This window comes from Arachis hypogaea, chromosome 4 (genome assembly GCF_003086295.3).
Source record: "Arachis hypogaea cultivar Tifrunner chromosome 4, arahy.Tifrunner.gnm2.J5K5, whole genome shotgun sequence".
Lineage (NCBI taxonomy): Eukaryota > Viridiplantae > Streptophyta > Magnoliopsida > Fabales > Fabaceae > Arachis > Arachis hypogaea.
The window spans coordinates 12,645,556-12,717,644 of NC_092039.1; the positions used below are offsets into that span (position 1 = coordinate 12,645,556).

Sequence of the window (72,089 nt, forward strand, 5' to 3'; positions counted from 1 at the left end):
GCACCATCCACGCGTACGCGCACTGCACGCGTACGCGTACATTGAGCATTTTCGACCATCCACGCGAGCGCGCCATGCACGCGTACGCGTGGGTTGAGAAGTTCCACCTTCCATGCATTAACCCGAGAGTTAGGCCCGCACTGTGCGCGCGTCGTGCCTTTAGCACAACCCCACTTGCGCGTACGCGCACATGACGCGTACGCGCCACTCTCGAAATAAGCCATTGACGCGGGCGTGCCATGTGCGCGTACGCGTGGATTTCCTTCCTTCACCGCATTTCTTTTCTTCTCCTCTTTCTATTTCTTTCCTCCTCCTTTCTTTTTCCCTTCTTCTACCCCTCACCCAACACTTCCAAACACCATGGATAACCATTTATTTTAGTTGGTTAACTAGTTAGTCGGTTAGTTTGTTAGTTAGTTTTAGTTTAGTTTTCATTTTATTTTCTCTCTTTTCATCATAAGTGTTGGATTATTGACTTTGTTTACCATACATTGTTGCCTCCTTATTGCCTAAATGCTATTTTAGCATGAATGTTTTTAGATAACCTTTGTTGGATTCTATGATTGAGGTTATATTTTGCTACTTGGTTTTGAGTTCTTTATGCTTACCTTTTGAAAAATACCAAGTGATGAGAATTGCCTTCGAGCTTGTAACTCTTCTTGAATTACATGATTTGGCCACCATGTGATTTGAGCCTTATTTTGTGATTAGGCAACCTCTTGATGATGGATGATGATGTGCATTTACCTTAATGCATGGTATTTTATCATCATATGCATCCATATGTGTTTGACTTGAATGCTTTCATGCTTCTTTAATGCTTGTTTTACCTTACAAGTTCACTTAAAGCATCTCAAGCACACTAGAATGAGTAAAGTGCATGCTTCTTTTGTGACATAACTTTTATGCTAATGTGTGTTCTAAACCGCGCAATTTAGAATTCACACACATATTTGTCATTAATGTCACACTAATTCACCCACTCAATTCTAGTGATTTACCTCATTCCAACAATGTATGCTTCCTTGCTTTTATATCTTCTCATCTTATGGTGTTATATTTTTGTTTTTTTCATGATGTATGCACCACGAGCAATAACGGAAGCAAGACTAAGAACACAGCAATCCGGAGAGTCGCCGTACCCCTTTGCTCATCTTTGAGTGCACCGAGGACGGTGCAAACTTTTAAGTGTGGGGAGGTTGTCCGACCGGTCGGCGATTTTGGGTGACAAGTTTCTAATTCCAACACTTTTGCATTTCATTCTAGGATTTTATGGTTTTTATCGCATTTTCTTAGTTTTTGCATATATATACACAATAAGCTTAGTCAAAATAATGAATTTTCAAGATTTCTATCTATAGGGCACCTCAATTGATTTGAGTAAAAACTTTTCATAGAACTTGCTTGAAATATATATATATTGTGGATCATGTTTTTGAGCTAAGAACACAAGCAAGTGAGACTTGAGCCTAATGGTGTGGTTACATCCTATAACCACTTATTTTCCTTCTTGTGTGCATCATTCTCTTTCTATGAATGTAATCTTTGATTTGTTTGATTCTTTATGTCCATTATTTTGTGTATTCATGCATTTATATGATTGAGGCCGTCATTTCATTAGCTCATTTATCCAAATAGCCAACCCTTTTATATTCCTTTGTTAGCCAATTTGAGCCTACGATTAACCCACTTCGTTCTTATTTTAGCATATTACAAGCCTTAAAGCGGAAAACAATAAATGTCCTTATTTGGATCTTTGATTAGCTTAGGCTAGAGTGTGTGAGTATCATTCAAGTGTGGGAATCTTGGGACATTGGGTGAATAAAAGGGTAGTTTTGTATTGTTATTGAAAATATTGGGAATTGGGTACATACTCATGTATTGATCAAATGTAAAACCTTATGCATTGAGGTTCTTGTATATAGAAAGAAAAAAAATGAGAAAAACAAAAGAAAAAAAGAAAAGAAAAAAAAGAAAAATAATATGAAAAAGAAAAAAAGAAAAAAATAGAAAAAAGAAAGAAAATGAAGAAAAAGAAAGTAATAAAAAGGGGACAAAATGCCCCAAAGCAAGGTCCAATAAAACTCAATACATATGTTGTGAAATGAAAAGGGATACATGAGTATGTGAAAAAGTGAAAAATGGGTAATTAGGTTAGGACTTAATTGTATAGGATGTCATAGGTTAGGTGGGAAGTTTAAGCTTATCAAAAATTCAAACTTCAAACTCACTTGACCAAATATGCATCCTACCTTAACCCTAGCCCCATTACAACCTAAAGAAAAGACCTCATGATACTTGTATGCATGCATGAAATATATGTCGATTGTTAGAAGAAAAACAAATCTTAGAAAGCATGATTAGGAGAGAATTGAGTGAATCAACCCTAAACACTTGAGTGAATAGAGTGCAAATACATCCGGTGAGGGTTTGATGCTCAATTACATGTTTCCACCAATGATCATCTCCTTTCATGCAAGTTTGTAAAAATATTTAATAACTCAATTCAATTGTGGATTAGACTTGCTAGTCCTTAGCCCTCGTGCTTATATATATGCTTCTTGGGAATTGATTTATTTTGACCAAGCAATTGCATTCATGTAGATAGTTGCATATAGGTAGATTGCATTTAGTTAGTTTCCATTGAATAAATGTTGATCCCTTTGCTTTCTCTTGGTTTAAGCATGAGGACATGCTTGGTTTAAGTGTGGGGAGGTTGACAAACCCCAATTTGTACGGTTTATCTTGTATTGATTTTAGGGGATTTTATGACTTTTTACCCACATTTATTTAATGAAATAGCATAGTTTTGTGATTGTCTCCTAATTTGTGCTTAGATGTGAAAACATGCTTTCTAGACCTTAAATTAGCTAAATTCAATTTACCTTTGATTCCACTAGATGCCTTGATATGTTTGTTAGTGATTTCAGATTGAAAAGGCTAGGAATGGATCAAAGGAGTGAAGAGGGAAAGCATGCAAAGTGGAGAAATCATGAAAAGTCAAAGAAGTTGAACTTGCCCATGGACGCGCGCGCGCACTTGGCGCTCGCGCGCACCTGCAAATCACCCCATGGACGCGTACGCGTGCTGTGTGCGTACGCGTCGGTGCTGTTTTATGATTTTTTTAATGAAAACGTGGCCAACGAATTCTGAGGGTTGTGGGGCCCAATTGCAACCAACTTTGGCGCCAAAGATGCTATTTAAAGCCAAGGATTGAAGAGCAAAGGGGATTCCAATCATTACACACTCATTAGGATTAGTTAGAAGTAGATTCTAGAGAGAGAAGCTCTCACTTCTCTTTAGGATTAGGATTAGGATTAGGTTTAGTTCTTAGATCTAGATTTTAATTCATCTTCTTCTACTTTTATCTTCTCAATTCCTTGTTGCTACATTCATCTTCTTATATTCTTTTATTGTAATTTCCTTTATGTTGTTCTTATGTTTTGTTGTAGATCTACTATTGTTCCTTCCATTTTCTTTCAATTCAATAAGAGGTAATTCATAATAAATTTGTCTCCTTCGCTTTTCTATTGTTGATCTCTTGCTTTTGTAGTTAGATCTCTCTTTAATTCTTGCATTTAATAATGTTTACTTCTATTGCACTTTATGTGTTTGTTGAAATGCCTCTTTTAGTTTTAGTGTAGATTTTGTTCCTCTTGGCCTAGGTAGAGTAATTAGTGACACTTGAGTTATCTAATTCCTTTGTTGATTGATAATTGGAGAGATTGCTAATTGGTTTGAAGTGCACTAAAGCTAGTCTTTCCTTGGGAGTTGGCTAGGACTTGTGGCTCATGTCAATTCATCCACTTGACTTTCCTTTATTAGCAAGGGTTAACTAAGTGGTAGCAATGAACAATTCTCATCACAATTGAGAAGGATAACTAGGATAGAACTTCTAGTTCTCATACCTTACCAAGAGCCTTTTATAGTTGTTAGTTTATTTTCATTGCCATTTACTTTCATGTTTCTTATCCAAAACCCCAAAACACATCACAACCAATAACAAGACACTTTATTGTAATTCCTAGGGAGAACGACCCGAGGTTTGAATACTTCGGTTTATAAAATTAGGGGTTTGTTACTTGTGTCAAACAATCTTTTGTATGAAAGGATTTTTGATTGGTTTAGAAACTATACTTGCAACGAGACTTCAATAGTGAAATTCTATACCGTCAAAAATTCATTCGTCAGTAATGAAATGGCAATGGGAGGATCTTCCCCTTCCTAGGATTAGAACCTTCTATTCCCACCTCCTCAGCTCTATATGGGTATGTAACACATTGTCAATTAATTTTTTACCTAAATTGAATTGGTTTGATAATCGGTTTTTAGTTAAATCGGTTGAATCGATTGGTTCAGTTCGATTCTCAAAACCATGACGAAGTAAACTTACAGTGAGGAGATTTTTGCTGGGTTGTGTTCCTCAAATCGAATTGTAAAACTATTTGTAAAAATACTTTTAAAGCAGCATTTTAAAGTTGTTCGCTAAATCAGTTGCTATTTTAACACTTAACAACTGATTTAGTGATCAACCTCTTAGCGGCCGATTTAGCGACCAACAATTATTAAGCTTCTTTTTATATTGGTCACAAAATCGGTCTCTAAATTAAAAATAGCGACCGATTTAGTCACCAACGGACCCCAAAATCCTTTTTTTTATTTTGGTTGCTAATTCAGTTGCTAAATTAAAAAATAGCGACCGATTTTAATGATCAAGAGTGGGTGATTACTAAATCAGCCACTAATTAAAATTTAGCAACCAACATTTTTTCCTAAAAAATTTTGATTGATTGCAAAATTAATCGCTAATAGCAACCGATTTTGTTGATTACTAAAATCGGTCGCTATTCTGAAACTTTCTTGCAGTGTCGGTTGCAGATTTTGTTTTGTTTATTTTTTTTTAATAGATGGAGAATTAGATGAAATTTAACGATGATTAGAGTATGCTATGTTCTACAGATAAATGGTTAAGAATAGAAAAAAATATTCACTCTTTAATTTTTATTTATTACTGGCCGTTTCTAATATGTATGTATATCTAGTGTTATTTGCAGTGTATCAAAAGGTGCTCCTGTAAATTAATGACTAAGAGTTGACTAACCTGATGTTCCAGCTCTCTGGAGGTCTACCGTGCTCCATATGTTCCAACTCTGCAAGTGTCAAGTTTTTATGTGAAAATTTTTTAGCTTCAAAGGAGATTCAAACTCTTGTTCTCAAGGATACAAGAAAGGTGATCATGCCACTATACTAGAAATGCTTCTTACTACTATAAAGACAAATTATTATATATATAACAATATTTACTTTTACTTATATTCAATTTATTTTAATTTTAAAGTCACTCATTTTTAAATTAATTATATTTTATTTAACTATAAATTTATTAAATATATAAAAATTAAAAAGATAAACAAAAAAATGTATTAATCACAATTTATTTTTTTAATGATTATATGATACTATTAATATTATTTTTTTCAATAAATACTTATAGTATATAATAATAATAGGTAAATGCTCACATGCAGTTGTTTTCATATGAAGTTAATAGTTAAAAAATTTTAGATGATATTTAAACTCATGCAAATTATTGCGCTCCACACCAGCCTAATGGACGTCAGAACCGAACCGGTGTAAGGCTACTGGGTCACTCGATTATTGGTTCAATCGGCGAGTCACTGGTCGAACCGGTTAACTCGGTATAACTAAATAATTATATAAAATTTAATTATTTTTTTATTATAAATAATTTTATTTTGTTTTTATAAAAATAATTATCATTTTCAAATTTTAATACTTTATTAATTAGTTTACATTTATTGTATTATTATATTATTATAGGTGAAAACTCACATACAGTTATTTTCATGTGAAGTTGATATTTAAGAACCGTCAAATGATTTAACAAATTTGACTAAATATCATCTAAAATTTTTCAACTATTAACTTCTTATGAAGACAACTGCATGTGAGCCTTTACCTATTATTATATACTACAAGTATTTATTGAAAAAATAATATTAATAGATATCATATAATCATAAAAAAATAAATTGTGATTAATAAATTTTTTTGTTTATCTTTTTAATTTTTATATATTTAAAAAATTTATAGTTAAATAAAATATAATTAATTTAAAAATAAGTGACTTTAAAATTAAAATAAATTGAATATAAATAAAAGTAAATATTGTTATATATATTATAATTTGTCTATATTATAATAAGAAGCATTTTGGCAGAGTGGCATAATCACCTTTCTTGTATTCTTTGGAAAAATTTTCACAAAAAAACTTGATACTTGACAGAGTTGGAACATAGGAGCACAGTAGACCTCCAGAGAGTTAGAGCATCTTAAATTCGTCTTTAACTCATGGAATCACCACATGTGCTCTTCTTATAGGCTAGTCAACTCTTGGTCACTCTTAATCACTACTTTCTATACCACCATAGAACTTCTCTTTTTTATGGGTTAGACAGCCTCCAATTTTAATCATTACAAAATAACAAATTTATTCACATTGTTTATTTAGGCACATAACATTTTAAGAATTTTTATCCGATACTTGATTTTAACTAAGTTTCGAACGTAATGTGGTTACTATGAATATCCATTGTGCCCAAGGCCTCAACCACGTCTAATGCAAACTTTATGTACAATTTTTTTTTACATTAAATTTATGTACAAGTTATTAACCATGATCACAATACAAATAAAAATATAAAAAACTCTACAAAAATCGAAGAATATTGGTCGTCCAAGACCTATAAATGAAGCTACCGCCCAAAAGTTATGAACAAATAAAAATCCAAACTCATAAGAATCTTCTATAAGCCAACGCCAAAAAGAAAAACTGCAAAGTGAAATCTATGCCAAAGTTTGGTGCACAGATTGAGGCATTGTTGTAATAATGGACACAGCTATGCTACATATATTTTGCATATAAATATTGGTATCTGTCATGACTGCACTAGAGCTCTCCTTGCATTTTTTCTCACATGAACCAGCTAGGGTTCCAGCAATTAACGCATTGCGGTTGGCACAACTATAGTCACCTTTGTCCATGCATTTAAGAGCTTGTGGCAAAAGCACGTTCACAATCTTGGTATAAGAGACTATGCAACTTTCCAAGCTAGTTTTGAGTTTCTTGTCCTCAGATTGCTTTTGAATCTCCTTAATGCGGTCTATCGTGGCTGATGCGTTAGCCGCGACGACCTCTAGGGCTATGCGAGCAAACCCTGCAACGTCGACGCCGGATCGAAGTTGCAGGGGTTGCAAATGTGATTTTAGAATGAAAACGCAAAGGTAGTGATGGGGTGTATTTCGGCATACGGTTTCTAACAAGCCTGGTTTTGGGATGGTGGATTGGATTGGTTGGATCAAGAATAAACATGAAATTGCAAAGTGAAGTGCAATGATGGTTGAAAATGTTGAGAGTTTCATCTTCTTCCACAGAGAATTATTGATGATTAAATAACACAATAGGAGGATAATGGAATAACTATATAGCTAGTTTATTGTGCTATAGAGATTGAATGAAGCAAAGGTCTATTTCTTTTTCGTGACAATTATTTTGAGGCTTGCCTTTGTACTCGCCTGTCCTCAAAAGAGTTGTGGTTCACAATGTTTCTTCTTTGGTTTTCTTTTCCTTTGCAATTTGTGGATTAATCTATTCTATTCTCAAAATTATTTTATCATTGAATTAAATTCTCAAATTTCTCTTTGATTCTTTTTATTAAATGTTATCCCTGGATTTATTATCACTTTAATTAGGGAGTTAATTTTTTAATTAATATTAGCCAATTATATTATTTAAATTTATTTTTTTATTCTAAATTTTAAACTATAAACTTTAAATCTCAAATTCTAGAGCTTATATTCTAAACTCTCTAAACTCTTCAAAAGTTGATAGTAAAAAATATTTACAATAAAAAATTAACAAATTTAGTTAATTAAAAAATTAGTACTTACTGACGTTCAAACAGCCATTAACGTATTTGGTGGACTGCTTCTTAACTTTTTGAGTGTATTACTATAATTTATTATTAAGTCAAAATTAAAATATTAAAATTATTATGAATTATAAATATGTAGTATTTGTTTAGTTTTATAATAATAATAATAATAATAATAATAATAATAATAATAATATGTGAAACTACTCTAATTTAGTGGTTAAATATTATAACTTGATTGAAAGTACGAATTTGGACTTCTTAACATTTATACTTGGTCAATTGTACATTTTTTGTTTTGTAAAATAATTGCTATTTAAAATTTTCAATAAATTATATATTACATATAACGATGTGATTTATTAAAATACAACAATGTGCATCCAATAATTAGGAAGACAATAATTCAAAATTATCTCATGTATTTTAACATTTCTAATTTTTTTTTTCATATTTATAATTACACTTATTATATCTAAAATTATCAAAATTTTCCAACAATAATTAAGAAATACAAAATAAAGCTGGATTGATAAGATATTTTTGACAAAAAAACATTTCATGTATACTAATATAAAATAGCTATTATTTTAGTAATTATATATTTGTATATATAAATTAGATAACCAATCTTTACAATAATAAACTCTATCTATCATAATAGAATAATCAAATATGCAATAATTCAATATTCAAATTTGCTTAATAGTATGATAAAAAATTTTATGAGATGTTAAATACGTATTTCTATATATAACGATTATATCATGTAGTTATATTTGATTTATATTACTTTAATAAAAATTTAATGACAGAATAGATAATAAATTATTATTTTATTACTTCCATCGTGAATTATAAACATTTAATAAACCTTCACAATTAAATATATCTAATGAAAAAATTGGCAATTGAGGAATTGATCTATGATTTGTGATTTTATGGATTTTTTTTCTGAGAGACTTGATTTTATAGATGTTAATTCAAAATATATATGTGGAATGTATTTGAATATAATCAACAATAAGGAGAGATCAAATAAGAATTAAGAACACAATTTTGCTTCACGTCTCTAGAAGAGATATAAAGTATCTAGAAAGTAGAAACCGAAGTTAATCGTATATTAGTATATTACCATTCATTTACCTATTATAATTCTCTTACAATTAGTGGCAAAATAATAAGAATTTATTGCGGAGTAGTTAAAACTTAGAAAGTGTCTCAACAATTCTTTAGGATTAGGATAGTATAAAATTGCAAAGCAAGATGTATGTTTACAGTTTACCTTCTGTTTGAAATTTGAATACCTTGAGTCCTTGACTGTAAAAGAAAACGGTTGTACGGCAAAAAAACGATTTTATTTATTTTAAAGACAATGATACGTTGTCTTTAAATAATTTAAATTGCAATAATATACGAATAATAATTCATATTGCAACTCACAAGTCACAAGATTATTTGATGGTTGATCTATATAATAAGTTGCCATACCAGTAAATTTATACTTTTTGAAAATAATTTAAACTAATGATAATAGTAAAGACTAAAGAGACCAAAAAAAAAAAAAATAAAAAAAAATAAAACTAACTTTATTTAATAAATTCTAATTTTTTTATTATTACACATTTCCGTTTAAAGTAAAACATGCAGTGTGTGCAATGCAGATGAAGGTATGATATGAGTCTTCACTCGAGTCTCACAGCGCACACAATTGAAATAACAAACTTCCATTCCTTCCAAAGCACGCTTCCACTACCTTCCTTCTCCGCTTCACATTTCAACTCCACACTCTGCCCGTTATGCGTCATCCTAACGGCTTCACCTACTCCGTCTCCCTCAACCAAGGTACCATCCACGTCAGCGTCACGGTCACCTCCACCGCCTCCGTCGTCAGAAAATGGATCTCCACCACGCTCTTCCTCCATCGCCATTTCCTCCGTACCAGCCGCCTCGTCGTCGGCCTCGGCGTCCAGTGGACTCCCTGCGCCGCGGAACGTCATCCTCCGGCCGACACCTTGCAGCTCTGCGTCGGCTGCCGCTGCTTAATCTTCCAGCTGGCGCATGCCAACGCTGCGCCGCGGAACCTCCGCGGCTTCCTTTTGGACCACCGCGTGACGTTCGCCGGGTTCTGGAACCTTCGGATCGCCGGAAACTGGAGAACTCCTGGCTCGGCCTCAGGATGCGTACGGACCCTGTGGATCTGAGGTTGTGCACGGAGACCGACGGCGGCTGGAACCTGAAGCGCGCTTCGGTTAACACGATTGTGGAGGAGTGTCTCGGCTTTGAAGTGGAGCAGAGGAAAGAGATCGGCATCAGCGATTGGGACGAAGAGTTTCTGAGCCATGAACAGGTTGAGTATGCGACCGTCGACGCTCATTGTGCTTTCCTCATCGCTAGGGATTGCAAAGTTTGGAATTTCAGGGTAAACTGTGATTTGACTTTGACTCTGCAATTGATGATTTCTTTTTGTTTACTTGTTTATTTCCATTTACATTTTCCTTCCCCTTCCGTCTTTTTTTTCTCGTGCATCAACAGGATTAGCTCGATGGATGAAGAATCATGTGACGGAGAAGAGGTTTTCACCGATGATGATGAAGATGAAGATATGACTACGATAATGAATATTAATTGAATGAAATGTGTACTTAATCCTAGACACGTAACTTTGATTTGGGATTAATGTGAATAATACTATGTTTTTAACTTTTAGACTATAGAAGAGATTACCACATTGGGCCTTATTTTAACTTATTGTTGAATTATTGAATCATGCATCCATCTAAAATAATAGAAAAATATTGAATCATGCACATAAAAAGATAAAATTAAAAGATGATCATCAGACAAAGGAATAGAGAGATTTAGATACTGCATGCGATTTCCAAATTCCAACATTGTGAACACAGAAGACATATTGTACAGAGAGCAGAGATAATAACTTTTTAAGAAAGGTAAAAGATTAGAATCAGCTAGTTGGAGAAACAAACCATATGAGGAAGCCTTACTTATTTGGTAGTCTACTACTCTTTTCACTTTACATTCACTGCTACAGGAACATAAATATTATTATCACACTATCTATACAGAGTTGAATCACCAATCAAACTACGCTGAGATGCAAGGTATGGAGATTGGCTTCTTGGGTTTTTAGCCTCTATAAATAATAGCCATTATTGAAGGCAGAAGCAATGTAATCTGCTTCATGCTCAATCCATCATTAGCTTCCCTCTATGTTATTATTTGTGAGCTTTGTTTTTTTAGTTACTTAATAGTGAAAGTTTAGCATGCACCAATTAATTTAGTACCGAGAGATATTTAACATGCATTTGAAATTTGACATTTGATTGGAGTATTATTACTTTGTTATGACTTTATTAGATATTTGAATTAAGTTGTCACTTAATTTTGAATCTTTGTTAGTTTAACATAGATTTTTTAAGTTGAACCACACTAATTCTTTTGTTAGCATAGGAGTAGCTAGGCATTCCTACCTTAAGAATTTGACAAATATATATTGGTGCAGCATATATGTTTAGTATTTGCAGAGAGATATTTGATTCTATCTTGCAGAAAGGGATTGGTGGTGTGCCATGAATCGTTGATAGCTTTGGATGTCCAAGCTTGGCTTTGACAATAATGATGATGATAGATACTTAGATAGATAGATTCACATACTAAATATCACTGTTTGTAGTATTGAAATATTATGTATATGGTATCTTACTTTGTGATCACATCATAAGGTGACAGAGTCAAAGTAATAACCCTTACCAATAATGACATTTGCTCTCTACCATGTACATACATGCTATTTAATATTCATTAGTTCCTGAACTTATTGCATTCCAATTGGGAACCATGCAACAATATAATTGTGATATATATAATTCAGAGCTTTAATGCTATATAGATATCAACCGTCTTATGGAAGGAACTTTCTAATATGAACAGGGCTATACAAATAGCATATATAGAAATTAAGAGATACATATATAGAGAGGGTTTCATACGAAATTTTCTACAAAACCTTATCTTTGTTATAAATTTCAAATCCACATCCTCTTCGTCCTCAGTTCCAGCTATATCAAGAACTTCTTGTGTACAAAAACTTAAAACTAATTAATAATCATTGTCGAAATAAAGATTTATGGATCTTCAAACACATATATAGCCAATTACATGCATTTTTTTTTATTATAAATTCAATTCGATATTTATGACTTGGAGAGAAAGAAAATGGTTTCAATTATTTCAATTACAAAATTTGTTGGAGAAAAATATCATTTCACCTTGAAAATTAAACGACCTTGTGAATGGAAAAATAAAACATTAGAAGATATTAGAAGAATACAATCACAGTTATACAATAATTTAAGCGAAGCTAATTACATTGAAAATGAGTCTATTTGGTTTGAGTTAAATTAAAACAGAAAACATAATTTTGTCATCTTCCACTATTTTTGTATTCTTCGTATTTTTTTATAATTTTATGAAAAAAAAAGTTAAAATAACAAAATTTTATTTTGTGCTTTGATTTTTTTCCTTATAAAATATAAAAAAAACTAAAAAAGAAGATGAAAGTGTAAATGGAAAGCCCTAACCCTTTTATATATAATATTTTCCTTCCACTCCACACCTTCCAATGTTGTGGTTGATATTAGATGACATCTCTGCTACGTTTATAATAATTCAAACAAAACTCCTACACCAAAAAACATGCAAATCAGAAAGAAACAACAATTAGATAGATCTAATGGGAAAATTAGCAACTGCTGCAAATTATATATAACTAACAGCCTTGCAACTCATGTATTTAAAGATTAATTCTATGACTCATTAATTATTTAATTTGTGAGCCTAAATCATGCTTCACTGGTGATTCTAGTCTTTTAGAGATTTTTTGTTAGTGCTTTATTTGCATAATTAGTTATATAAGAACCAATCTATGTTTGAATCTTTTTAAGATAATCCATTTTATTTAAATTTTATTTGAAAAATTGCTATCATGTACTAAAATTACCAAAATGGTGAAGAAAATTGTTTATCTTATAATATTTGATATTTAAGATCAACTTATTTAAATCTCATTATCTAAAATTTGAAAATATAGCTCCCCAACCCCACCCCTCCCCCCAAAATCCCCGAAAAATCCAAAACTGCTTAAATTTATAGCACCTTGATTATAGGGTGCATTTATTTCGATATTTAATTTTTTGACTGAATAATTTTTCACATATTTATATGAATTTTATAAAATATGTTTCATTAAAATAAGTCTTAAAATTTTTTCAACTATATAAAAAAAAAATTAACGTGTAAAATAACATTTTTAAAACAAATACAAACACACCTATGATATGTAGCCTGACTACTACACACTCCTACCTAAAAACTAATAAAAATCTCTCTGAAATGAACTGAATATTGATAGAAATGGGTATAGATATATGTAAAGAGTTCAAATCCAGGCTAGTTCATGACATATATAGTGCAGAGAGTGTTTAAATTGCTGACCACATCTATATTGTTGTTACAGTAGTCACTATCACAAAATATATTATATAATTGCAGTGAAACACCAACTAAAATAAATAATAATTTGGTCTCAATAATTTAAGTGCATTTTTTCTGTCTCATGCACCGTTTCAACTCAATAAGAGATGGGGAAAACTTTCAATCTTCATCATCTTTTTTAGATTGTCCTTACCAGTCTTGACTCAAATAAGATAAATAGGTCTTATTTGACTTATAGTCAATTTCCTTTACTATTACTATCAAGGACTAGCTACAAATCACAAATTTTTGTGAATCACACCACACTTCAAAACCTCAACCACTAAGACATATAACAAAAGCCTATATACAAATTAAACCAATCCTCACATACACATAACTCATAAAAGTTTTATTAAAATAAGCTTTCATTTGCTGTTATCCTCCTGTTAGCAATCCACGTACACTTTATGATTGAATTTTTTTCCACCTTCGTTTTGTATGACCCTCTTGTCGCTACTAGATTCTTGAGCATCTTTTACATTATTCATACTTTCCATTGAGAAAGACTCCTTCTAGTGGTAGTTTCAAATAAGTAAGAATTTACATAAATTGATTTCTCTTTCCCTAGTAAGTATTGGAAAAGTTAAGGAAGATTATTGGCCACTATAAAATTACATTCATAAAGAAAAAAGAACATAAAAAGAAAAGATAGATATTAAAAAAAAAACTAATTATAATTATTAATGTCTCATTGTATTTTATAGATAGAAAGAAAATAAAACTTACAGAAAGTAAATTAACAAAACTACTATAATGCCTTTCTCTATAAGTCAAAAGAGGAAACTAAAGAAACCAGAAATCTTTCTAAGCAATCCAATTGGTTTGAAAACATCACATTTTTATATTAAAAACTCAAATAAAACTGACAGTAATTAATGAATTAATTTGATTGTTCCCACATAAACACTAACATACCAGAGAAAATTTCTTAAATATTCCCAAAATATAAAAAAAAAATAAAAACTATATGTTAGATATATATAACTTGACATTTTAGCTTTTATATAAAAAGTAAAAACTATGTGAATACTTATTTTTTATGAATTTTTTTTTTAGTGTTTTATTTTATTAAAATAGAGGCTAAAATGTCAAATTATGTATATCAACATAGCAAACTATTTTATTTATTCTTCTTTATTTTGAGAATATCTGAGAATTACTCATTATAATTTCTTCACCTACAGAGAGCTTGATTGATGATAATGATGACCATGAGATGCTATTCATGAGAAATTAACAATATCTTCAAGCAGCCCGGTACCAGTGCTCTTCTTCCTAAACGAATCCTCGGCACCACCATTTGAAGATCCAGCACCAAAACAATCTTGACGATGATTGTTACCATGATGAACACTACTCATCAGTGATGATTGGTAATGACCATTATTAGTAACAGTCATGGGAGTAGCATTATTCAAGAAAGTCTGTGGAGCAATTAACTTGAAGTTCTGTAACAGTATTGGTGTAATTGCTTTTTCTACATTCTGCATGTGTTTGTTATAATTAAATTCATTTTCACCTGCCACAATGCGCTGCGAGCCACCGTCATTAACACCGCTACCACCACTGACAGTTCTAAGATGAACACTAGTAATAGCGTTATTAGCACGATTTTGTTCCCCTGCATCTGCACCTGCACCTGCAACTGTGACTGCACATTTACATCGACAGCTACAGCTGCCTCCGTCAGGTTTGGGGCCAGTGGTACAGTTTTTGTAGAGGCTGAAGGACTTAAAAGGAGTAGGGGGGATCGGTGGCAAAGCATGAAGGTGTAGACCCTCATAGGTGGTTAATACATGGGTGGGATCATCTAACCACCGCTCTACTCTCTTCTTCACATTGCAACCAATTGTTGTGCAACGATAGTAGTTCCTGCAAAAGAAGTCACATTTGTATTATCAGAGATAAAAATTATTCATGTTTTTATTTAATATTTTAAATCACCATGGCAAATGTGGTACTATGTTTATATTATCACCTTGGATAAGGGCTGTTTCTCACGGTTTTTCGACCGTACTTGCGCCATCTATAACCATCTTCAAGGTTGTCTGATTCACTCTCCGTCAAGAAAGCAAGTTTTGGAAGATTATTTTCGCTCCTTCTATTTATCTTCATGGTAGCTGCAATCGATGTCATTGTAGATGGGCTCAGTTTCAGCCTAAAGAAACAGAGAAAAAGAAAGATATATTAGTGCAGAAATTTTCGTATTCTGTGTTTCTATTTCTCATTCTTCACCCACCGCATGCACCCTTTCTGTAATTGACTAATTGTCTTAGTGTCCCTGTTTCGTTCTTTTTTATTATTTGATTTTTTAAATAAATATTTGTTATAATAATAAATAAAAGTGGTGAGAAAATTCAAAATAAAAACTAAACTACAACTGAACAAAATAGACAATTAAAAAAAGTAAATGAGAAAATAATGATCATTTAATTATATTGTTTACTTATTTTCAGCACTATTACTATTAATTTTTTTTGTCTTACCTAGTTATAATATTAATTTTTTCATCACCAGGTTCATCATCACTTCTCAGACTTTGATTTCCACCGTCACCGACAACAGATTTTGCTGGACGTTTAATCCCGGAAACTCTATTGCAATTATTGTTGTTACCAACAGCGACGTCAAGATTGGATGCGATTAAGGAAAAGGATGAGTTTTGTGATTGTTCAACTGTTTTAGAAGATTCTAGAACAATTGCGGCCGGAGGAAAAGAACAAAGAGGATGCTTTACTGGTCTTTTAACTGGTGGAGCATCCTCATGGGCGATGCCTAACCACTCATACAAAGAAGGACCAAAGTCTCCTTCTTTTACTAAATCAATAAGTGGCTTTTCAAAAAACGTATCATCATTGAGAAAGCTGAGATCATTGATAGTAGTAGTGGGTATAGACAATGAAAATGGTGGTGATGGCGGTGAAAAAATTTGTGGCGGTGATGGTAGAGGTGGAAGAAGTGGTGGTGTATTTTTTTCTTCCATTAAAGTTTTTTCCTTTTTTTACTTGAATTTAAGCTTTGTATGTACTACTATTTATCATGAACAACACAAACTATGTACTCATATTTCTAACGCTTTTTCTTCAATTTTTTATTTTTTGTTTTTTTAGGATGTGTGCCTCTTAATTACAATTGTCTCTTATTAATTTAGTAGTTAAAAAAAACGCACAGAGATGAGCTCACTAAACAGAAATACATGAAATACGATGGTAAATATCTTTTATAATATTTGTTGTTATTGTAATAAAAGCGATTATGTTTGATCTTAGATCTTCAAAAACTGAAATACGATAAAAAAAATTAGGTACTATTTCTTTAAACGAGTACTTAATTAATAAAATTTTTTAATTTATTTTTATAATATTTTTTATTATTCTTGTGGTCGATTATTATTAATTAAATTAATTATTTTTTATTTAATTACTCAGTTAGTTTCTATAATTTTATTAAATATTTAATATAATTTTTTTAATTTCTCTCAAAATTCATACCGTGAAAGATCTAATTAGATTGTCAACGAATTATCACTCAAATAATATAATATTTTAATTTTCATCTAAAAATAAAAAAATATTTAATTAACTTTATTATTTTTTACACTAAAAATAATTTGTAAAAAAAGTACTCCCAGTGACCTTTTAAAAAAATATACGAAAGTGTATATATATATATATATATATATATATATATATATATCCCATTAAAAAGTTATATTTACTCTCATATTCCAAAATTATTTATGAAATTTTGTGTCAAAATATTTTAAAGATTTTGTTAATCTATATCATAAGAGCACATTTTAAAAACACCATAAAAAAAGGTTTGACCAAAAGTTATTGAATTCTTTTTTTTACATTTTTAACGTATTAAATATATTAAAAATTTTAAAATTTTTTATTATTATACTTATAACATATTCTCTTAAGATAAAAGTTAGTTAATTTTATATATATATATATATATATATATATATTAACTTTTAAAATTAAATTTTAATATATTATTAATATAAAATAAATTTATCCATGCATCTAATTTGGTAATGTCATATTATACAAATTAATTATCTATTATATTAATCTGTACGTGAATGATTATCCGACAGAATACATAATTAAATAATTGTATAAAATATTTTACACTATAAATATATTAAAATTAAACTTTAATTTATATTTAAAAATATAAAATAAAAAAATATATTAAATTAATTAAAAAAAACAAAATATTACTGTAGCATTATAAATTAACGAATTTATTTAGTTGAAGTTTATATTCTGAAGTTTTCTTTACTCAAATTTATTTTTATTTTTATTATTATTATTTAATTTATAAAATTTGAATTAGTTATTACTTTATTACTTATTAATATATCAATATTAATAATAAATAAATAAAAAATTATTTAATATTTAATATTTTTATGCTATTTATTTTTGTATGCTTTGATAAGTTTATACGATTTTTTTTGTTACATGTTTGCTTCTATGATTTAAAATTTTTGGATTCGTCCTGCACCTAAGAACCTAAGAATTAAAGCAGGACTGATCTAGTTTATAGCTAGGTTGTGAGGACAAATACCCCACTAACATTTTGAGAAGATGTATGAAAATATATATATATATAAAAATATATGTGTCTCAGTTAAAAAAAATATATTTAATAACTCTATATTTCAAAAAATACCTATTAAAGTTTGTATCAAAATATTTTAAGAATTTTGTTAGCCTATGTTATAAGAGCACATTTTAAAATATCATAAAAAAAGTTTGATAAAAAATTATTGAATTTTTATTTATCTTTTTAACATATTAAATATATTAAAATTTTAAAAGTTTTTTATTATTATATTTTTAACATGTTTTCTTGAGATATAAGTTAGTTATTTTTTTATATTATATATATATATATATATTAATTTTTAGAACTAAATTTTAATACATTATCAGCGTAAAATGACGTGTATAATGATATTATGTCATAAAAAATAACTACTCTTGTAGTCTTTTATATTAATCGAATGAATGTTCATCCAAAAACATAGACATAATTGAATAATTGTATAAAATATTTTACACCAGCAGTATATTTAAATTAAACACTAATTTGTATCTAAAAATATAAGATAAAAAAATATATTAGATTTTAATAATAAAAAAATAATACTACATATCTAAATTTTTTTATAAATCAAGTCCAACCAAATTAAATAATAAGATTTAAAATAATGCTAACCATAATTAATTTTTGTTATATCGAACTAATTTAGTTGGATTTAGTTAACAAAAATAATTATATGTGTAGCATTATTAAAAAAATATATACTATAGCATTATAAATTAATGAATTTATTTAGTTTAAAGTTTATATCCTTGACTTCTTTTTACTCAACGTTATTATTGCTATATGTATTTAATTTATAAAAATTTGAATTAATATATTAAAGTTGAATTATTATTATATGTTATTACTTATTAATATATTAATATTGATAATGAATAAATAAAAAATATTTAATATTTAATATTTTTATGTTATTTATTTTTATATATTTTGATATGTCTTTATGTGCTGAATATTTGTTCTCACGAAAAAAGTTTTTGATCTGTGTCATTATCTAAAAGTATATTGTTAAATTGCTACACTAAAGAAATTGAACAAATAACTAAAAATACTGACAAAAAATAATAAATTATGTGAATTCTTAAATTTTTTCCATAAAAATATAATAAACGAATAACAAAATTTATTTATAATAGTGTAATAAATTTTTTATAAGACATTAAATACATATTTTTTTATACGTGATGATTGATTTTTGTGTACCCATAATGTATATGACTAAATATTAAAAGCAAGAAAAGAAAATTTAAAGAACAAAAAAAGAATGTTAGCTAATTGTTGGCCTTAAAAAATCGATCCTAATTGTTTTCCAATGTATATGTGATTTTATTTTGTATATGTTTTTAAATAAATAAAAAATTTATAAAATGATAAATGAATAAGTATTCATATTATTAGATTAATAATTTTTTTTAATAAGTGGCTATCGTCAAATTATTCAAAGGTGATTATCACCTCGATTTACCATTTTATATCGACAGCTACAGTTGCCTCTGTGAGGTTTGGGGCCAGTGGTGCAGTTGTTGTAGAAGCCGAAGGACTTCAAAAGAGTAGAGGAGATCGGTGGCAAATCATGAAGGTGTAGACCCTCATAGGTGGTTAATACATGGGTGGGATCATCTAACCACCGCTCCACTCTCCTCTTCACATTGCAACCAATTGCTGTGCAATGATAATAGTTCCTGCAAAAGAAGTCACATTTATATTATAAGAGATAAAATTTATTCATGTTTTTATTTAATATTTTAAATCACCATCGCAGCTTTGGCTACTATGATACTATGTTTATATTATCACCTTGGGTAAGGGCTGTTTCTCACGGTTTTTTTACCGTACTTGCGCCATTTATAGCCATATCTAAGGTTGTCTGATTCACTCTCTGTCAAACAAGCAAATTTCGAAAGATTATTTTCGCTCCTTCTATTTATCCTCGTGGTTGCTGCAATCGATGTCATTGTAGATGGTCTCAGTTTCAGCCTAAAGAAACAGAGAAAAAGAAAGATATTAGTGTAGAAATTTCCGTATTTTGTGTTTCTATTTCTCATTTTTCACGCACCGCATGCATCCTTTTCTGTAATTGATTAATTGTCTTAGCGTTCCTGTTTTGTTTTTTTTATTATTTGATTTTTTTTAAAATAAATATTTGTTATAATTAATAATAAATAAAACTGGTGAGAAAATTCCAAATAAAAATTAAACCACAACTGAACAAAATAGACCATTAAAAAAAAGTAAATGAGAAAATAATGATCATTTAATTATATTATTTATTTATTTTCAGCACTGTTACTATTAATTTTTTTTGTCTTACCTAGTTATAATATTATTTTTTTCATCATCAGATTCATGACTTCTTAGACTTTCATTTCTACTGTCACCGGCAATAGATTCTGCTGGACGTTTAATTCCAACAATTCTATCGCTATTATTGTTGTTACTAACAGCGACATCAGGATTAGATGGGATTAAAAAAAAGATGACCTTTGTGATTGTGCAACTGTTTCAAAAGATTCTAGAACAATTGTGTCTGGAGGTAGAGAAGGAAGAGAACCAAAATCTCCCTCTTTTACTAAATCAGTAAGTAGCTTTTTAAAAAACGTATCATCGTTGAGAAAGCTGAGATCATTGATTGTAGTGGTGGATATAGACAATGAAAATGGCGGTGAAAAGATTTGTGGTGGTGGTTTATTCTTTCCTTCCATTAAAGGTTTTTTTTTTTTTTTTTTTTTTTTACTATTGATGTGAATTTATCCTTTGTATATACTACTATTTATCATGAGCAACACAAACTACGTACTCACATTTCTCACGCTTTTTCTTCAAATTTTTAATAATTTTTATTTTTTTGGAATGTGTGCCTCTTAATTACAATTATCTCTTATTAATCTACTAGTTAAGAAAAAATATACAGAGATGAGCTCACTAAACCGAAATACATGAAATACGCCGGTAAATATAACTTTTATTCCTTTATAATATTTGTTGTTATTGTAATAAGATGTTTGATCTTAGATCATCAAAAACCGAAATATGATAAAAAAAAATTAGGCACTATTTTGTTAAGCGAGTACTTAATTAATAATTTTTTAAATTTATTTTATAGTATTTCTCATTTATTATTCTTATTGGTCAATTATTATTAGCTAAAAAGAAAGTTAATTTTTGAATAAAATCAATTGTTTTTTATTTAATTACTTTGTTATTAGTTTCTATTATTTTATTAAATTTTTAATTTGGTTTTTGTATTTTTTTAATTATATTTTTATACTTTTTTAATTTTATAATGATATTTTTTATGTTAAAAATATTAAAATTACAGAAATATTTCCCTCAAAACATATACGGTCAAAGATCTACTTAAATTGGTAACGGATGATAGCTCAAATAGTATAATTTTTTTATCGTTATTTAAAAGTCAAAAAAATATTTAATTAATTTTAATATTTTTTACACTAACATAATTTGTGGGAACAAATATATGAAAGTATATATATATATATATATATATATATATATATATATATATATATACCCCATTAAAAAGTTATATTTACTCTCATATTACAAAATTATTTATTAAATTTTAGGTCAAACTATTTTAAAGATTTTGCTAACCTATATTATAAGGGCACATTTTAAAAACACCATAAAAAAAGGTTTGACAAAAAATTATTGAATTTTTTTTTTTACATTTTCAACCTAACAAATATACTAAGAATTTATAATTTATTATTATTATACTTATAACATATTCTCTTAGGATACAAGTTAGCTAATTTTATATATAAATTTTTAGAACTAAATTTTAACATATTATTAATGTAAAATAAATTTATACGTGCATCTAATTTTATAATGTTATGTCATAAAAAATAATTGTTTATTATATTGATTGTGTGAATAATTATTCAAAAATATAAAGTATAAAGTAACTAAACAATTGTATAAAATATTTTACACCGTCAATATATCAAAGTTAAACTTTAATTTATATCTAAAAGTATAAAACAAAAGTATATATTAAATTAATTTTAAAAAACAAAATACTACTATAGCATTATAAATTAACAAATTTATTTAGTTGAAGTTTATATTCTGAAGTTTTTTTACTTAACTTTATTATTATTATTATTATTATTATTATTATTATTATTATTATTATTATTATTATATACATTTAATTTATAAACTTTGAATTAATTACTACTTTATTAATTATTTATTAATATATCATTATTAATAATGAATAAATAGCTAAATACAAAATTGTTTAATATTTAATATTTTTATATTATTTATTTCTATATACTTTTGATATGTTTATATATTTTTTTGGGTAAAAAACTGAAATGAGCCAAGTAGAGCTCAAATTTACCTAAATCAGCCAAATGAAAAATCAGTACATGAATCAACCAGGACGAATTACTATATAATTCGAATCAATATGATTCGAATTTGATTTGAACGTAATTCGAATCAATATGATTCGAATTACTAGGAACGCCCAAAATCAATGAAGTTCGAAACAAGTTGTTTCGAATTACAACTATAGAATTCGAATTAAGTTAATTCGAATTACTATGAAGGCACATTGTTAAGTAATTCGAATCAAGTTGATTCGAATTACTAGGCTAGGTGGTGACATTAGATAATTCGAAACATATAGATTCGAATTATATATATATAGTGCGAGCCAGGGCTATATATATAAGGTGTGAACTCATGTTGCTCTCAACAAAGAGGGGAGATGGCTAGTGAGGAGAGTTTCCTAGTTCTGGTACATTACAGAGGGTCCGTTAAGAGAAAAACCCGGTCCGGCGTTAAGTTCACTGATAAGGATCCCCTATGTATTATCGTGACGCCGACAACCACCTACGATGCACTTGTTAGCTCTGTGCTGGAGAAGCTGGGTCTTGAAGGCGTTAAAAGGGTGAAGAAGTTTTTCTACCGCATTCCATGCGGCAAGACGATAATGATCTGCAGGCCTCAGGATTTGGTGCTAGAGATACCGAGGGGTCTGCCGGTATGAACGAGTTCCAGGTTGGCCAACAATTTCAAGATAAAGATGAGGCGCTGTTGAGTGTGAAGACGTACAGTATCCGTCGAGGGGTCCAGTACAAGGTCGTTGAGTCTGACTATCGCAGATATGTGGAAAAGTGTTCTGAGTTTGGGAATGGGTGCACATGGCTAATTCGGTTGAGTCTCCGACAGCGGAAGGGTATCTGGGAAGTGAAGCGATACAATGGACCGCATACATGTCTTGCCAGCTCCATCTCCAGCGACCATAGGAGTCTGGACTACCATGTCATATCCACCTTCGTTATGCCGATGGTTAGGGCTGATGCAGGTGTGAACATCAAGGTGCTCCAAAATGCCACGGCCGCACACTTTGGGTTCAGGCCTACGTACAGGAGGGTATGGATGGCGAAGCAGAAGGCCGTTGCCGTGATATATGGGGACTGGGAGGAGTCGTACAACGAGCTCCCTAGGTGGGTTTTAGGAGTACAGCTGACGATGCCTGGCACTGTAGCCGTCCTCAGGACTTGCCCTGTTCGAGTTGGGGGACAGCTTGACGATTCTCAGGTTTATTTTCATAGGCTGTTCTGGACTTTCCCCCCTTGTATCCAGGCATTCCGTCATTGCAAGCCTTTGGTGAGTATTGATGGCACCCATTTATATGGGAAGTATGGGGGAACACTGCTAGTCGCCATTGCACAAGACGGAAACTCGAACATCCTACCCGTGGCATTTGCACTAGTTGAGGGTGAGAATGCTGAGTCGTGGTCTTTCTTTCTTTCCCACCTCCGTGAGCACGTGACACCTCAGCCGGGTCTGTTAGTTATTTCAGATAGGCACAACGGCATAAAGGCAGCCCTCGAGGCTCCGGATGGGGGATGGCTACCGCCTGCTGCGTACCGGGCTTTCTGCATTCGACACGTTGCAGCGAATTTTGCCTTGACCTTCAAGGGAAAAGATGCCCGGAGGCTTCTTGTTAACGCCGCATATGCCAAGACCGAGGTGGAGTTCGACTACTGGTTTGACATTCTGCGCTCTGAGAATCCGGCAATGTGTGACTGGGCGAACCGAATCGAGAAGTCGTTGTGGACACAGCACTGTGATGAGGGTCGGAGATTCGGGCACATGACGACCAATATTTCGGAGTGTGTCAACTCAATCCTGAAGGGGGTTAGAAACCTCCCTGTATGCTCCCTGGTGAAGGCCACATACGGAAGGCTTGCTGAGCTATTTGTCCGTAAGGGGAGGGAGGCCGAGGCTCAGATGGGTACTGGACAACAATTCAGTCAATACCTAGTAAAGTGTATCGAGGCCAACCTGAGAACAGCCCGGCATTTCACGGTTACTCTTTACGACAGAGACAACTCGGAGTACACTGTTGCTGAGACGACTCCGACAGGCTCATTCTCTCTTGGTACGTACAGGGTCTCATTAGGGTCTAAGACCTGTGATTGTGGATACTTCCAAGCACTTCATTTTCCCTGTCCGCATGCACTGGCATGCTGTGCTTATTCACGGCTTACATGGCAGCCTTACGTGCACGAGGTATACCGGCTTAGCTCCGTTTTCGGCGTCTATCAGATGGTATTTGCCCCTCCCATACCGGAGGGTTTCTGGCCACCTTATGCCGGGCCTACAGTTATACCGGATCCGAGTATGAGGCGTGCGAGGGAGGGTCGTCCTAGATCCACAAGAATTCGAACCAACATGGATGAAGCAGATCCGAACCGGCCAAAGAGATGTGGCCTCTGCAGGCAGCCAGGACACACCAGGCGTAGTTGTCCACAAGCCGCAGGCCCAAGCGGGACTGCTAGTAATCAGTAGGCGATTTGCTATGTATGTGTTTCTTTGTTATTGTAGTAGCACTTGTCCTGTATTTCTTTATAACTTTTAATGAATTACTATTTGTATGGAACAACTTTGCTTCGTTTGTTTAATGAAACTTGATACTGGTAGCAAATATTTCTGTTTAAAGTCTTTTACATCATTGAAATTTATAACTAGAACAAACAATATAATACCGCGGTAAAAGGATAACGAATAAGGTAACATGAAACTATAAATCATAACATAAAAGTATAATACATCGACGTAAATGAGACTTCATAACATAAACTCAAATAACATAATAAGAAAGTACATATCATAACAACTATAACAAACCAATGAAGTACAAAATATAAAAAAGACAACAAGATGTAAACCAATATCCATCAATCATCTAAACAGGTGCGATCCACTGCCGCAACGGCGTGGCACCCGTGTCCGGTAGCCCCTACGAATAAGTGGCTCCTCATCTTCAATCGACTCGTCGCTGTCATCAGGTACTGGCTGTCTCGGGGTCGTAGGCGGTACATGGACGAGTCTGGATGAGGACGGGCCGGCAACGGAGTGTGAGCCAATACTCTGTGCCGATGCTGGGGTCCCACCCATGGCAAAAGGATGCGCTGGAACTACCGTGGCAGGCTCATTCAGATCAACGTCTAGTGGTGCCTGTGTCCCTGTCGTATGAACCCGTCCGGAAGCAGCCTCATCCTCCTGCATGATGGTCCGGATATCCTCAAGGAAATGTGGTCCACCAAACTCGTGCACAATGCCATCACTAGCAAGTAAGTCTCCAAACATCGAACCAGGACTAACCCATGGAGTACTATCCTGAAGGGTATGATCATCACTGGGAACACCTACGAAGTAATCTCCAAGACCTCCACCACCAAGCCCAGCATCAATGTGACTCGTGGGGTCTCCCATACCGGCTCCAGGGAACCCACCATCATGCCCGCCCTGAGGTGCCCTAGGAACTCCCGCAACATCACCTCCCCCAGGCATCTGCGCACCATGTCTAGCAGCACCCACCCTCCTCCTGCCTCCTCGACCACGACCTCTCCCCACACCCCTAACTGGGTCATCTCCGGCATCCATAGCCTGATCTACCCAGTTCCACTCACGCTGGCTACGACGTGTCCCAACTCGTGCTCTCCTCTCAATGCGACGTCTGTCAGGAACATCCTCTACCCGGTCCATGTCTGGAAGTCGGCCAGCACCCCTCTGCGTCGCCTCATCTGGAATAGGAACACCTCTCGGATCCCCCAATAACATCTCCGGCGATAAAAACCTCTTCCCGTGCTGATACCACCATGTCAAGAACTCATGTGACGGACCAGGGTCGGGCACGATGTCAAACTGTAGAATATAATCAGCACGCTCCTGCCAGTAAAGATGCCAATCGGGGTACTGTGCCGGGAACCAACGGTCACCTCCTCTCCCGTCCTTCGACATCAGGAAGTCGATGTTCAGGGCGGGAGACGGTATGGGCTGAACGCCCCCAAACTGAGGTAAAACTCTGTCAACCTGATGCCACTCGACAACCGCAAAATAAATCAGGGCCGTCCTGCATCGCCACAACATCGTATGGCGAGGCTCCAACACCTCAGGATGAACAACCTGGATGACGTCCACTCCGCTATACGGCATCCATACAAACTGCAAAAATCAAAATCAAATCATTTGTACTTTCAGTTAAGTGATATAAAGTGAAACACTGACGTTAGATACGGAGAAGTTCTGCTTACATACCTGCCGAGGCTGTAGCAAGTCGATCTGCATGCGAGCCATCTGTACCCGAGGTCCCTTGTTGCTAATCCCAGGGTTGTAACCAGACCATCTGCGTACAAGAAAACAGAAGAATATAACAGAAGAATATAGGGGATAATTACAAAATAAGAACAAGAAGAATATGTACTACAAAACAATAACGGTACCTCGATGCAAGGGGCCAGCTGATCTCATCGTACCCAGATGGTCTAAGTGTAGGAAACCGCCAGAAAATCCACGACTGTAGTAACTGTAACGGGCCAGCTAACTTAACCACATGTCTGTTGGCGACTCGGCACATGCACCTGTACAGCCATGCTAGTGCCGCCGACGCCCAACTATAGCGACCCATCTCCTCAAGCCGAGCAACATATGGTAGCCATCTGATGTGTATACGATTGCCGGACTTGTCGGCAAACAGCTGCGTACCCAGTAACATCATGATGTACGCCCGGGCAAATCGCCTAACCGTCTCCTCATCTGCCCCATCTGGACACTCCCCAAATGTCTCCTGAAACCAGGTGCAGTTGACTGCGAATTTCTGCACCTGGTTCTCCGGCGGTAAAACACCGAGCAACTCCTGGAACCACTGCCAAGCAGGTCGCCCACCCTCAATGTAAATGTGGAAGTCCGTAAGGCAACCACTAACATAATCTCCGTCGACTGGCAACCCCAGCTGGTATGCGACGTCCTGAAGCGTGATAGTGCACTCTCCAAACGGCATGTGGAAGGTGTGCGTCTCAGGCCGCCACCTCTCGACGAATGCGCTGACTAGGGGCTCGTCTAGTCGGAACCATCTGTCGTTGAGTCTCGCAAGATGGTAAAGTCCCGCCATCTGCAAGTACGGGACATACCTCTCATCAAGACGCATCCCCTGTTGCCGCCTAACACTGGATATGCAACGACGAGGCTGCCCATTACATAAAACGCATAATCAGAACAGATGCACAAACCACTAACATAAGAAAAACCATTAACAAAACCATTCACAAAACCAATAACAAAAACCATCAACGGTAAACCGCTAACAAAAACTATTAACAAAAACCATTAACAAAAACCATCAACTAAAACCATTAACAATAAACCGCTAAAACAAAACCATTCACAAAAACCATTAACAAAAACCATCAACAATAAACCATTAACAAAAACTATTAACAAAAACCATTAACAAAAACCATCATCTAAAACCATTAACAATAAACCGCTAAAACAAAACCATTCACAAAAACCATTAACAAAAACCATCAACAATAAACCATTACCAAATACCATTAACAAAAACCATCAACAATAAACCGCTAAAACAAAATCATTAACAAAAACCATCAACAAATACCACTACCCTACACTAATTTCCTAAACCACTATCCAAAAACCATTTACAATAAACCGCTAAAACAAAACCATTAACAAAAACCATCAACAAAAACCACTACCCTACACTACGTTCCTAAACCACTATCCTAAACCACTAACAGTAACATAAACCATTCTAAAAAACCATTAACAAATACCATTATCATAAACCGCTTTCATAAACCACTAACCTCGTCGTTGATAACACCGGCGATATGAGCTACTCCATCCAGACGATAAAGCCTTCCCGGATCGTCCCCCATCGACAGAAATAGCCGCTCTGGTCAAGCTCGTACTGAACGCTGGTCTTTTTCTCTGGGATTTGGTGGGGTTGGAGAATGAGAAAGTGAATCGAATGAACTTGGTTCGAACTCCTTTTATAGCCGATTTCCTTGTAATTCGAATCAACTTGATTCGAATTACTATGCAAGCCCGTTTTCACCTAATTCGAATCGAATTGATTCGAACTCCTCTAACATTCGCTTCTCCTAGTAATTCGAATTAACTTAATTCGAATTCTATAGTTCTAATTCGAAACAAGTTGTTTCGAACTTCATTAGTTTTGGGCATTCCTAGTAATTCGAATCATATTGATTCGAACTACGTTCAAATCAAATTCGAATCATATTGATTCGAATTATATAGAAATTCGTCCTGGTTGATTCATGTATTGATTTTTCATTTGGCTGATTTAGGTAAATTTGAGCTCTCCTTGGCTCATTTCAGTTTTTTACCCTATTTTTTTTGTTATTTTTATATATTACATGTTTATCTTTACGACTTAAAATTTTTGAATTTATCATCGCACCTAAAAGCAAGAACAGATCTAGTTTATACTTTATACGTGGTGGGCGCAAATGCTCCACTAATATTTAAAAAAATGTATGAAAGTACATATATATAAATATATATGTATTCCATTAAAAAATTATATTTAATACCTCCATATTTAAAAAAAATACCTATTAAAATTTGTATTAAAATATTTTAAGAATTTTGTTAGCCTATACTATAAGAGCACATTTTAAAATATCATAAAAAAAGGTTTAATAAAAAATTGTTGAATTATTTTTACCTTTTTAACATATTAAATATATTAAAAATTTAAAATTTTTTATTATTATACTCTTAACATATTTTTTTGAGATATAAGTTAGCTAATTTTTTTACAGAAAAGCTCTACATCCATGTAAAAATTAGATAGATGTTATCAAAGTCCCTTCCACTCCACGCCCCCCACACACTCGTTTGTGTACACGCGCCTAATATAACGTATATAACCTAATCCTTATTTTGCATGATCAACCTTTCTCAACGTAAACCTTTCCATACAACGATAACCTTCTTCTTCTTCAACCTAATTAAATTCATTGCTCTCCTTTATTCGTGTTTTTCTTCTCTGCATTATCGATTTGGATTGACTTTAACGTAATTACCTTCGTCGTTCATCTTCTTCTTTGTTTTCTTCTTCGATCTGCACTTCTGAATTGAAACAATGAATGAATCAACTTCAAATCAGTTGAATGAGTGAGATTTGGATAATTCTTCTGAAACGTATCAATTTGATGAGGTTTGGACTATTGAATTTTGAATCTAATTCAATGGAATGAAATTGCTAATTTTATTTGAAGTGAATTGAATGGATTGATGTGATCTATATCTGAATTGAATTGAATTGAATTGATAATATGTAATTGTGAGTGTGAGTAACTGTGACTAACTGTGAGTAATTGTGAGTAACTTTTTGGTTTGGTTAGTACTAAAGAGTTGATTCACCATGTGCATGTGTTCGGTTTGGTAAGCAGAAATGAGTCTAAAAAAATTAGACGAATATATTCTGTTTTGTTCCCTAAGTACTATATAATTGTTTCACTGTAATTAAGATTTCGGTTCACCATGCATACCAGCTATGTTGTGGATGAAAAATTTGTCCCAAAGGTGTGAATGATTTTTAAGACACTAGAAGAAGCTGGAAAGTTCTACAAACATTATTCCAAACTTGTTGATTTTTCTACCAAAATAAGAAACAAGACTTGGGACGAAGACAAAATTAAGAATAAACTAATTGTATGCTCCAGAGAGGGGAGGTGGAAATCTATCTCCAACTTTGAAGACATACCCTTCAGTTGGGTTAAATTGTTTAGCCAGAATTTACGTACACATAATGAAGGATATTGGTCTTTGGACAATTTTCAAAGTTGTTTTGAATCACTCACATCCTTGTTGTGCAGACCAGGCCGAGATGCTCAAACAACACAGGGAGCTTAGCATGTTCGTGTGTCGCACCATCGAAACCCACGAGGAAGCCGGAATCAGACCAAGCAAAACTTACCAATCATTTGTGGCAGCCACCGTGAACTAGGTTTTATAGAAAAAGACGTCAGGAATTACATCACAAGGGAAGTACGAAATATTTCTGAAGAAGACGATGCCAAAGAATTTGGGAAGTACCTAGTTAGAATGAAAGAGAAGAACCAAAATTTCTTCTTTGAGCTCAACCTTGAAGGCGATCACTGCATTAAACATGCATTCTGGGCTAATGCAAGTAGCAGGGCTGCATTTGATTATTTCAGAGACGTGGTTTTATTTGACACCACCTATAACACAAACAGGTATTCAGTTCTTTCAAACATATTTTGGGTGTTCAGTGAGTGTATATATTTCGGTTCACCACCTTGTGGTTGTTATTTATGCAGGTACAATTTGGTTTTAGATTCTTTTGTTGGCGTGAATCACCACGGCCAGTCGACACTTCTTGGATGCGCGCTAATGAAAAATGAGGACATCCAATCATTTAAATGGCTATTTGAGTATTGGCTACGTTGCATGGGAGGGAAGGCACCAAAAGGTATTCTTACCGATCAATGCGCATCGATTCAAAGGGCAATTGAGCTGTGCATGCCAACAATAATTCACCGCTGGTGCATCTGGTACATTATGAAGAAGATTCCAAGCAAATAAAATGGCTACAAGGGACACAACAAAATTGAACAAGAGATAAGTCATGTTGTTTGGAACTCGTACACAAAAGAAGCATTTGATAGAAACTGGATCGATTTTCTTAGAAAGTACGGCCTTGGAGGCAACAAGTGGCTTTCAGGTAATTGAGATTTCAATTCCAATTTTTTTATGCTCATATCTTTTTTTCTCAAAGCATGCACTATTTTCGATTCACCAGACCTTATAGTTTCGATTTGGTATGCAGAGCTATACGATGATCGCCATATATGGATTCCGGTTTACTTGGATCACCACTTTTGGGTTGGGATGAGAAGCACGCAAAGGATTGAGAGTATGCATTCATTTTTCAACAAGTTCATCACACGGAATAGCTCCTTGAGACAATTTGTGAAGCAATATGACAATTGCCTAGCAAGCAGAGAGCAAGCAGAGAGAGAATTCGATGCTGCAGATTTTCATACCGTGATACCGTGTACATCAAAATCAACAATAGAGGCACAGTTTCAGCATGTATATACCCATGAGAAGTTCAAGGAATTTCAAACTCAATTCAGAGGTAAAGTGAAATGTATCACAAGATCAATGCATTCCACCCTAGGTTTCATAACATATGAAGTAATAGAGCAGGTTTCCAACTCCACATTCAATAAGTTTGTCGTCACCTACGACGTAGTATCACGAGATGTAAAGTGTCATTGCTTGCTGTTTGAGTTTAGGGACATATTGTGCCGTCATTCCCTAAGTGTCCTAAGCTTTGAGCGAGTGGATAACGTGGCACCGAAATACATATTGGAACGTTGGAGCAAGAACATAAAGAGAAGGCATACACACATTAAGAACAGCCAAGATGAACCTCTACTGGAGCCAAGAAGTAAGAGATTTGACGAATTGGTGTTTCAGTCACACAATATATGTGAATTTGCATCTGAGTCTGAAGAGTTGACCGGAATTTTGCACCGAGCATTTGACAAGGTCATGGCGGAGATGGAAGAATATCAAGGGAGAAGCAAAGAAAAAAGTTTGTTAACCCACGAAGAAACGACATTAAGCAATGTGAATGACCTTCAAAGCCCACCTCGTGTCAAAACAAGAGGTCGGCTCAAGAACAGACTTGGATCAAACCTGGAAAAAAAGATCTCAAATCTCATGAAGAAAAAGAAAAAGACATCTCCAAGCGAGGTAAAATTGACTTGCTTTTGATTAGTTAAAGTTCAAATGTTCATTTTGCTAATACACAATTATGTCTTTTGTAGTTGAACCTTTTAGACTCCGAATCACCGATTCAGTCAAGCTCAACTCTTTACAATACACTAGATATGAATTATCCAAGAGAGGATTGTACATGTTTTAGTTTTTATTAATGTAAATTTTTGTTCACCCATGAGTAAATTTCGGTTCACCATGGTTATAGCATGTTTAATTTCTGAATGTTGATTGTCTTTAATGAATAGTCACTTTTTTTGTGAAATTCTATATTGATATATGCAGTTTTTTTATTCGTCTAGTGTATTAAATTCTAAGTTGAATAATTAGAATTTTTTTTGGTTCATTGTTCAGAGTTCAGAGTTCAGGGTTTAGGGTTTAGGGTTTAGGGTTTAAGGTTTAGGATTTAGGGTTTAGGATTTAGGGTTTTAGGGTTTAGAGTTTATGGGTTCAGGGTTTAGTGTATTTCAAACTTTCGATTCGCCCCGTGTATTAATTTTGGTTCACCATATTCATGGTTGAGGGTTTAAGGTTTAGGGGTCTAGGATTTAGGGTTCAGGGTTTTAGGGGTTTAGGGTTTATGGTAGGGTTCAGGGTTTAGGGTTTAGGGTTTAGCATTCAAGTTCAGAGTTCAGAGTTCAAGGTTCGGGTTTAGGGTTTAGGGTTTAGCGTTCAGGGTTCAGAGTTCAGAGTTCAGGATTCAAGTTCAGGGTTTAGGGTTTAGATTTTAGGGTGTAGGGTTTAGGGTTTAGGTTTTAGGGTTTTAGGGATTTAGGGTTTATGGCTTCAGGGTTCAGTGTTCAGGGTTTTGGTTTTAGTGTTTATGGTTTAAGGTTTAGAGTTCAGTGTTTAGGGGTTCAGGTGTTTTTACCTTTTAGTTTGCCCAGTATATTAATTTTGGTTCACTATGTTCTTTTGGAGTTCGAATGTATTGGTAAATACGGTGATTGCAATCACTGAGAACCTGAAATAAAACAGTAGCCAGACAGTTCCAACATATATATAAATTAACATCTCAGATGAGTAATCCATTTTGAATCAAATATAAATATTAACAATTTATACATACGTTGATATTAAGAATAGATATATACATTAACATTGACATATATACATTTGAAAGAAGCATTGTTTGCTTTTTTAACAAGTTAAACAAAATATATACAACTACTATATGCATTTTTTGATACATACATTGACATATATACATTTGAAGTAAGCATTTTTTGCTTTTTAAACAAATTAAACAAAATATTGTTAATTACAACTATTATATGCTATTTACTATCTAAATCGCCAGATATGTATTTACAATAAGGGATGGAGGGGAAAGCAAATGGCTTGGAGAGTCTTATTGCTTCAGATTCCCAAATCACTTGGTCTCTGATTTTGATCATTTCATGAAACAGAAGATTTGGACTATATTGGTATCTGAACTCATCAATATCTTTCTACATTTCAATTGAAATGAATTAGTTACATAAGAAATGAACCCAAATGAAATAAGAACAATATCATTTAAAGCCCTAATCATACTGTAAAAATGCAATCACAATAACCCTAAACCCTGAACACATTAAATAACAACAAATTTCATTCAAAGCCTTAGTTATACTGTAAAAATGCAATCACAGTAAACCTAAACCCTAAACAAATTAAAACGAGACCATCGAACCGAAAAACATTCACTTGGTGAATCAAAATTATAAGAGCCACTGAACTGAAAATTGTTTATGTGGTGAATAAATGGTGATCAAATTTTAATCAACAAGAATAGTATTTCTGCATGGAAAAGAACTATTGAATAGAGTAACAACCAACTTCAAAGCTCTAGTTACAATATCAACTTAACTGAATGAAATAAGAAAAGAAAGAAGTTTATTAATTTAGAAAGTACTTACTTGTGTCCAAGCTTTATATTTATATCTCTTCTCGCTTTTTATTTTTTGTGGATCTATTATTTCAAGCCATTTCATCACGTATATTCCACAATCATAGCTAAGCAAGAATTGAGTATAATACGATCAATAGTATATAAAATAAAACACATTAAAAATAGCACTATAGAAGAGAAAGATTCTTACTTTGTACGTTGACCATTCAATTGGATATACTATGTTTCCTCTCCCAGTCCATCCTCTATTAAAGGTTCCGCCCCAGCGTACACCCTCATCTGGGAAATTATTAAACCCTTAAAGAGAAAAAAAAGTAAATAAACAGAACCAACAATAGTGAACCAAACTCCTCTCATGTACAGAATAATTTGAATAATTTACAAGAAAATAACTTACAACAAATTTGTTTAGTTGCTTTCTCGAATCAGGTATATTTTCTGGCTCCTTGTTGATAGGGTCAAAGACATATAATTTCTTTTTGTTTACATCAGCAATCCACAACCACCAATGCCCTCCATTGCAAATTGGGACAAATAGCTGAAGTTTTAGAAAATTATAGAATGTTTTAGTCGAAACAATAGCAAACAAGAGAATTATCAAAGAATTTTTAGATATTACAACTTACAAATGGATGCGATGCAAGTTTCCTTTTGTCAAGAAACTGGCGGTGGTGGGCATGCTGCTCAATATCAAACCTGTAGGCTTTGTTTGTCCTCTTATCAGTGTAATTCACGCCATGTGTTCCCAACATAAAATTCTGCAATGAACATCAGTTAAATCACATTTCCACCGAACCGAACACAAATCATATGCTGAATAAAATGTGAAAAATATTCAATCATCAAGAGAAAAGTTTTCTTAATGCAAAAAAACTCAACAGAAGACATAAGAATCAGGTGAACCAATATTAACATTCTGACCGAACCGAAAAGTAATCAGCAGTGAATAAGAAATTTAGCTTACTGACGTTAGGATTTTTGCTAGTAAAGAATTTTGTAAAAATATAGTCGCGTTGTGAGTATAGATTCTAAACCAACAGAAAATCCCTTCGTACAAATGTTTTGGTTGTCACAAGTAACAAAACCCAATAAATTTATAAACTAAAGTATTCAAACCTCGGGTCGTCTTCTCAAGGAATTGCAGGGAAGTATGATTATTATTGGTTATGGAAAAAACAGTGTTTGGGTTTGAAAAAGGTTTTAAGCAAGAGAAATAGATTGCAAGAATTAATAAATTAATAACTAATAAAACTCTTGACAAGGTATGAAAACTGGAAGTCCTATCCCAGTTATCCTTATCAATTGTGATGAGAATTGAATTTTTCTCCCACTAAGTCAACCTCTAACTATGAAGGTAAGTCAAGTGGATGAAATAATTTTGATTCCTCAGGTCCTAGTCTTTCCTTAGAAAAGGCTAGAGTTATTGGAACTCGAGTTAATTTCTGAAGAATTCCAATTTTCAGTCAACAATGAGTTTGACAACTCAAGAGTTACCAATTAATCAACCAAGGCCAAAAGGGAAGAAAATCTACTTGAATGAAAATAATTTGGATAAAGCCAAAGCATCCATAACATATAAGTCTGAAATACCTCAATTTATATTAAATAAGAAAATCCTAACATGAATGGCTCATAAGCCAAATAGGCAACATAAGTAATACAAGCATTAAATTATCTGAGAGTAAAAGAGAAAATAAATAAGAAAGGAACATTGAACCTGAGATTTGAAGAAGATGAAAATATTCCTAAGTTCTAAAAATCCTAATCCTAAATCCTAAGAGAGAGGAGAGAACCTCTCTCACTAAAAACTACATCTAAACTATGAAAAGTGTGTATTATAAATCAATCCCCGTTGTATGGATGAACTTTCCCACTTTATGGCCTCTAATCTGTGTTCTCTGGGCCAAAAACTGGGTCAGAAACAGCCCAGAAATCGCTGATTGTGAAATCTGGTCCGTACAGGTCGCGGCAAAGTGACGCGGAGGCATCATCCACGCGTTTGCGTGGAATGAGATTCGCAGATGCGATGCATCCGCGTGGAGCGCGCATTCGCGTTGTTTATCTGTACGGCCACTATGGTGAATTATATATCAAATCGAAGCCCCGGACGTTAGCTTTCCAACGCAAGTGAAACCGCATCATTTGGATCTCTGTAGCTCAAGTTATGATCGTTTTAGTGCGAGAGGGTTATGCTGATAGCTTTGCAGTTCCTTCAACTTCTTGTATTCCTTCTACTTTTGCATGCTTTCTTTCCATCCTCTGAGCCATTCCTGCCCTGTAATCTCTGAAATCACTTAGCACACATATCACGGCATCAAATGGTAATAAGAGAGGATTAAACATAGCAAAATTAAGACAAAAGACGCATGTTTTCAATCATAGCACAAAATCAGAAAGGAAAATGTAAAACATGCGAATTCAATGAATAAGTGTGAGACTAGTGGATAAAATCCACTCAATTAAATACAAGATGTACCACGAAATAGTGGTGCATCAAATCTTCCCACACTTAAACATTAGCATGTCCTCATGCTAAGCTCAAGAGAAGCTATAAGAGTGAAGGCATGATAGAGAGTATGCAATGCAACCTATCTATATGAATGCAACTACATGCAAAATGTTTCTATCTACTTGGTTAAAAGTAAATAAGTTCTCCAAGACAAATATGAATCAAATTCCACTAATTCAAATCATACAGTGAAAACAAGTAAACTTGTAAGAAGATAGCTCATAAAAGCAGGAAACGTAGAATCAAGCATTGAACCCTCACTGGTAGTGTATATGCACTCTAATCTCTCTAGTGTATAGGGTAATCACTCTATTCTTCTCTAATCATGCTTTCTAAACTTTGTTCTTCATCTAACCAATCAACAAATATTTAATGTATACATACAAACATCACGAGGTCTTTTTCAAGCTTTTAATGGGGCTAAGGTAAGGGTAAGGGTATATATATAAGGCTAAGTGAGCTAATAATTGAACCCTTGATTAGTCTAAGATGTCACCTAACATATACATACTCTATATAATCTAGAAATCTTGCTTAGCTGCCCAATTTTCCCACTTGTGTGTTACATACTCATGCACCAATTTTATTTTTGATTTTATCCCATGTGCATTGATCCTTTAATTTTTGCATTGGGGTAATTTTTGTCCCCTTATTTAATTACTTAATGAATTTCTTTTTTCTTTTTTTCTTTTTTTTTCTCTCTTTTTTTGAAACATAAGAATAATATATCAATGCACATGGTGTTTTAATTATTTTGATTTCACATGAGCATGCTCCCAAATTTCAAATAATTTATTCACTTTAATACCTTTTTCCTATCATCCCATGTTCCCATAAATTTCCCCACACTTAGTTGATACACAATTTCTATCCTAAGCTAACCAAGGATTCAACTTGGGATTTTTTTTAATTTATTTTTCTGCTTAAGGCTAGTAATGTGGTTATAGAACAGAAGGGAGTAAAAAGCTCAAGGTGGCTAACAAGGGTGACATAAAAGGGTAGGCTTTATTTGGGATAAGTAAGCGAAAATTCAAATAATGGCCTCAATCATATGCAGGTATGTATCTACATTCTATATTGGACATATAGACTGAAACAAAGTAAAGATTACAATAATAGAGAAGAAAACACACAAGAATAAAATATTATAGTTAAATAATGTAACCATGCAATTAAGCTTAAAATCTCACGGGTTGTGTGTTCTTTAGCTCAAAAACCATGTTCCAATTTACAATCTTCAAACAAATTTAACACATAGAAAATTTTAAAAAAATATATTTTAAATTAGTGAAATTTTTCAAAAATAGGGTCTTAAAAAGAAACTTATTATTTTAACTGAGCAGTAGCTAAATGCGTAAAATCAAACAAACATGCAATGCAACATGCAAATGCAACAATGAACTATAAATGAAACAATGGTGTTGAAAAGAAGAAAATAGCTAACCCATGGAGATCGGTATCAACCTCCCCACACTTAAAGATTGCACCGTCCTCGGTGCATGCTGAGATGTGCAGGTGGACGGGTTGCTCCAACTGATGCTTTTCTCCAAAGATTGTGCGGTAAACTTGTTCATAGTTCTAGTTAGAAACTTGTCCTTTTCCCTCTTGGTGGCCAGCCTGAAAGAAGAGGAAAAAGAAGAAAAAGTAACCCAGAAATAAAAATAAGAATATAAATAAAGTCTGGGTAGGTTAATGCCAAATAATGAGGGTCTCAATTACATGGTAGCTACAACATGCAAGTGAGAAAATAATAGAAGCACATGGCATGTTAACTAAATAGTAAACAAGTTAAGAAGCACCTAAAATAATGCAGGAGATATGTAACAGATGAGTAAAAAGATTGTAACACCAATGTAAAACAGCAGATATAGAAAAGAAAGGAAGAAGAAGAAAGAAGAGAGTAAAGAGAGAAGAAGAAAAAGAATGAATAAGGTGAAGAATAGAGATAATAGAAGAAAGTAAAGAAGGAAGAAGAAAGAATTAAGAAAGGGGAAAGAAAAAGATTAAGAAAAGATAAGATAGTTGGCACTGGAATGGATAGGCTGTGCAGTGCAGGGGACGCAGACGCGCGGGGCACACGGTCGCGTGGATAGCGCTTCGAGGAAGTGACGCGAACGCGTGTGGCACGCGGACGCGTGACTAGATTTGTGCTAGTGGCGGGAGTGCAGTCTCGCGTTCGCACAACTCTCTATTTAAATGCATTTTGCCAAAAATCTGGGTGACGCGGTCGCGTAGGGGACGCGATCGCGTGGTTAGCCTTTTTCTGAAAAACGGCACGGACGCATAGGGCACACGTTCGCGTGGTAGGGCTTGTGCTTCTAGCACGAGTCCATCCACGATCCAGCTCAACTTTCGGCCATACACTCTTTTTACGTCGATGTATATGGCACGCGTTCGCGTGGGTGACGCGGATGCGTGGGAGGCATTTTTTCCACATGACGCGGACGCGTAGGCGACGCGGTCGCGTGGATCAACTTGTGCCAACGGCACGCCTCCAGCCACACTTCCGTGTGACTCTCTGTTCAATTTTGTTTTCTTATCAACGCACCTATGACGCGGACGCGTCGGCAACGCTGGCGCGTCGCGTGCGATTTCTTCTTTTCTTTTCTTTTTTTATTTATGCAGTATGCAGAATGCAAAAAGCAATGAATGTCATGCAAAAATTTCAGGTTCAAGAAAAATTCAAAAATAGATTAGAATGGAGAAGGAACGATCATACTATGGTGGGTTGTCTCCCACCTAGCACTTTTAGTTAAAGTCCTTAAGTTGGACATTCTGGTGAGCTCCTTGTTATGGTGGCTTGTGCTTGTACTCATCTAAAAATCTCCACCAATGTTTGGAATTTCAGTATCCCCCGGGATCCCAAACTAGGTGCAGAAAGCCTTCAAGCAAGCTAAAGCAAGTGACAAGGCCCCAAGAGTATTGATTTCTAGATTGAATTCCGGGGTCCCAAACCTTGCTTTTGCACCCGTCTTCTTGTTGAGCAATATTGTTCCATCCGGGTGGCAAGCAGTCTGAATTCTCACTGAAGCAGCTAAACAACTTCCTAGACCCATTCAATTGAGCTCTACACCAACCTTTGCGTTTAAACTCAAAGCTTCCAACCATGATGAACTTTGCAGGACAATTCTTACCACTGACCATCTTCCTATTACTCTTAATGCCACAAAGAGCTCTAAGTTGACCATCCGTCTCCAGTAGCCCATATTCAAGTGGAATTAGAAAGCTAAGGGATATGAATGTTACCCACTTGAATGTTGTGAAGGATGATGGAAACTTAGGGGGAGGTGTTTCTAATGAATTTGCAAGCTCCACTCCTTTGTGTTCTTCTTTGACAACTACCACCTCTTTGCAAGCTTCTTCAATATCAACCTCTTCCTCTTGGTAGCTTTCTTCCAATTCAATCTCTTCTTCATTGCTCGCCAAGGGCATCGGAGGTTGTGCTTCTTCTTCTTTAATCTCCATGTCAAGTCCAATGGGAGAGGATTCAAATGTAGATAAGAATTCCTGAATGATTGAATCCATCTCTTGATCGTCCCCTTCAAAGTTTTCAACCATGATATGCCTTAGAGGTTGTACACCCTCCTCAACATCAACATCAAACACCTTGGAAGGAGGCTCTATGAATGGACTTTCCAATGGAGGCTCAACATCTCCTAAGTCTTCGACCACTTCTTCTTCTTCAATAATTCCGGCTTCCTCCACTTGTTCTAGTACAAAGTCATGATCCTTACTGTCCACTAGAGTTTCTAGTATCTCCTTCATGCTACGTTCTTCATTAGATTCTCCACATGAAGCCATGGGGGTTCTTTGAGTGTCCAAACGTCTGGAAGGTAATTGATTTATTGCTTGCTCCAGTTGATGAAGGGTTACATAAAATTGATCTACTGTTTCCTTGAGACGAGCCTGTGATTCTTGGGTCGATAGATATGGATATGGTGCATAAGAAAGTGGTGGTTCTTGGGAGTAATTGGGGTGGAATTGGGGTGGTTCTATATATGGTTCATACGGTGCATAGGGTGGTTGGTATGGTAGATTTGGGTTGGGGTCATATGGAGGTGAATGGCGGAAAGGGACTTGTGAGTATGGTGGTCCAAAATCATGTTGAGGAGGGGGTTCATAGGCATATGGTGGTGGTTGTTGATAATCAAAAGAGTGCTCACCATATCCATCATCTTGGTATGCATCACAGAATGGTTGTTGATAGTCCATTGGAGGTGGTTGTTGCCATGAGGGTTGATCAAATCCTTGTGGCTCCTCCCATCTTTGATTGTTCCAACCATGGTGCATGTTGTCATTATAATCTCCTCTTCCTGCAACATAATTATAACCAGACTCATAGCCAAAGGGGTGAGAGTTCATAGTAGTGAGAGAAAATAAAAACAAAAACTAACAAAAAGAAAATATTTTGAAAAAGATCTGAAAAAAGAAAAAGATAAGAAAAATATTTTGAAAAAGATATGATTTTTGAAAAAAATAAGATAGGATTTTGAAAAAGATATGATTTTTGAAAAAGGATAAAACAAGATAAAAAATTTTAAAATCTGAATTTTTTTTGAAAAAATATTTACAATAACCAATAATAAGGCACACGTTTGCAATTTCCCAGCAACGGCGCCATTTTGACGTTAGGATTTTTGCTAGTAAAGAATTTTGTAAAAATATAGTCGCGTTGTGAGTATAGATTCTAAACCAACAGAAAATCCCTTTGTACAAACGTTTTGGTTGTCACAAGTAACAAAACCCAATAAATTTATAAACCAAAGTATTTAAACCTCGGGTTGTCTTCTCAAGGAATTGCAGGGAAGTATGATTTATTATTGGTTATGGAAAAAACAGTGTTTGAGTTTGAAAAAGGTTTTAAGCAAGAGAAATAGATTATAAGAATTAATAAATTAATAACTAATAAAACTCTTGGCAAGGTATGAAAACTGGAAGTCCTATCCCAGTTATCCTTATCAATTGTGATGAGAATTGGATTTTTCTCCCACTAAGTCAACCTCTAACTATGAAGATAAGTCAAGTGGATAAAATAATTTTGATTCCTCAGGTCCTAGTCTTTCCTTGGAAAAGGCTAGAGTTATTAGAACTCGAGTTAATTTCTGAAGAATTCCAATTTTCAGTCAACAATTAGTTTGACAACTCAAGAGTTACCAATTAATCAACCAAGGCCAAAAGGGAAGAAAATATACTCGAATGAAAATAATTTGGATAAAGCCAAAGCATCCATAACATATAAGTCTGAAATACCTCAATTTATATTAAATAAAGAAAATCCTAACATGAATGGCTCATAAGCCAAATAGGCAACATAAGTAATACAAGCATTAAATTATCTGAGAGTAAAAGAGAAAATAAATAAGAAAGGAACATTGAACCTGAGATTTGAAGAAGATGAAAATATTCCTAAGTTCTAAAAATCCTAATCCTAAATCCTAAGAGAGAGGAGAGAACCTCTCTCACTAAAAACTACATCTAAACTATGAAAAGTGTGTATTATGAATCAATCCCCGTTGTATGGATGAACTTTTCCACTTTATGTCCTCTAATCTATGTTCTCTGGGCCGAAAACTGGGTCAGAAACAGCCCAAGAATCGCTGATTGTGAAATTTGGTCCATACAGGTCGCAGCAAAGTGACACGGAGGCGTCATCCACGCGTTTGCGTGGAATGAGATTCGCAAATGCGATGCGTCCGCGTGGTGTGCACGTTTGGGTCATCTATCTGTACGGCCACTATGGCGAATTATATATCAAATCGAAGCCTTGGACGTTAGCTTTCCAATGCAAGTAGAACTGCATCATTTGGACCTCTGTAGCTCAAGTTATGATTATTTTAGTGCGAGAGGGTCAGGCTGACAGCTTTGCAGTTCCTTCAACTTCTTGTATTCCTTCCACTTTTGCATGCTTCCTTTCCATCCTCTAGGCCATTCCTGCCCTGTAATCTCTGAAATCACTTAACACACATATCACAGCATCGAATGGTAATAAGAGAGGATTAAACATAGCAAAATTAAGACCAAAGAAGCATGTTTTCAATCATAGCACAAAATCAGGAAGGAGAATGTAAAACATGCAAATTCAATGAATAAGTGTGAGACTAGTGGATAAAATTCACTCAATTAAATACAAGATGTACCATGAAATAGTGGTGCATCACTTACCATAATATCCGGTGGCACAATGTATATTTGTTCTTGATACCGCTTCGTTTTTATTTCATTGAGAATCATGTTGTGTATACAAACCACTTACAGGATAAAAATTTATGAGATATACTATATAAGAGTGTTTAGAAAAATCAGTAGTATTAACACAATTGGCAAAGGATTTACCGTGGCATGCATTTGTTCTCCGGGCATTAGAGACATGAAATATTCTCTTAATCCCTCGTAAAGTGGCTCATGTTTCAAGACCAATATTGCATCAAATTCATTGCTACCATCTTTTGTTTGTTTTGCATGTGTCATCCAATGATAACACTTTTCAATCAGCTCCTTCGTGATTTTTATCTTTTTCTGCGGGGTTTTGTAAACCTGAGTCGCTGGTAAAGTTGGTGTTGAAGATGGTCCTTCAGCAAATTTTAATGCTGCTGTCACTCCAGCATCTACCACTGCCTCTGCCAAGATTTCAAGCTGTGAAACACTCTTGAGAGGGCTGACTTGGTTGAGATGCTGGTGGACTTATCCCAAGGCTAAAGGAAGGCCTTTCATCTTCCCTTTTCCTAAGTTGAATAGCACTACAGGATGATAGATATTTAACAATGATATTAAACAAAATTCATATTAATCAATGTAGTGAACTGAAATCCAAACAAATAGTGAACCCAAATCCAAACTTACAGTGAACTGAAATGATATTAAACAAAAATGATATTAAAGAAAAGCAAGTAACATACCTATCAAATGATGACAATATTAGAGTTTCTTTTTCTGATTGTTGTGCTACCGGAGGTTCTTGGGATTGTTCTTTATCAGAAATTTGATAGACATCGTCATCCTTGAAAAACTCTTCAATAACAGAGCTTGTAAGAGACCCCGTAACACCCTACTTTTTGGGTTTTAGAGGGAAGCTATAAGAAACAGAAGAGAGTCCAAAGTCAACAACACATTGAATTCATTTCTGGTTTCAACTAAATTATAATTAAATCATGTATAAGTAGTAAACATTATCTATATTTATATAAGTAATAAAACTTACACATCAACAGGTGCTTTTTGTTTGGATTGCTGTGCTGTTGGTTCTTCGCAAGGCTGTTGTTGTTGTTCCAGAGCTCTGCTGCATTAAACAGTAAATATTTTTATAATTATCCCAAACTAGTATCATATTTAATAATGATATTTAACAAAAATTACATTAATCATTATAGTGAACCGAAATCCAAACTTATAGTAAACCTAAACCCAAACTTATAGTGAACTGAAATTATATTAAACAAAAGTGATATTAAAGAATTTTATGGTTACACATTAACAGGTGCTTCTTGTTCTGATTGCTGCTGCACCAGTGGTTCTTGGGCTTGTTATTGTTGTTCTTTGGCAGGGCTGTTGCATTAAATAGAAAACAGTTCAATAACAACCATTAAAATTAATAAAAAGAATTTTTATGTGAAACTTACTCTTCATTAAAAACTTCATACACATAGTTATCTTTGAATAAGTCATCAATTACAGAACTCGTAAGAGACTGTAACACCATGCTTTTCAGCTTCTTGAGGGCAGCTGTAATAAACAGAAGAGAGTCCAAAGACAAGAATACATTGAATTCATTTCTGGTTTCAACTGAACCATAATTAAACCATGTATTCATGTGGTGAATAAATATTTATTAACTTACTCATTATTAGAAGTTTGTTGTGTTTCTTTTTGTGGAGGGACATGGATGAAGTCATCCTTCATCAACTCTTCCTAAACTAAACTCAGAAGAGACAATGCAAGAGGAGGTCTAAGGAATGTAAAAAAAGATAAATTTAATGTTGAATAATTAGAATTTTTTTTTGAAAAATAGGAATTTGCACATTGAAAAGCTAACACTTCCAAAGCTTGAGAACAAGTTTTTTGTTGAAACTCAACGATTTGTAGGTCAGAATCAGGTGTAGCTCTACTGACATTTAAACACAATTTCCTTGTGATTAATTAAATAAAAAATATTAAATAAATCTAAAAGAGTAACATAAATATTTTTAACTTATACTGGTGGAGTTTTAAGAGTCTTTCTTGGGAAGATTTTTTTTCTAAAATATTTGACTATGTTTTTTGGGGTATTTTTCCTAAAAAAATATAACAATTTAAAATTAGAAACTACGATTAAAAGCAGAGGTCTAGAATCACATTAAATTCATTTTTGGGCAACCATCGAACCAAAAATACAATATGCAGTGAACCAATTTATCTGGTATTGCTCACGGCATTTACAGAAGCTGTAGAGCTTCCTTGAGTCTGTAAGAGTTGCTCACTATCCAGATTTACAGTCGGCACTCTAAGCAAGATAAATAAATATTAGTAATTCAATCTAGAGGAATTAGAAAAGGTTGTAGCAAATGTAAGCAAAGAAAGAAAAAGAACTCGCGAATAATAACCTGAATCTTACGTCTGAGAGAATTCATTTTGTGCCTTTGGAGAGTTGAACTGATCCGGAGCAATATTTGCTGACTGAACTCCATCATTTCTTTTCTTTGATCTTTTTTTCTTATCATTTCCAATGCTCGTTTTCTTCTTTCCGAAGCATTTTTGCTTGTTCAGTTCTGAAAGTTCACAAAATAAGTATTAAGGAATCTAGAACGTAAGTATCAATAAAAGAAAATATGATTCGAGAAACTTACTCCTTGTCAGGTTGGGTTAGTGTTTTTGCCACCCTTTCTGGTTGTTTTCTTTTTATTACAGGTGTTTTCTCGATTTCATTTTCTCTGTAAAATAGATAAATACATTGAATTTATACTGGATCTAAGACACTAACAATGAAGTCAACTAAACTCACAGACACCACCGAACTGATATAAATTAAAGTGATAAACTGAAAATTAGAAGCCCACCGAACCGAAAATAAATCATTTGCTGAACAAAACGTGATATATATGCAATCAACAAAATTTCTCATTGAAATTATGCAATACTTAATCGCTTTCAGATTTGCTTGTGCTCTCTGAATCTATCGGCATAGGCTTTGTTTTTTTTTTGTTTGTTTTTTAACCACATTCAGTGGTTGTTTTCTTTTCTTTGTTCCGATTTTTTTTTATTTCTTCTTCTCTGTAATACATAAGAACAAGCGCATAAGAACAAATTTAAGCAAATACAAATTAAATGAAATCAATATAAAAATTAAACTTACTAGCTTTTGGATTTAGATTCGAAAAGTGTTTCCTCTTCCGAAGAAGAATCCGTCTCGACAATTTTCTTTTTTATTTTCTTTCCTTTTTCTTTTTTTGTCCAAGTTACTTTTTTGTTTTTTCTTTCTTTTTTCCTTTCTGTATAGAAGTCCCTAAAACAAAAATAAGGTCTCAATTATTTAATCATCAAAATAACAAATTAACAATTTGGTGAACTAAATGAAGCAATCCCACCGAACCGAAAAATATTCATATGGTGGATAGTACATGACAACTATTTAATCATCAAGAAAAATGTTCCTTAATGCAGAAACATTCAAATCAACAAACTAATAATTGCAAGTAGGACAAATAAATTAATTATATTCTAAAACAGAAGTTTATTTAGTTAGTAGAATATTTTAAAAGCATTTGAAAGCAAATTTTTCGAGAAATTTTAGTAGAGTATTTACCAACGGTTGTGTTGCTTCGGATGAAATTTGTTCAAGTATCATTTCCCTTGTCGAATGGGCCACCCATGGTGCAGGGGGAGTATCAAGTGCAAACGGACGGGGAAACTTGGTTTCGTGGAAGTATATCAACATTAATACAAAAATACAGCCATCAACAGACTGTTTCTTTCCCTTTCTCTTGTTTTCAACTCCTTTCATCAAGAACTTGAGCACATGCTTTGTCCAATCCCATTTCTAAATGTTGTCCACATGAAAGATTGGTGGCTTGTGGATTGGGGAGGCCACACTTACTGTTGTGGGGAGCAAGAAGCCCTTTTGTATGAAGACAACAAAAGTCCTCTTGAATTTTTTCTGGTTCTCCTCCCCTTCTACACTCATATCCAGCACATTCTTTGTCTGTTGGATTCAAGTTGTTGTAATCAACCTTTTCAAGAAAAAGATTCCCTATAATATTTTAATAGCAAAAATCAGACAAAAATGGTCAGTTTAATTTTTCGGACACCAAAGAACTGAAAATAAGCAAGAAGTGGAAAATGTATTACCTCCATTGGTTATGCCGAGGGCAGCTGCTACCCGATGAGTTATGTATAGTCTCCCCTGGAGAGTTTTCAGGCATCCTTTCTCTTCATCAAACTGATCAGGCAATTCTTTCAACAGTGTATTAGATACATTCAATTTTTGGATATTTGTCAGGGCACCAAATCCCATTTCTTCTACAATATATTTTTTTTCTTGAGTCATTTCCCTGTACACTGTTGCTGTTGCCTTTGTTTGGCATCTGTAATAGTGAATTTTCTGCAAGTTTTGAAACAGAATGTGAGGATATATTTAAAATACAAAATAGATATTATTCGAATGAAAGCGGATAAATATATTTAATCTGCTTACGTTATAATGTGCCTTCTCCTTCATTGTTGCCATTTTCTTGTTGTGTTTTGCTGTAATGAAAAGTTTTGGTCAATATTTCATTCAAAATATCAACAAGCACAAGCATGTATATCTTAATCAAGTCAATTAAAATGCCGCAACCCACTGAACCGAAAATCGTTCACTCACAGAACCAAAATTACAAAGACTACCGAACCGAAAAATGTTCATGTAGTTAATAAATGATGATCAACTTTCAATCAACAAGAATACTATTACTCCATGCAAAAGAAGTACTGAGGATAGTAATAATCATTTTCAAAACTCTAGTTAAACTATCCACAAAAATAAGAACAACTACGTATATCTGAATCAAATCAACATCTTCGAAAAGAAAAGTTTTTCAAATTTCATGAATTAAGTGTTCTTTCAAAATGACATTTGCAAATTGGCTTCTTTAAAAACTCTTATTGAAACTTGTTATCTTTCTTTAAGTATCAAGGTCAACTACCATTCGTGCTGAAATCTATCCAATATAACGAGACAATTTGACAGTAGTATGGCTTATCAAAGTGAAAAAGTTGTCTCTAATGTGTATTGTCCTAAACAAAACTCATTCAATACATCAACAACCACAAGCATGTATATGTTAAACAAGTCAATTAAAATGCCACAACCTACCGAACCAAAAATCATTCACTCACAGAACCAAAATCACAAAGGGTACCGAACCGAAAAATATTCATGTGGTTAATAAATGATGATCAACTTTCAATCAACAAGAATACTATTTCTCCATGCAAAAGAAGTGATGAAGATAGTAACAATCATTTTCAAAGCTCTAGTTAAAATATTCACACAAATAAGAACAACCATATATATCTTAATCAAATATAATGAGACAATTTTACAGTAGTATGTCTTATCAAAGTGAAAGAGTTGTCTCTAATGTCAATTGTCCTAAACAAAACTCATTCAATACATCAACAACTACAAGCATGTATATCTTAATCAAGTTAATTAAAATGCCACAATCCACCGAACCGAAAATCTTTCGTGTACAAAACCAAAATTACAAAGGCCACCGAACCGAAAAACGTTCATGTGGTTAATAAATTATTATCAACTTTCAATCAAGAAGAACAGTATTCTTCAATGCAAAAGAAGTACTGAAGATAGTAACAGAGCTCTAGTTAAACTATCCACACCAATAAGAATAAGCACTTATATTTTAAAGCCCTAATTATATTGTAAAAATCATTCACAATAGTTCAATCTACTAAACGAAGCAAATCAAACCAATAAAACTAAAATAAAACTAGGCGAAACGCGATATTGCAAGATTTTAAATGAATAGTAGTTTTCTCATACCTTTTGTAGTCTTTGTTGCTGTTTTCATTTGTTTCTGGTTGTTGCTTGCAAAATCTTCTTTCGATTCCTTTGCAATAGTGGTTTCCGCAAAGAATATGATTGAAGTTTGAGTGATGTTCAGAGAGATTCGAAGAGAATGAGTATTTTGGTGTATTGGTTTTATGTTGAAGATGTAACGTTCTTTCATAATGAAGCACGAATGGAAAAGGTGGGATTTTTTTTGTGTCTAGCGCGTATTTTTCACTCTCCATTTAATGCACTTGAATTTATTTGGGTTTGGGTCAACTTGGTTATATGGTTATATATATGGTTATATATATATATATATATATATATATATATATATATATATATTTAGAATTAAATTTTAATACATTATCCGTGTAAAATCAGTGCATTAATGTCATGTCATAAAAAATAACTACCTTTTACATTAATTAAATGAATGATCACCCAAAAGAATAGACGTAATTAAACAACTGTATAAAAATATTTTACACCAGTAGTATATTTAAATTAAACACTAATTTATATTTAAAAGTATAAGATAAAAATATATATTAGATTTTTTAATAAAAAAAGAGTAATACTATATATCCAAATTTTTTTATGAATAAGTTCAGCTAAGTTAAATAATAAGATTTAAAATAATATTAGCCATAATTAATTTTTGTTATCTCAGACTAGGTTAATTGGACTTAATTAACAAAAGGAGTTAGATGTGTAGCATTATTCTCATATATATACTATAGCATTATAAATTAATGAATTTATTTTATTAAAATTTATATCCTTGACTTGTTTTTATTCAACGTTATTATTATTATATGTATTTAATTTATAAAAAGTTGAATTAATAACTATGTTATTATTTATTAATATATTAATATTGATAATGAATAAATAAAAAATATTTAATATTTAATATTTTTCTGTTATTTATTTTTATATGTTTTGATATGTTTATACTATTTTTTTTGTTATTTTTATGTGCTACATGTTTGTCTTTACTATTTAAAATTTTTAGATTTGTGTCACTGTCTAAAAATATATTATTAAATTATTAGACTATAAAAATTAAACAACTAACTAAAAATGTTGGTAAAAAATAATAAATTACGTTCGTTCTAGAATTTTTTTTCACCAAAATATAACAGACGATAACTAAATTTATTTATAATAGTATAATATATTTTTTATGAGACGTTAAATACATATTCTTTTATACGTGATGATTGATTTTTGTGTAACCATAATATGATTAAATATTAAAATCAGGAAAAGAAATTTTAAAGAACAAAAAAGGAATGTTAGCTAATTGTTGGCTTTAAAAAATCGATCCTAATTGTTTTCCAATGCATATGTGATTTTATTTTTTATATGTTTTTAAATAGATAAAAAATTTATAAAATGATAAAGTAATAAGTATTCATTATTATTAGATTAATAGCTTTTTTTTTCTAATGAGTGGCTGTCATCAAATTATTCAAAGTTGATTATCATCTCGATTTACCATTTTTTAATAAATCTGCTCTCTTAATATACAGTATGCCTGAAAATGTTCTTAATTTAAAACTGGACTAACAATAGCATAATTTATAATTTACACAAAATTTATGAACAATTTAATTCACAAGTTTGAGTAAAATTTGATCTATAAGAATTGTCTTGTATATCCATTGGATATTTATCATTTTAATTATTTCTATGTAAGCATAATAACTAATAAGAAATCCAAATTCAAGTATTGCTTATAAAAATGATTATTAAAACACTCATATTTAGTAATTAATTTATTGTGTTAGTTAATATTTTATAATGATAATATTGTGTGTTCCTTCTAAACATAAGAAAAGCGTGTTAATCTTTTTGTGGATTACAGAGACACTCATCAATATTTTTACTATACTAAAATTTTTATCTTTATCTTTATTTTTATTTTTATCTTTATAATAATACACATGAGAAGCTCTTTGTTAACGTGGCACTCATACGTTGAGTTTAGAAATTTATTTGCTTAGATGTCGTCGTTAAAAATTTTTAAAATTTTATTTATATATTATAAATTATTATTTGCTTAGATTATTACTTTTTAAATTTTAAATTACGTTTTCTTAGGTTGTTAGGTATTTAATTTTTAATATTATTGAACTAATTATTTACTTAAGTGTCGTCACTAGAAATTTTAAAAAATTATAAATTATTATTTGCTTAAATTGTTATTTTTTAAATTTTAAGTTATTTACTTAAGTTGTTATTTTTTAATTTTAAGTTATTTGCATATTACTCTTTTAGATTTTAAAATTTTATTTATAAATTATAAATTATTATTTGATTAAATTACTACTTTTTAAATTTAAGTTGTTTTATTTAGGTGGTTATTTTTTAAATTTTGAATTATTTTGCTTAAGCAATTATTTTTTAAATTTTAAGTTATTTGTAAATTATTCTTTTAAATTATAAATTATTATTATTTGTTTAAGTTGTACTTTTTAATTTTAAGTCATTTGTTCATAAATTAAAATTTTTGAAAGAATTAATTTAAATTTATTGTAATCAAATTTATTACTAAGCTAATAAATTCACGTAATTATTGTATGAGTCAACTTGAATTGATTCAAATTTATTCCTAAGCTAATAACGATACTAATTAATAATTATTCAATTAGTTTTTATATAACAATAATAATTTTGTTTACATTATATCATCTTTTAGTTAGTTGCTAAGATTTTTATTTTAAATTTAAATCAAAGTCAATTAGGTTTTACAAGATCTTAGCTATGAGCTAACTATAAAAGTACAAATTAAAGATGTATAACTGATGAGCGGATATTTTATACGCTTTTGGGGGGTAATTTTATATAGATTTTAGCATGTTTTAATTAGTTTTTAATAGAATTTTATTAGTTTTTAAGCAAAAATCATATTTCTGGACTTTACTATGAGTTTGTGTGTTTTTCTATGATTTTAGGCATTTTCTGGCTGAAATTGAGGGAGCTGAGCAAAAATCTGATTTAGGCTGAAAAAGGACTGCTGATACTGTTGAATTCTGACCTCTCTGCACTCGGAATGGATTTTTTGGAGCTACAGGAGTCCAATTGGCGCGCTCTCAATTGGGTTGGAAAGTAGACATCTAGGAATTTTCAGCAATATATAATAGTCCATACTTTGCGCGAAGATAGATGATGTAAACTTGGCATTCTACGCCAGTTCCATGTTGCAGTCTGGCGTCCAGCGCCACAAACAGGTTACAAGTTGGAGTTCAACGCCAAAAACACGTTACAACCTGGCGTTCAACTCCAGAAATAGCCCAGGCACGTGAGAAGCTTAAGTCTCAGCCCCAGCACACACCAAGTGGGTCCCAGAAGTGGATTTCTGCATCAATTATCTTAGTTTACTTATTTTCTGTAAACCTAGGTTACTAGTTTAGTATTTAAAAAACTTTTAGAGACTTATTTTGAATCTCATGACATTTTTAGATCTGAAATTTGTACCTTTTGGCAGCATGAGTCTCTAAACCCCATTGTTGGGGGTGAGGAGCTCTGCAGCGTCTTGATGAATTAATGCAATTATTTCTGTTTTCCATTCAAAACATGCATGTTCCTATCTAAGATGTTCATTCGCGCTTCACTATGAAGAAGGTGATGATCCGTGACACTTATCACATTCCTCAATCCATGAACGTGTGCCTGACAAACACCCCCGTTCTACATCAGATTGAATGAGTATCTCTTAGATTCCTTAATCAGAATCTTCGTGGTATAAGCTAGATTGATGGCGGCATTCATGAGAATCCGGAAAGTCTAAACCTTGTCTGTGGTATTCCGAGTAGGATTCAAGGATTGAATGACTGTGATGAGCTTCAAACTCGCAATTGTTGGGCGTGATGACCAATGCAAAAGGATCAAGGGATTCTATTCTGACATGATCGAGAACCGACAGATGATTAGTCGTGCTGTGACAGAGCATTTGGACCATTTTCACTGAGAGGATGGGAAGTAGCCATTGACAACGGTGACACCCTACATTGAGCTTGCCATGGATGGAGCTTTGCAATTTTTGAAAGTAAAAAAGCAGTATGTTACAGGAATTCAGAAGACAAAGCATCTCCAAAACTTCAACATATTCTCTATTATTGAGTAACAATTATTTATTTTATGCCCTTTGACTTTTTACAATTAAAACTAAAAATTATTATTGATATTATATCCTGACTAAGAGTTACAAGATAACCATAGCTTGCTTCAAGCCAACAATCTCCATGGGATTTGACCCTTACTCACGTAAGATATTACTTGAACGACCCAGTGCACTTGCTGGTTAGTGGTACGAGTTGTGAAAAGTGTGATTTATAATTTCGTGCACCAAGTTTTTGGCGCCGTTGCCGGGGATTGTTTGAGTTTGAACAACTAAAGGTTTATTTTGTTGCTTAGATTAGGAATATTGTATTGATGCTATAGAATCATTAAATTTGAGTCCTTTAATTTCTCTTCAAAAATTTTTCGAAAATATTACTTGTCCTTATTAATTTTTAATTTTTCGTGAATTAGTGTCTTGTTCTAAGTTTGGTGTCAATTGCATATTTTATATTTTCCTTTTTAAATTTTCGAATTAGTGTTCTTTGTTTTTCCTTGATCTTCAAATCGTTCTTGTCAATTTTTCTTGTTTGATCTTTGGTTTGTCTTGTTCTGTGTCTTTTCTTGTTTTTCTTGTGCTTTTTCAAAACATTAGTTTTCAAAAAAAATATTTTTATCTATAAAAATAATACATCTTTAAAACAAGTGTTACCTTTACTGCCCAATTGGCTAGAGCGTTGGTCTATGTTCTTGGTAATTGGGTATCCTCTTTTTAAAATCTTTTTCAAAAATAATTTTTCTTTGATTGAATCTTTTGCCAAACTTTAAGTTTGGTGTTTTATTGATAATCTTTTTTATAATTTTCGAAAATTTTATTGAAGTTTTCTAAAAATTTTAAGTTTGGTGTTCTTTCTTTTGTTCTTGTTGTTCTTGTGAATCTTCAAAGTATTCTTGAGTCTTTTTATGTTTTGATCTTAAAATTTTCAAGTTTGGTGTTCCTCGGTATTTTCCCTCCAAAATTTTCGAAAACAAGGAGCATTAGATCTAAAAATTTTAAGTCTTGTGTCTTTTGTGTGTTTTTCTCTTTCATCATAAAATTCAAAATTCAAAAAAATATCTTTTCTAACTATTTTTAAGCTACTCTTTCGAAATTTTTTTTAAAAAAATTCAGATTTCAATTTCAAAATTTTTCAAATCTTATCCTTTTAAGATTTAAAAAAAATAGTAATATTTTATTATCTTTTTCAAAAAAAATATCCTAACCACTTTCTCTCTCCTCAATTTTTTCAAAAATCTTCACAAAACATTTTCAAATTTTTTATTTTTATTTTTATTTCGTTTTTATTTTATCTTATTTTATTTTATTTTATTATTTCGAAAATAAATTTTTATATATAATAAAATAAATAAGTGGAAATGAACAGTCCAGAAGGACTCTGGGGTCATATGCTAACCCCACTACTGCTTCATATGGGAGTAGTATCTGTATACCCTCCATCGAAGTCAGTAGTTTTGAGTTGAATCCTCAGCTCATCATCATGGTGCAGCAAAGTTGCCAGTATTCCAGTCTTCCACAGGAAGAACCTACAGAGTTTCTGGCACAATTTTTACAACTTGCTGACACAGTACATGATAAGGAAGTAGATCAGGATGTCTACAGATTATTACTGTTTCCATTTGCTGTAAAGGACAAAGCTAAGAGGTGGTTAAATAACCAACCTAAGGACAGTATAAGGACATGAAAACAGCTGTCAGAAAAATTTCTGAAACTATTTTCCTCCAAAACGGATGACACAACTAAGGCTAAGCATCCAAGGCTTCAAACAAGGAGATAATGAATCCCTTTATGATGCCTGGGAGAGATACAGAGAGATGCTAAGAAAATGCCCCCTCTGAAATATTTTCAGAGTGGGTGCAGTTAGACATCTTCTACTATGGGCTTACAGAAAGAGCTCAGATTTCTCTAGACCACTCAACTGGTGGATCTATACACATGAGAAAGATAATAGAAGAAGCTCAAGAGCTCATTGATACAGTTGCCAGAAATTAGCATCTGTACCTAAGCAGTGAACCTTCTATGAAAGAAGAGGCTAAAACAGTAACTGCTGAAATGAGTCCTGCAGAACAAGTTACAGAATTCAATCAGCAATTGGACTTTCTAACAAAACAGTTAGTTGAATTCAAAGAGATATTACAAGAAATAAGAATGGCTAATATGAATATGGAAGTACAATTGAAGCAAACAGAACAACAATTATCAAAATAAATATCAGAAGAGTGCCAAGCAGTTCAATTAAGAAGTGGGAAAACATTAAATACCTCACTTCAAGATAGCAGGAAGCCAAGAAATGAGCAAACTATCCAAAATCCCTCTGAGGACAGTAAGAGCCCAGAGAGGAATAATTCTGGCACTCAAACGCCAGAGAATGGGTGGAAAGCTGGCGTTAAACGCCCAAACCATGCTTAGTCCTGGCGTTCAACACCAGAAACAAGCAATGATTTGGCGTTGAATACCCAAAGGGAGCACAATTCTGGCATTCAGACGCTAGAAACAAGTAAAGAGTTGGTGTCTAACGCCACTCCAGCTTCCACCCCTGGCATTCAAATGCCTTATCCTCAAAAACTCCACCAAGCGGAATAGGATAAGCAATTTACTCGCTTTGCAGACTATCTCAGGACTCTTGAAATAAAGATTCAGTTTGCAGAGGCACTTGAGCAAATACCCTCTTATGCTAAGTTCATGAAAGAGATCTTAAGTCATAAGAAGGATTGAAGGGAAACTGAAAAAGTTTACCTCACTAAAGAATGCAGTGCAGTCATTCTGAAAAGCTTACCTGAGAAGCTTAAAGATCCGGGAAGCTTTATGATTCCATGCACATTAGAAGGTACTTGTACCAAGCAAGCTCTATGTGATCTTGGGGCAAGTATTAACCTAATACCTGTAGCTACTATCAAAAAGCTTGGGTTGACTGATGAAGTTAAACCAACCCGGATATGTCTCCAACTTGCTGATGGCTCCATTAAATACCCATCAGGCGTGATTGAAGACATGATTGTCAAGGTTGGGCCATTTGCCTTTCCCACTGACTTTGTGGTGCTGGAAATGGAGGAGCATAAGAGTGCAACTCTCATTCTGGGAAGACCTTTCCTAGCAACTGGCCGAACCCTTATTGATGTTCAAAAAGGGGAAGTAACCCTGAGAGTCAATGAGGATGAGTTCAAGTTGAATGTTGTCAAAGCCATGCAGTATCCAGACACCCAAAATGACTGCATGAGCGTTGATATTATTAACTCTTTGATAAAAGAAGTCAATATGGCTGAGAGTCTCGAATCAGAGTTGGAGGATATCTTTAAAGATGTTCAGCCTAATCTGGAGGAATCAGAGAGAATAATAAAACCTCTGAAAATCCCTCAGGAAGAGGAGAAACCTCCTAAACCCGAGCTCAAACCATTACCACCATCCCTGAAATATGCATTTCTGGGAGAAGGTGATACCTTTTCTGTAATCATAAGTTCTACCTTAGAGCCACAGGAAGAGGAAGCACTAATTCAAGTGCTAAAGACATACAAGACAGCTCTTGGGTGGTCTATCAGTGATCTTAAGGGCATTAGCCCAGCCAGATGCATGCACAAGATTTTATTGGAGGGTGACGCTAAGCCAGTGGTTCAATCATAAAGGCGGCTGAATCCAGCCATGAAGGAGGTGGTGCAAAAGGAGGTCACTAAATTACTAGAGGCTGGGATTATTTATCCCATTTCTGATAGCCCCTGGGTAAACTTTGTCCAAGTCGTCCCTAAGAAAGGCGGCATCACAGTGGTCCATAATGAAAAAAATGAACTGGTTCCTACAAGAACAGTTACAGGGTAGCGTATGTGTATTGATTACAGAAGGCTCAATACAGCTACCAGAAAGGATCATTTTCCTTTACCATTCATAGACCAGATGCTAGAAAGACTAGCAGGTCATGAATACTACTGCTTCCTGGATGGATATTCAGGTTATAATCAAATTACAGTAGATCCCCAGGATCAAGAGAAAACAGCATTCACATGTCCATCTGGAGTATTTGCATACAGAAGGATGCCATTTGGTCTGTGCAATGCACCTGCAACCTTTCAAAGGTGCATGCTCTCAATTTTCTCTGATATGGTGGAAAAATTTCTGGAAGTCTTCATGGATGACTTCTCAGTATTTGGAGACTCATTCAGCTCCTGTCTTGACCATCTAGCACTTGTTCTAAAGAGGTGCCAAGAGACTAACCTGGTTTTAAACTGGGAGAAATGTCACTTTATGGTGACTGAAAGAATTGTCCTTGGACACAAAATTTCGAACAAGGGAATAGAAGTGGATCAAGCTAAGGTAGAGGTAACTGAAAAATTACCACCACCAGCCAATGTTAAGGCAATCAGAAGCTTTCCGGGGCATGCAGGATTCTATAGAAGGTTTATAAAGGATTTTTCAAAAATCGCCAAACCTCTAAGTAATCTGCTAGCTGCTGACACACCATTTATCTTTGATCAGGAGTGTCTGCAGGCGTTTGAGACTCTGAAAGCTAAGCTGGTCACAGCACCAGTCATCTCTGCACCAGACTGGACACTACCATTTGAGTTAATGTGTGATGCCAGTGACCATGCCATTGGTGCACTGCTGGGACAAAGGCATGACAAGCTTCTGCACATCATTTACTATGTCAGTCGTGTTTTAAATGATGCACAGAAGAATTACACAACCATAGAAAAAGAGTTGCTTGCAGTGGTTTACGCCATTGACAAATTTAGATCCTATTTAGTAGGATCAAAAGTGATTGTGTACACTGATCATGCTGCTCTTAAATATCTACTCACAAAGCAGGATTCAAAACCCAGACTCATCAGATGGGTGTTGCTTCTGCAAGAGTTTGATATAGAAATAAGAGACAGAAAAGGGACAGAGAACCAAGTAGCAGATCACCTGTCCCGAATAGAACCAGTAGAAGGGGCGTCCCTCCCTCTTACTGAGATCTCTGAAACCTTCCGAATGAGCAACTCTTTGCCATCCACGAAGTGCCATGGTTTGCAGACATTGCAAACTACAAGGCAGTTAGGTTCATACCCAAAGAGTACAGTAGGCAACAATCAAAGAAATTGATCACAGATGCAAAGTACTATCTTTGGGATGAACCATATCTCTTCAAGAGATGTGCAGACGGAGTAATCCGTAGATGTGTGCCTAAAGAAGAAGCACAGAAGATCCTCTGGCATTGCCATGGATCACAGTATGGAGGACATTTTGGAAGTGAGCAAACAGCCACAAGAGTCCTCCAATGTGGCTTCTACTGGCCTACTCTCTATAAAGACTCCCGAGTGTTTGTACTCAATTGTGACAGTTGCCAAAGATCTGGCAATCTTCCTCACAGTTATGCCATGTCTCAACAAGGGATCTTGGAGATCGAGTTGTTTGATGTATGGGGTATTGACTTCATGGGGCCATTCCCACCATCATACTCAAACACTTATATTCTGGTGGCAGTGGATTATGTATCCAAATGGGTAGAAGCTATAGCAACACCCACTAATGATACTAAGACAGTGCTAAAATTCCTCCAGAAACACATCTTCAGCAGATTTGGTACCCCTAGAGTATTAATCAGTGATGGGGGCACTCATTTCTGCAATAAACAGCTTTACTCTACTTTGGTTCGTTATGGAGTTAGCCACAGGGTAGCCACTACTCCATATCATCCACAAACAAATGGGCAAGTTGAAGTCTCTAACAGAGAACTTAAAAGAATCCTGGAACGAACTGTAATCAACCGTAGAAGGGATTGGGCAAGAAGCTTGGATGATGCTCTGTGGGCATACAGAACAGCATTCAAGACTCCTATAGGGACCTCTCCATACCAGCTTGTGTATGGAAAGGCATGTCACTTGCCAGTGGAACTGGAACATAAGGCCTATTGGGCAACCAGATTCCTAAACCTTAATGCCAAGTTAGTTGGAGAAAAACGATTGCTCCAGTTAAATGAGCTAGAGGAATTTAGGCTCAATGCTTTCGAGAATGCAAAAATTTACAAAGAAAAAGCAAAAAGATGGCATGATAAGAAATTGTCATCCAGAGTCTTTGAGCCAGGGCAGAAAGTTCTGCTATTTAATTCTAGGCTCAGGAAAATTGAAAATTGAAATCCCGGTGGAGAGGACCATATGTGATTACAAGTGTGTCAACATATGGATACGTAGAGCTCCAGGATAATGATTCTAACAAAAAGTTCATTGTTAATAAATAGAGAGTCAAACATTATCTTGAAAGCAATTTTGAGCAAGAATGCTCAAAACTGAGACTTAACTAAAGCTCAGTAATAGTCCAGCTAAAGACAATAAAGAAGCGCTTGCTGGGAGGCAACCCAGCCATTTACAAAGCTTATTTGTTAATTAATTAATTTTTACAGGTATATGTCAAGTATCTTCAAGGTAAAATAGCAACTGCTTAAGTTCACAGAGTTACAGAAGGAATCAGAGGATAGAATAGCAAAAAAGGAAGCTCACTGGTGCGAAAAAGCCAGTAAAAGCTGTTTTGGGCGTTGAACGCCCAAAAGAAGCACCTACTAGGTGTTCAACGCCAGTAAGGATAGCCATCTGGGTGTTAAACGCCAGAAAGGAGCATCTTATGGGCGTTGAACACCAGAAAGAAGCACCTTCTGGGCGTTCAACGCCAGATTTGCAGTGTCTTGGGCGTTAAAAAAAAAACGCCCAGTGACAAAGGAGTTCCTGGCGTTCAACGCTAGAAAGAAGCAACAGCTGGGCGTTGAACGCCCAGGAGAAGCTGCACATGGGCATTAAACGCCTAAAACATGCAGCGTTTGGGCGTTTAACGCCAGGATGGTAGGGAGGAGGTAAATTTGTTTTTACTTCACAAAATTTTTAATTTTCTACATTTCAATTTATGATTCCTTGCATACATATGTTCCAAACTATCATCCTTCAATTCCAAAAAAAATTTAATCCTAATTTCTAAAAACCCTAATTTCTAAAATCCCTTTTTCAAAAATATCAAATGTATCTTAATGGATAAACACAAATCTTTTTTCAATCCAATCCAACTCTTTTCAAAACACAATTATCTTTTAAAATCTTTTTCAAATATTCAGATTTATCTTTTTCAAATATCAATCACAACTTTTTAATTTTAAATTATATCTTTTTCTTATTTATCTTTTATAAATCATATCTTCTATCTTATCTTTTTAAATATTTTCGAAAACCCACCCACCCTCCCTTTAAAATCCACATTCGGCCTCCCTCCTCTCATCCACCATTCGACATTAGCTCTCCTTCTATCCCTCTCCTTTCTTTTCTTTTTCTTGAGGGTAAGCAAACCTCTAAGTTTGGTGTGTTCATCCGTGATCACAAAAACATACTCACTTAGATCATGGCTCTTAAAGGAAAACAATCCATTCCAAGAGGCAAGAAAGAGAGTATTCCAAAACCACTTTGGAATCAAGGGAAGTTCTTAACCAAAGAACATTCAGACCATTACTACAAAATAATGAGTCTAAGATCAGCGATCCCGGAAGTCAAGTTCGATCTGAAAGAAGATGAATATCCGGAGATCCAAAAGCAAAATTGAAACAGGAACTGGGAAATCCTAGCTAATCCTGAAACAAAAGTAGGAAGGAATATGGTTCAGGAGTTTTATACTAATTTATGGCAAACAGATAGGCAGAGAATATCTGGAACTGCCCTCTATAACTATCGGACCTTGGTCAGAGGAAAGATTGTTCACATCCATCCTGACAAAATCAGGGAGATCTTTAAGCTGCCTCAGCTAAAAGATGACCCAGACTCCTTTAATAGGAGAATGATGAGAACAAACAAGGGCCTGAACAAGATTCTAGAGGATATATGCATCCCTGGAGCCAGGTGGACCACCAGCACCATTGGCATCCCAATTCAACTCAAGAGAGAAGATCTCAAACCAGTCGCCAGAGGCTGGCTGGACTTCATTGGGCGTTCTATATTGCCCACTAGCAACCGTTTTGAAGTCACTATTAAAAGAGCAATGATGATTCACTGCATCATGTTGGGAAGAGAAGTAGAAGTTCATCAACTAATTTCGTGTGAACTTTACAAAATAGCGAACAAGAACTCCAAAGATGCCAAATTGGCTTATCCAAGCTTAATTTCTATGCTCTGCAAAGATGCTAGAGTGAGGATGGGAATAACTGAGTATATTTCAATTGAGCGGCCAATCACTAAAATATCAATGAAAAAACTACAGTTGCAGGATGACCCCATCAAGAGGAGAGCACAGGAATTCCTCCCAGAAATCCCTCAATTTGAATACTGGGAGCATCTTGAGGCATCTGTTTCCAAGTTGCAAGAAACTATGGACCAAATAAAGGAAGAACAGAATAATCAAAATAGCATGCTTTGCAAATTGCTTAGGGAACAAGAGGAGCAAGGGCGTGACTTGAGGGAACTGAAGCGTCAAAAATTAATTCTTGAAGGACCAAGCACCCCACAGACTAGAGGAACATCCACTTCCCAAAATACAGGTTGTTGAGTTCTAATTTTAGCTTTAACTCTGTGATAGTTGTTACTATAGGAATTTACCTTAGAAGTTATATAGGAGTAGTGGAAATTAGTATATCTATTTTGACTTTATTTTCAATTAAGTTATAATTTATTTTTCTCATCATCATCAAGCATGAATAAACTAGTAGATTTTTAGAATAAAGGGGTAATTTATATCTTTCGAGTTCTTAATAAGAAAAATTATAATTAATTATATGTGGTGGCAATACTTTTTGTCTTCTGAATGAATGCTTGAACAGTGCATATTTTTTATCTTAAATTTTATGAATGTTAAAATTATTGGCTCCTGAAAGAATGAGGAACACGAGAAATATTATTGCTGATCTGAAAAATCATGAATTTGATTCTTGAAGCAAGAAAAAGCAGTGAAAAACAAAAAAAAAATTACAAGGAATCATTGGATCAAGAAAAAGAAAAAAAAGACAATAGCCCTTAAAACCAAAAGGCAAGGGTAAAAATGATCCAAGGCTTTGAGCATCAGTGGATAGGAGGGTCCAAGAAAGTAAATCCTAGCCTAAGTGGCTAAATCAATCTGTCCCTAACCATGTGCTTGTGGCATGCAGGTCCAAGTGAAAAGCTTGAGAATGAGTGGTTAAAGTCGTGATCCAAGGCAAAAGAGTATGCTTAAGAACTCTGGACACCTCTAATTGGGGACTTTAGCAAAGCTAAGTCACAATCTGAAAAGGTTCACCCAATTATGTGTCTGTGATATTTATGTATCTGGTGGTAATACTGGAAAATAAAGTGCTTAGGGCCACGGCCAAGACTCATAAAGTAGCTGTATTCAAGAATCAACATACTAAACTAAGAGAATCAATAATACTATCTGAATTCTGAGTTCCTATGGATGCCAATCATTCTGAATTTCAAAGGATAAAGTGAGATGACAAAACTATTCAGAAACAAAAAGCTACTAGCCCCGCAGATCTAAATTAGAATCTGAGCTTCACTTAAAACTCTGAGATATTATTGCTTATTAATTTCTTTTTATCTTATTTTATTTATCTAGTTGCTTGGGGACAAGCAACAGTTTAAGCTTGGTGTTGTGATGAGCGGATATTTTATACGCTTTTTGGGGGTAATTTCATATAGATTTTAGCATGTTTTAATTAGTTTTTAATAGAATTTTATTAGTTTTTAAGCAAAAATCATATTTTTGGATTTTACTATGAGTTTGTGTGTTTTTCTGTGATTTCAGATATTTTCTGGCTGAAATTGAGGGAGCTGAGCAAAAATCTGATTTAGGCTGAAAAAGGACTTCTGATGCTGTTGGATTTTGACCTCCCTGCACTCGAAATGAATTTTTTGGAGCTACAGGAGTCCAATTGGCGCGCTCTCAATTGGGATAGAAAGTAAACATCCAGGGCTTTTCAGCAATATATAATAGTCCATACTTTGCGCGAAGATAGATGATGTAAACTAGCGTTCAACGCTAGTTCCATGTTGCAGTCTGGCGTCCAGCGCCAGAAACAGGTTACAAGTTGGAGTTCAACGCCAAAAACATGTTACAACCTGACGTTCAACTCCAGAAATAGCCCAGGCATGTGAGAAGCTTAAGTCTCAGCCCCAGCACACACCAAGTGGGTCCCAGAAGTGGATTTCTGCACCAATTATCTTAGTTTACTCATTTTCTGTAAACCTAGGTTACTAGTTTAGTATTTAAAAAACTTTTAGAGACTTATTTTGAATCTCATGACATTTTTAGATCTGAAATTTGTACCTTTTGGCAGCATGAGTCTCTAAACCCCATTGTTGGGGGTGAGGAGCTCTGCAGCGTCTCGATGAATTAATGCAATTATTTCTGTTTTCCATTCAAAACATGCATGTTTCTATCTAAGATGTTCATTCGCGCTTCACTATGAAGAAGGTGATGATCCGTGACACTCATCACCTTCCTTAATCCATGAACGTGTGCCTGACAAACACCCCCGTTCTACATCAGATTGAATGAGTATCTCTTAGATTCCTTAATCAGAATTTTCGTGGTATATGCTAGATTGATGGCGGCATTCATGAGAATCCGGAAAGTCTAAACCTTGTCTGTGGTATTTCGAGTAGGATTCAAGGATTGAATGACTGTGATGAGCTTCAAACTCGCGATTGTTGGGTGTGATGACAATCGCAAAAAGAACAAAGGATTCTATTCCGACATGATCGAGAACCGACAGATGATTAGTTGTGCTGTGACAGAGCATTTGGACCATTTTCACTGAGAGGATGGGAAGTAGCCATTGACAACAGTGACACCCTACATACAGCTTGTCATGGAAGGAGCCTTGCAATTTTTGAAAGTAAGAAAGCAGTATGTTACAGGAATTCAGAAGACAAAGCATCTCTAAAACTCCAACATATTCTCCATTATTGAGTAACAATTATTTATTTTATGCCCTTTGACTTTTTACAATTAAAACTAAAAATTATTATTGATATTATATCCTGACTAAGAGTTACAAGATAACCATAGCTTTCTCAAACCAATAATCTCCGTGGGATTCGACCCTTACTCACGTAAGGTATTACTTGGACGACCCAGTGCACTTGCTGGTTAGTGGTACGAGTTGTGAAAAGTGTGATTTACAATTTCGTGCACCAATAACATCACACCTTCTTTACTTAGTACAAGTAATTACTCCTTTTAAAATTTTGTGTGTACGTATACGAGTGATAAGGTTATAGATACTAACGAGTTATGAAAATTCTTCATTATCATACTCAATTGAGATGGTTTGGCTCGATAAATACGTGAGTTTCCTACCACTTTTTTAAATAATATTAATTTATATTATTAATATTTCAAATGTGTTTATTTTTCTCATTTTAATTGTTTTTATTTTTGTTTGTTAATTCTAAGGAGAAAAAATACATGCTTCATTTAAAAAGGCAAGAGTGTCTCAATTCGTAAATTTGCTAAAAGAAGGAATGCCATATCAAATCACATATTTTAGTGTTAGACGCAATGTGGGTAACTTTAAGATTACACATTATGAGTATGTGGTGAATTTAAACCAACGTACCGATGTGTACAGACTTCCAAAATCATAATGTATTCCACAATATGAATTTAATTTTGTGAATTTTGACACTTTCAATGCTTCTAGATTCGATTTTATATATTTAGTTGGTAAGTTTATTGTTTTACAAAAAAATAAATTCATTGATAAAATTATTTATTTTATCAATTTTTTCTTAGCATAGTTATTAACAACAAATCCTTTTTATCTTAATCTATTTTAAATATTATTAAATATCTTGCTGGAATTGGAAATGAGAAGACTCTTGAAAAATATTACAAGTCTATCAAGCACAATGTTATTGAATTGGAAGTCAATGATGGGTAATCAATTCTATTTGGATTCTTTAACTATATATTTAAACTTTTTATTTTCCATAAACATAATTTTTGGCGAATTAATTCAATTCATTCGAGAAAATTGCGAATCTAGTTCCTAAAAATATAATTCATTTATAAATAGTTCATTTTGAATTAATCCGGATAACGTGCGAATAAAACACATGTAAATTAAATTCGTACGAATTAGTTTGTTTAGAATATTTTTTTAAGAAAAAAATATTTTAATATTGTAATATTAACATTTTAATTGAATTTTTAAATTTTAGTTTCTAATAGATTGCAATATTTTATAATCATAAATTTCTCTGTACTTAATCTTAGTAAACTTATCTATGTTTTTATTTGTTCATAGATTATTTTTATTTGTTTATTTTATTTATTTATACATTTTTATATTTAAAAATCCATCGAATCAAAAAATTTATTTTTTATATTCAAATCAAATTAAATTTATTTTTTAAGTTATTTGCTTAATTAGATTATTTTGTTTAAGTAGTTATTTTTTAAATTTTAAGTTATTTGCTAAGTTGTTTTACTTAGGTTGTTATTTTTTAAATTTAGAGTTTTTTTTGCTGACGTGTCGCTCATACATTGAATTTGAAAATTATTTTCTTAGGTGTTATCATTAGAAATTTTTTAAAATTTTATTTATAAATTATAAGTTTTTTGCGTAGGTGGTTATTTTTTAAATTTTAAATTGTTTGCTTAAGTTGTTTTATTTAGGTTATTATTTTTTAAATTTTAAGTTATTTGCTTATGTTGTTAATTTTTAAATTTTTAAATACACTTTCTTAAGTTGTTAGATATTTATTTTTTAATATTATTGAGCTAATTTAAAAAATTATTTATAAATTATTTACTTAAAAAATTACTTTTAAAAATTTAAATTATAGTTATATTTTACTTTAATTATAATAATATTACTCTTTTATTTAAAGAAAAAGCTAATAAATTATTATTTAAAAAAATTAAGTTCCCTTAATAACTAATAGCAATAAATAAGTTCACCTAATTATTGTAGTTACCTAATATTTCTTTTTACTCTCTTTAATTTTCGAAAAAACTATAGTGTTAAATTAGTTGGTCATTAGAGTTTATAATTTAAATTTATTTATTTTATCTGTAAATTTAAATCAAATTCAAATCAAACTCAATTATATTTTAGAAAACTCTAACTATGAGTCAACTATAAAAATACGAGTTAGAAATATATAATACAACATTTCTATTGTTTAGTACAATCAATTACTTTCGGTTAATATCCTTAACTGAAAAAAATTAAAAAATATAATTTTAATTCGTTGTACATAAATTATTTTTATTCATCTTATTTATTTAATTTTTTTAGATTTAAAAACTCACTGAATTAAGAGGTTTGTTTGTTTTTTATATTCAAGTCAAACTTAAATTTATTTTTTAAATTTAAATTATACTTAAATTAAATATTGATAAGTTAATGAAATTTAAATATAAAATATATTTTGCAACCATAACAAATTATAATTTTAATATCTATTTTTTTAAAAAAATTAATTAATTAATGTTTTAAATTTTTAAAATTTAAAATAAAATAAAATAAAATTTTATGTCAATACATCATTATGAAACAATTAAGTAACTATGACATTTCAAAAGATTGTTAATTATTAATATGGAGCTAATTTTTTAATTTTATTTGATATAATAAATTTTAAATTTTAAATTCTACCTATATTTTTACAAAATTTAAAGAAATCTACTTATGTTTTCACAAAAATCTTCAAGTGTTTAAGTTGTGGTTATCTCTTTTAAATTTTTTTTTGTTTGTTTTCTTAAAGTTGAATTCTAATTTTATTTAAAAAATGTTATTATTGAGTTAAAATAATCAAAATGTGAGAATGATGTCTTTTATTTAACGTAGTGTTTGTTATAGAATTTATTACTTGAATTCTCCAACGAGATTGAGGACGATGGTGGATTTAAAGTGTTGAAAAATGCCGAGTGACTATTCTCGGAGTCCGAAGATTCGAATTCGGAAGGAGATACTTCAACTTAAAAGATGATCAAGATTGAGAATAAAAATTGAGAATTTAAAGGGGCATATTTTAAAATTTTCTTTTTTAAGTCTATCTAATAGAATAATGCCAAACATATATTTGTTTTGGTGAAAATATTATTTGTTCTTAAGTTGTTATTTTTTTATTTTTTTAATTTTTATGTTTAAAATTTAGAATTTTTTTAATATAATTTAATGTTATTTGGTTATTATTTGTGATTTTTTTTCAATTCATATCATTGATATTTTGTATTTTTAATTTAGTATTTGATATTATAAAATTTTATATTTTTAATATAAAATATTATTGATATAATTAAGTTAGTTAGTAATTTTTAATATGTAATTATTTAAAGAAACCTAATTCTAATTTCTAATTGCTAATTAAAACACTGTATTTGAACTTTTTAATTTAAAATATAATTTTTTAATTCTTAAGTAAGCAACTGTCTTTAAAAATATCTTTTTTATTTACATAATTTATAAGCAAATTTTTCAACTACAAAATATTAGATTAAATTGAATGAAATTACTTATTTTCTTAAAATGTGTGGTTATTTATGCTATTTAAAAAAAATTAATATATTTTTTTATACTTAATTTTTTATTGTTCCTAAAAAGTTGAACTAATTTAGTAGTTCGAAAAAAATGAAAATTTTTTTGCTGATATAACGCTAATACATTGAGTTTGAAAATTATTTGTTTAGATGTCGTTATTAAAAATTTTTTAGATTTTATTTATAAATTATAAGTTATTTGCTTAGGTGGTTATCTTTTAAATTTTAAGTTATTTGTTTAAGTTGTTTTGCTTAGGTTGTTATTTTTTAAAATTTAAGTTATTTACTTAAGTTGTTAGTTTTTAAATTTTTAAATACACTTTCTTAAGTTGTTAGTTTTAGATATTTACATAATTTATAAGATTATTAATTTTTAAATTGTAATTAATTTTTTATTTTTATTGACAAATAATATGATAAAACTAAAATAATTATTTCTAATTTCTATTTTCTGATTAGATTAAAAGAGTTTTATATTTTAAAATAATATTGAATTTTAATTTTTCTCATGCCATTATTTTGGAAGGAGTGTAAAATAAAAATATGAATTAATTAATTAATTTAATGATAAGATCAGGAATGATATATATAAGGGGTTAGGATTCAAAATGTAGTTGTTAAGGGTGAAATTCGTACTTCTAAAATAGATAAATATATCATTTTAGCTATACGCATCTTTCACAGGTAGCATGAGATATATATTTAATAATTATTAAGATACTCTAATAATTTATAAGAATTATATGGTTATCCAAATCTCTTCGTCACAATGACATGTAACTCGAGTTGGCAAGAGATTGGTAGAGTTAATAATTCAAAGAACTTAAAGGTTGACGACCGACCAGATATATTATGTAGAATGTTCAAAATTAAGCTTGACATAATAATCTCCGATCTTAAATAAGGGATTCCATTAGAAGTGCTAGATGCAGGTATTGCTCATTGTAAGATCCCACATTGGTTGGAGAGGAGAACGAAGCATGCCTTATAAGGGTGTGGATACCTCTTCCTAGCATGAAGCGTTTTGACGAGTGAGTGTGGGGGGTTTCGACTATCATCCCTATCGTCAAAGGTAAAACCGTGAGGTCTTGTGTGCCAAAACGGATAATATCGTGCTAGCGGGTGGTCTGGGCTGTTACAGATGGTATCAGAGTCAGAGCCCGGATCGATGTGTCAGCGAGGGCGCTGGACTCCCTTAGGGGAGTGGATTGTAAGGTCCCACATTGGTTGGCGAGGAGAACGAAGCATGCCTTATAAGGGTGTGGATACCTCTTCCTAGCATGACGCGTTTTGACGAGTGAGTGTGGGGGCTTCGGCTATCATCCCTATCGTCGAAGACAAAACCGTGAGGCCTTGTATACCAAAGCAGACAATATCGTGCTAGCGGATGGTCTGGACTGTTACACTCATCATTTAACCTTATTTTTAGAAAATTTTTTCGTTAAATTATTTGCACAATTATATATTTATCAAAGCATATATATAAAATTGATAGTTTATTTATAACATATTATTTTTTTATCTTTTTATTATAATGATGTACATGGTAGAATTCTAAAAGAGAGGTCCACCACATATTCATATTCTTTTGTGGTTGAGTGGAGACTACAAGATAACAAACACAACTTAAATTGACTAGTTAAGATTGTTAGGATTGTCTGATCCTGTTCGATACTCAAAATTGTTTAAAGTTGTGTCTACATATATGATTCATGGACCATTTATTACTCAAAATCTTCCTGCATGAAAGATGGATACTATACCAAATATTATCCTAAAACATTAAATAACATCACAGTTATTAACGATAGTGGATACCCATCATATAGAAGATAAGACACAAAGTAGTTACTGAAAGAAGGGATTCCATATGGATAATAGGAATGTAATTTCTTACAATACATATCTGCTAATGTCTTATCAAGCGCATGTTAACGTAGAGTACTATAACAAGTCAAATACTATCAAATATTTGTTCAAGTACATGAATAAAAGTTTAGACAAGGTGGCAGTTGAGGTTTCAAAGGAAACTTTCTGTGGAGAGGATGGTTTGATTATTATGAGATCAAACAATTTTATGATTGTAGGTATTTGTCTGCACGTGAGGCTGTGTGAAGAACTTTGACTTATGATATTTATCGGAGATGACATTCAGTGATGAGATTAACCTTTCATTTGTCTAGAAAGCAAAATATCATTTTTAAAGACAATGACAATCTTGAGAAAATTATGGAACAAGAGAAAGGAGTGGAGGCCAACAAAAAATATAAAGGTAAGTCAAACTTTTACGTATGCTGAGTTTCCAAATCACTTTGTGTATGATAGAGAAAAAAAGGGAATGACTTTCACGTAAGAAAGGACATTCTATTGTGAGATTAAACTATGTTCCACCGGGTACATGTGATATCCATTATATGAGAATTTTGTTAACTATTCAGAAAGGTTGCATAACATATGAGTCTATTAGGACAATTAATAGGATTACATATCCTAACTTTTAAGATGCTTTCTATTCATTGGAACTACTGTATGACGATAGAAAATTCATTACAGCTATTAATAAGGTTTGGTCATCAATTGAGAAAACTATTTGTGATGTTATTGATATCTAATAGTGTTAGCAAACCAAATTATATTTGGAATGCAACTTGGGCATTATTAGCTGACGGGATACTATATAAGAGGAGAAAAATATTGAAAAACTAAGGTATTTCATTATGTGGTAAATCATTATCACATATAGGACTTTACTTGCCAAAATCAGTATTCACCTATGGACAGCTTTACGTTACTTTGTCAAGAGTTAAGAGTCGCAATGACTTGAACATTCTAATTCTAGGCTAAGATAGCAATCCAAAGTCATCAACAACAAATGTCATGTCCAAAGAAGTTTTTAATAATACTTAGGTAATAAAAATAGTATTTTCATTTTAGTAACATATTATGATTACACTTTTGTACGAATATTTATCGTAAATTTAATTAATTTATCTATAACTATAATTTCAAACTTAAAATGAAATGTATAACATAGAGCAGAACATCATATGGCAATTGTTTATCTAATGATATTAATAAAATATTATATTATCGATAAACTTTTATTAGTTTTTTTGATATAAAGTTTAGTGCAAAATTGACATGTTACCAATACAGTTATATATATTCTTATCTTTTCAGGTCTCTTTTCTTATAGTTCAAGAATATTATTTCAAACTATTCTATTTGTATTTTACTTTAAATAAATATAAAAAAACATATTCAATAAACTTATTATATAATGACGATGATAGTGTTATACTAAAGTTAAAAAATTTATGATTATAAAATATTACTTTTAATTTATCATGTCAAACTAAAATATAAGTCCGTGCACCGCACGAGTTTAACACTAGTATTTTAGATAAAAGTGAGAAAGTTGATAAAATAATAAATTATAAATCTAATCATTATTGAATTAAAATAGTAGAAATAATACATGATTATTATGACAAAAATTAATGCTCCATAAAAATAAAAATAAAATTATTTTCATAAATATATTTTTAAGTAAGAATAATAATTATTAATAATATATGACTAAATTATTTTATATAATATATATTTACTTTAATTATTTTTTTACACAAAAATATTTTTATATAAATAGATATCAAAAATAAAATATTAGAAAATTTAATTTCTTATTACCCTTTAATTTTTGGATGCTTTTGTGAAAATAGAAATAAAATATAAAAATATGTTTGGTTGAATAATTTTGTATAATTTTTAGTGAAAATATTTTTAAAAAAGCGTACAAAATTAAAAATAATATTTTTTTATTTTCAATTTTTTCAATTAAAAATAATAAAAATATTTCCAATCCAACACATTGTGTTTTTAGTTGAGGAATTCTAGTTTACCGTATTCAATCCTTCTTCATTCTTTTTATAACAGCGCTTCCATGTCTCTTTCTATAGATTCTTCCAACTATGATAACAACTCGCTTCCATCTTCTTATTTAATTCAAAGTCTCTATGGATGATAACAGAAAAAAAAAATATATATATATATATATATATATATATATATATATATATATTTGACAATAATTGACAAAAGACATAAAAATTTCAGTTTAAAAATTCATTATCTTCTTTTTTAATTGTACTCGCATTTGTATATTTTATTTGTTTTATCATATTTATTTTTTGATATCATCTAGACTTATTATTATTTTTTATTAAATAATTTTTTTATTATGAATACAATTAATTATTTTAAGATAATAATTTATTTCCTATTTGATACTATTTAAAAATTAATGTTAACTTAATAAAAAATTAAATAACTAAAATTATAATTGAATAAATATATAATTTTATATTCTACAATATTAAAAATATATTAATCAAATATATTTTTATTATTTTTAATATTTGAAAATAAACTCTCTTTTTCACAAACCAATAATACTTTTTAAAATATAAAAAATTAAAATAAAAATTATTTTCAAAAAATGAAAACAAATCCATAGAAGAGTATATATACCAAGGATTTGGTGCCCCATGTGTGAACGATGCCTTCAGTAGTAGTGAGAAGTACTTTGACTGTGAAACGCTCAAGCCCTTTGTTTTTGTTCAGTGTAATATCTAGTATATTTATTCTCTTTTTAAATGCTACATTCTTATATTTTTTATGGATGGAAAATTTTTATTCTATAAAGTGACATCGATATCAAATTTAAATTAAAATAGAAAATAAATAAATAGATAGTACCTAACTAGATGGAAAAAGGATGAGGGAAAAAATTTTCCTCCATTGAAAAATAC

General features: G+C 32.6%; 6 protein-coding genes across 6 annotated transcripts; 3 read left to right on the forward strand and 3 right to left on the reverse strand.

Annotated features, from left to right (window-relative positions):
- Nucleotides 1-6,867: 6,867 nt before the first annotated feature.
- LOC112794658 (cell wall / vacuolar inhibitor of fructosidase 1-like) lies at nucleotides 6,868-7,443 on the reverse strand. Its single transcript, XM_025836645.1, has one exon. It carries the CDS (start codon nucleotides 7,441-7,443, stop codon nucleotides 6,868-6,870), a length of 576 nt encoding a protein of 191 aa, XP_025692430.1.
- A 2,174-nt stretch (nucleotides 7,444-9,617) lies between these two features.
- Nucleotides 9,618-10,658, forward strand: LOC112794659 (uncharacterized). Its single transcript, XM_029298100.2, has 2 exons — nucleotides 9,618-10,377; nucleotides 10,491-10,658. The coding sequence occupies exons 1-2, from the start codon at nucleotides 9,853-9,855 to the stop codon at nucleotides 10,494-10,496; spliced, it is 531 nt and encodes a 176-aa protein (XP_029153933.1). The 5' UTR covers nucleotides 9,618-9,852; the 3' UTR covers nucleotides 10,497-10,658.
- Nucleotides 10,659-14,710: 4,052 nt separating this feature from the next.
- LOC112794210 (uncharacterized) lies at nucleotides 14,711-15,661 on the reverse strand. The gene is made up of 2 exons (XM_025836318.3): nucleotides 15,490-15,661; nucleotides 14,711-15,383 (listed from the first exon to the last, which is right to left on the reverse strand). Exons 1-2 carry the CDS (start codon nucleotides 15,645-15,647, stop codon nucleotides 14,735-14,737), a joined length of 807 nt encoding a protein of 268 aa, XP_025692103.3. The 5' UTR covers nucleotides 15,648-15,661; the 3' UTR covers nucleotides 14,711-14,734.
- Nucleotides 15,662-19,572: 3,911 nt separating this feature from the next.
- On the reverse strand, nucleotides 19,573-20,836 carry LOC112794660 (probable WRKY transcription factor 51). Its single transcript, XM_025836646.1, has 3 exons — nucleotides 20,616-20,836; nucleotides 19,932-20,111; nucleotides 19,573-19,816 (listed from the first exon to the last, which is right to left on the reverse strand). The coding sequence occupies exons 1-3, from the start codon at nucleotides 20,834-20,836 to the stop codon at nucleotides 19,573-19,575; spliced, it is 645 nt and encodes a 214-aa protein (XP_025692431.1).
- Nucleotides 20,837-23,090: 2,254 nt separating this feature from the next.
- On the forward strand, nucleotides 23,091-24,974 carry LOC112794661 (uncharacterized). Its single transcript, XM_025836647.1, has one exon. It carries the CDS (start codon nucleotides 23,091-23,093, stop codon nucleotides 24,972-24,974), a length of 1,884 nt encoding a protein of 627 aa, XP_025692432.1.
- Nucleotides 24,975-30,566: 5,592 nt separating this feature from the next.
- On the forward strand, nucleotides 30,567-32,572 carry LOC112794663 (protein FAR-RED ELONGATED HYPOCOTYL 3-like). Its single transcript, XM_025836648.1, has 5 exons — nucleotides 30,567-30,718; nucleotides 30,803-30,954; nucleotides 31,312-32,246; nucleotides 32,321-32,405; nucleotides 32,556-32,572. The coding sequence occupies exons 1-5, from the start codon at nucleotides 30,567-30,569 to the stop codon at nucleotides 32,570-32,572; spliced, it is 1,341 nt and encodes a 446-aa protein (XP_025692433.1).
- The last annotated feature ends 39,517 nt before the right edge of the window (nucleotides 32,573-72,089 follow it).

Coding starts and splice junctions, on each gene's coding strand:
- LOC112794659 (XM_029298100.2), top strand. CDS start 9,853: ATGGATCTCCACCACGCTCTTCCTCCATCGCCATTTCCTCCGTACCAG.
- LOC112794658 (XM_025836645.1), bottom strand. CDS start 7,443: ATGAAACTCTCAACATTTTCAACCATCATTGCACTTCACTTTGCAATT.
- LOC112794660 (XM_025836646.1), bottom strand. CDS start 20,836: ATGGAAGGAAAGAATAAACCACCACCACAAATCTTTTCACCGCCATTT. Junction 20,112..20,615: donor ACAGTTGCACAATCACAAAG/GTCATCTTTTTT, acceptor CTGTTTCTTTAG/GCTGAAACTGAGACCATCTA. Junction 19,817..19,931: donor AGAAACAGCCCTTACCCAAG/GTGATAATATAA, acceptor CTTCTTTTGCAG/GAACTATTATCATTGCACAG.
- LOC112794663 (XM_025836648.1), top strand. CDS start 30,567: ATGAAAGAGAAGAACCAAAATTTCTTCTTTGAGCTCAACCTTGAAGGC. Junction 30,719..30,802: donor ACCACCTATAACACAAACAG/GTATTCAGTTCT, acceptor TTATTTATGCAG/GTACAATTTGGTTTTAGATT. Junction 32,247..32,320: donor AAAAGACATCTCCAAGCGAG/GTAAAATTGACT, acceptor TGTCTTTTGTAG/TTGAACCTTTTAGACTCCGA.
- LOC112794661 (XM_025836647.1), top strand. CDS start 23,091: ATGCGGCAAGACGATAATGATCTGCAGGCCTCAGGATTTGGTGCTAGA.
- LOC112794210 (XM_025836318.3), bottom strand. CDS start 15,647: ATGACATCGATTGCAGCTACCATGAAGATAAATAGAAGGAGCGAAAAT. Junction 15,384..15,489: donor AGAAACAGCCCTTATCCAAG/GTGATAATATAA, acceptor CTTCTTTTGCAG/GAACTACTATCGTTGCACAA.